Below are 57,500 nucleotides of genomic sequence, written 5' to 3'. Positions count from 1 at the left end.
ACACACACTCACTCTCTCCCTCACACACACACATACTCTCTCTCCCTCACACACACTCTCTCTCTCTCCCTCACACACACTCTCTCTCTCTCCCTCACACACACTCTCTCTCTCACACACACACACTCTCTCTCTCTCCCTCACACACACACATACTCTCTCTCCCTCACACACACACACACTCTCTCTCTCACACACACACACACACACACACACACACACACACACACACACACACACACACACACACACACACACACACACACACTGTGAGTGGTTCACAGACTTCAGTTTCTTCCTTCGTCGTCTCTTCCAGGTCCACGTACGGTCACGCCGGGACGGTCCACCGCGGCGAGGTCTACGTCTCGGGCGGCCACGACTATCAGATCGGACCGTACCGCCGGGACGTGCTGAGCTACGACGCGTCGGGCGACTGCGGCGGCGCGTGGGCGGAGCGGCCGCCCATGTCGGTGGCTCGCGGCCGCCACTGCATGGCCTCGCTCCGCCACCTCGTCTACGCCGTCGGGGGCAGCGACGACCGCGCGGACACCGCCGAGCGCTTCGACGTCCTGCAGGCGGAGTCGTACGACCCGCGCGGCGGCGGACAGTGGACGCGCGTGGCGCCGCTGCTGCTGCCCAACAGCGAGGCGGGGCTGGCGGTGTGGGCGGGGCGGATCTACGTGCTGGGGGGCTACGGCTGGGAGAACATGGTCTTCTCCAGGGCCACGCAGGTGTTTGACCCCGACGGAGGGGCCTGGTCCAGGGGACCCGACTTACCCAAGCGCATCGCGGGAGCGTCCGCGTGTGTTTTAACTGTCAAGCCTTCGTCCTCGTCCTCGTCCTCGTCCTCGCCAGAGGACAAGACGACGGGACAAAGTGCGAGAGGACGATCGCGTCCTGTGTAAAAGAGACCGACGAAGGACTTCAGAGGCTTCTCGTGAGAGGAAAAGACTTTATTTATGAGAATCACCACAAGAAAATCAGTCATATTTCAAATCTACCCTGCTCCAAAGTCACTCACTCTCCCTGCACCAAAGTCCTTAGAGAAAACCGGTGATTTTAACATCACAGCACACAGGAGTTCACAGGAGTTGTTGATCCACTGCTGCCTCCATCACTGAGTTCAAACGTCTGATTTTGTCAATTCGGTTTTTAAAATCCTTCGTTCAGATTGACCTCAGTGACACAAAGTGACCACACGAGGCAGCAGAGGCTGTTTTTTTCCTCTATGGGCTTTGGTGTGGCAGAGTGAGTGGTTTTACAAACATCAGTTTATAATAAAATGCTTGATTATACCAAAGGTTTTTCTTATTCCCGTCGGCCAGATGTCTGGTCGGCTCCTGACTCCTTTGTCGTTCTTCCTTCGCCGTATTTGATGGAATAGAACGCGATTCCACTTAACTTTCCACAGGTCACACGTTTATTTGTACGATCTTCACCAAACTCTTGGAAAGCGTTTGCCCGATTTCACAGCAGTGTTGTTTTTGACAACCGTCTTAGATTTAGTCTTAGTCTTAGTCTTTTGGACGAAAATGCTTATTAATTTTAGTCACTTCTATATGTGATAGTTTTAGTCCAGTTTTAGTCGAAAAAAGAAGTATAATCTTCTAACAAATGTATTGGAGGTTGTTGTTGGGCAAGTGTCGCACACAAGTTGTGAAAATAGCAGCAGACCTATAACCCTAACCCTAACCCTTCAACACACCATCACTGAATGCTAACATGGCTAACCACGCTGCTAAACAAACGCACACATATAACGAATTGACGTTAGCGTAACAAAAGCTAACTTTGGCCACTACTACTACTAACTACTGTGTCCGGTTATTGTCATGCGTGTCATGTTTTCTTTCTGCCGCTAAAAAAAATGATCCATCCGTTTTGTTGTTTGCTAACACGTTAGCATAAAGATCGCTAGCTTGAAGTGCTAACGAGTGCCCTCACATAGCAGAAGTGTCGGCCTCTGCGGGATTTCCTTATCCATGGTCATTCAACGGTGAACACGCGTCATGTCTCGTCGTGTTTCAGAGAACCGGGGTTATCTCCTTTACCTAAAGTTCTCGTTCCTTAACCTAAAGTTCTCTTTGAACATTTGTTTCACCTCATGTTTCAGAGAACCGGGGTTATCTCCTTAACCTAAAGTTCTCTTTCAACATTTGTTTCACCTCATGTTTCGGAGAACCGGGGTTATCTCGTCACCGTCTCGTTATCTTCGTGAAAAAAAGGTGGCGTCAACGAAAAGATTTCCGTCATCGTCGACGAAAAACAACACTGTTTCACAGCCGGACGAAATCGGCGGCGTAGCCGGCAAACGGGAAGTTATTAGCTCATATATCGGGAATCTATTCAATCCAATATGGCGGAAGAAGAACGACACGGGGTCAGGTGACGCAAATCTTCAATTTCCACACTACACCGGTTCCCGGCCGGAGTTGGACCGGTGGAGATCTCGGGAAAAGGTGTCTGATGCAGGAGCCGACCGAACATCTGGCTGACGGAAGGACAACAGTGTGCACACGGATAAAACCCATCCTGCACCGATTCCGTCGTCTGTCGCCCTGCGATTCGTCCGACGGCTTCATTCAAAAGGATAGTACGGGTGAGATCTGAGCCTGAAACAAACAGGAAACAGTTGAGAGAGGGCGCTGCAGTGTCGGCGGCGGGCGGCGGGGGGCGGTCGGTCACTCACTCTGCGAGCGCACAGCACCTCCAGCCTCGGTCCAGTCCTCGCAGCGCTTTCACGTCGTCTTCGCAGAGCTTGAAGTCGAATATCTGCACAGTTTCCGTGTCAACAAGTCACTGGGTTATTTCAAATATGACAACACAGGACCGACGTCACGGCAGAGGCGTCTGCCGGTTCGGTAACGACAGTCTTTTTGGGGTTTTTTTTGCAGGGCGGGGCGACGTGGTCCCGCGAGTAAAAAAAAAGAAGTGAAACTTTGCAAAAGGCTTCAGATTAAGTCTTTGTCAGCTTAAAAACACGTTCAAATAAACCGAATAAAAATGTTTACCTTTGTGTTTTCGAGAATATGATGAGACTTGTCGCTCTTGGGGATGACAGCGATGCCCTGCTGCACGTGGTACCTGAGCAACACCTGCAAGGTTATCATCGTGAGTGAATGGATCAAAGGAACACACACACACACACAGACACACATTCTTGTACTTCCTGCATACTGAGGACTAGGTTGCTGACAAAGTGAGGACCAGCATTTCCACTTTATAAATCAACACAATTACAAATATCTACTTCATGAATGACATCAATAAAGAACTACTGGTTGCAGTACCATAACATGTCTGCAGGTGGAGCCCGAGAGCAAAAAGGGCTGGAAAACTTTTTAAAATAAAAACTTTTTATTTTATAATAAATATATATATATATAAATATATATAAATTGAACCAAAATTTTTGGTCGAAAATTTGACAAAAACGTCATACTATGCTATGTCGTCCAAAAGTTGAAAAAGAGTTTGACAAAAAAAAATTAAATTTTTTTTTACCCAAAATTTGACAAAAACATCAAACTATACTTTGTCTTCCAAAATGTGAAAACATCTTTGACAAAAAAAATTTGACCCAAAATTTGACAAAAACGTCATACTATACTATTTCGTCCAAAAGTTGAAAAAAAATTGGACAAAAAAAAAATGGTCCAAAATTTGACAAAAAAAAATTTGACCAATAAATTTGACCAAAAAAAATGGAAAATTTTACCCATAATTTGACAAAAACAAAACGTCATACATCCAAAAGTTGAAAAAAAAAAATTTGGTCCAAAATTTGAATTTCTTTTTTGACAAATTGAGTATAGCATGTTATAGCAACCTAAGGAAGTGATTTTAATGAAAACAAAGTGAGGACCGACCAAAATGTCCTCACTCCGTAAAAATGACCTCACTTTGTTGGTTAAAAACCCTCACTGGTCCTCAGTATGCCGCAACTACAAGAACACACACACACACACACTGACCTGTGCAGAGGTGCGTCTGTGCTTTCTGGCTATTTCTGCAACAACTGGGTCCTCGAGCAGCTTCTGTGGATCACCGTCTGCACTCAACCTGAAACAGGATGAAAAGGTCTGTGACGTGCATTCACTCTCCTACACCAAAGTCCACAGAGAAAACCAGTGATTTTATGCTGGTCCTCTGCTGCCTCGTGTGGTCACTTTGTGTCACTGAACTAAGTCTAAATGAATTGTGTGTGTGTGTGTCTTACATGTGCGCGGGTCGTGCAGGTGAACCAAACGGGCTGAACGCAGTCAGAACAATGTTGTTGGATTTGCAAAAGTCAATCATCTCCGTCTGCACGAGGTACGGGTGTAGCTCCACCTGCAGGACGACAGGAGAACTGAGCAGACGTCCAAACTGTCAACTCAGGCAAAATGGAGGCTCTGAGCGTCAGATATCTGTTTCTTAAAAGTTTTCCAGCTCTCGCATCAGCTCTGAACACAACGTTAACACAACGTTAACACAACGTTAACACAACGTTAACTAACAGAAGGCTGAAAAATTGACGTTTGTAAACCACTCACTCTCCCACACCAAAGTCCATAGTGTAAACCAGTGATTTTAACATCACAGCAACACAGGAGTTGTTGATCCACTGCTGCCTCCATCACTGACTTACAATACAGGAGTAAGGGCTGCAGATACAGGAGCAGCAGATACAGGAGTAAGGGATGCAGATACAGGAGCAGCAGATACAGGAGTGAGGGCTGCAGATACAGGAGGGAGGGCTGCAGATACAGGAGCAGCAGATACAGGAGTAAGGGATGCAGATACAGGAGCTGCAGATACAGGAGTGAGGGCTGCAGATACAGGAGGGAGGGCTGCAGATACAGGAGCTGCAGATACAGGAGTGAGGGCTGCAGATATAGGAGCTGCAGATACAGGAGTGAGGGCTGCAGATACAGGAGCAGCAGATACAGGAGTGAGAGCTGCAGATATAGGAGCTGCAGATACAGGAGTGAGAGCTGCAGATACAGGAGCAGCAGATACACACACACACACACACACACACACACACACCCACACACACACACAGTCACAGCTTCCTCTGACTTCACATCCTTCCTTTTTCTGTGCTGATGTTGCCGTCCTCTGTCCTCACTGTCCTCATGGTTTTCTCTATGGGCTTTGGTGTCTGGAGAGTGAGTGGTTTACAGACACAGACTCACTTTCCTGTTATATTAAAGGCACAGTGAAGCGACAGAGTGTCAGGCGTGAGCCCTCTGTCATAATAACAAAGGTGTGCTGCACCTGGTTGACAGCAGGGGGCACCCTGCACAGAGCCAGCAGCCTCTGCAGCTGCAGGACGTTGAAGTTGGACACGCCGATGCTCGTCACCTTCCCTGAGGCCTGCAGAGCTTCCATGCCCTGCAAACACACGGAGGAGAAACCTTCAGGAAACATTTACATTCTTATATTTTTCTATTGAAAAAAAAAAAAAAAAATCCTTTCACCACCGTGGAATGACCCGCGTTCTTACCCTCCACACGTCCACATAGTCGATGTCAGAGGTCAGCGTCTGTGCGTCCTCCTCGGGGAAAAGCTCGTCGCCCGCTTTCTGTGGACACGTTCACATCATCACGGTCAAAACAACATTTATATTATTGTTCCAGCAAAAACATTCTTTTTAAATCTGTTAAAACGAGCTTTATCTCAAATGGATTTTGTCATTTTGTCTAAGTTTGAGTCTACGATATCTTTAAGAACTCACTCTGCCACACCAAAGTCCACAGAGAAAACCAGTGATTTTAACATCACAGGGACAAGGAGCTGCTGGTCCTCTGCTGCCTCGTGTGGTCACTTTGTGTCACTGAGTTAAGTTAGTGATGGAGGCAGCAGTGGATCAACAACTCCTGTGTGCTGTGATGTTAAAATCACTGGTTTTCTCTATGGACTTTGGTGTGGGAGAGTGAGTGACTTTGGTGTGGGAGAGTGAGTGACTTTGGTGTGGGAGAGTGAGTGACTTTGGTGTGGGAGAGTGAGTGACTTTGGTGTGGGAGAGTGAGTGACTTTGGTGTGGGAGAGTGAGTGACTTTGGTGTGTGAGAGTGAGTGACTTTGGTGTGTGAGAGTGAGTGACTTTGGTGTGGGAGAGTGAGTGACTTAGGTGTGTGAGAGTGAGTGACTTAGGTGTGTGAGAGTGAGTGACTTTGGTGTGTGAGAGTGAGTGACATTGGTGTGGGAGAGTGAGTGACTTTGGTGTGGGAGAGTGACTTTGGTGTGTGAGAGTGAGTGACTTTGGTGTGGGAGAGTGACTTTGGTGTGTGAGAGTGAGTGACTTTGGTGTGTGAGAGTGAGTGACTTTGGTGTGGGAGAGTGAGTGACTTTGGTGTGGGAGAGTGAGTGACTTTGGTGTGGGAGAGTGAGTGACTTTGGTGTGTGAGAGTGAGTGACTTTGGTGTGTGAGAGTGAGTGACTTTGGTGTGGGAGAGTGAGTGACTTTGGTGTGGGAGAGTGAGTGACTTTGGTGTGTGAGAGTGAGTGACTTTGGTGTGTGAGAGTGAGTGACTTTGGTGTGGGAGAGTGAGTGACTTAGGTGTGTGAGAGTGAGTGACTTAGGTGTGTGAGAGTGAGTGACTTTGGTGTGGGAGAGTGAGTGACTTTGGTGTGGGAGAGTGAGTGACTTTGGTGTGGGAGAGTGAGTGACTTTGGTGTGTGAGAGTGAGTGACTTTGGTGTGTGAGAGTGAGTGACTTTGGTGTGTGAGAGTGAGTGACTTTGGTGTGGGAGAGTGAGTGACTTAGGTGTGTGAGAGTGAGTGACTTAGGTGTGTGAGAGTGAGTGACTTTGGTGTGTGAGAGTGAGTGACATTGGTGTGGGAGAGTGAGTGACTTTGGTGTGGGAGAGTGACTTTGGTGTGTGAGAGTGAGTGACTTTGGTGTGGGAGAGTGACTTTGGTGTGTGAGAGTGAGTGACTTTGGTGTGTGAGAGTGAGTGACTTTGGTGTGTGAGAGTGAGTGACTTTGGTGTGGGAGAGTGAGTGACTTTGGTGTGGGAGAGTGAGTGACTTTGGTGTGGGAGAGTGAGTGACTTTGGTGTGGGAGAGTGAGTGACTTTGGTGTGGGAGAGTGAGTGACTTTGGTGTGGGAGAGTGAGTGACTTTGGTGTGGGAGAGTGAGTGACTTTGGTGTGGGAGAGTGAGTGACTTTGGTGTGGGAGAGTGAGTGACTTTGGTGTGGGAGAGTGAGTGACTTTGGTGTGTGAGAGTGAGTGACTTTGGTGTGTGAGAGTGAGTGACTTTGGTGTGGGAGAGTGAGTGACTTAGGTGTGTGAGAGTGAGTGACTTAGGTGTGTGAGAGTGAGTGACTTTGGTGTGTGAGAGTGAGTGACATTGGTGTGGGAGAGTGAGTGACTTTGGTGTGGGAGAGTGACTTTGGTGTGTGAGAGTGAGTGACTTTGGTGTGGGAGAGTGACTTTGGTGTGTGAGAGTGAGTGACTTTGGTGTGTGAGAGTGAGTGACTTTGGTGTGTGAGAGTGAGTGACTTTGGTGTGGGAGAGTGAGTGACTTTGGTGTGGGAGAGTGAGTGACTTTGGTGTGGGAGAGTGAGTGACTTTGGTGTGTGAGAGTGAGTGACTTTGGTGTGTGAGAGTGAGTGACTTTGGTGTGGGAGAGTGAGTGACTTTGGTGTGGGAGAGTGAGTGACTTTGGTGTGTGAGAGTGAGTGACTTTGGTGTGGGAGAGTGAGTGACTTTGGTGTGAGAGAGTGAGTGACTTTGGTGTGGGAGAGTGAGTGACTTTGGTGTGGGAGAGTGAGTGGTTTACTAACTTCAGTTTCCTGTTTCAACATTTTTACACTGGCAACATTTTTTTTTAATTTTTTTTTTAAAGTATAACATCTTTGTCAGTTCAAGTTTGTTAAAGTTTGTAAACCACTCACTCTCCCACACCAAAGTCCTTTGAGAAAACCAGTGATTTTAACATCACATCACACAGGAGCTGCTGTGTCACCATTGCTACTAGCTGCTGCTAATGTTAGCATACATGCCCAATACCATCATTCAGCATAATGTTTTTTTAATGCCATATTAGCATGTTAGCGTATAAATCACCTAGAGTGAAAACAAAATGGCCACTTTTAGCCACTTAAGTAAACACTTGGCTAATAAAATCCACGTCAGTTTAAGTCTACGACGTCTTTGAGAACACGTTCACGTCTTTATCTTCACTGTGAGACGGACTTTAACAACAGGAAACTGTAAAGTTTGTAAACCACTCACTCTCCCACACCAAAGTCCATAGAGAAAACCAGTGGTTTTTAGCTCACAGGGACACAGGAGCTGCTGGTCTACTGCTGCCTCGTGTGGTCACAATCAGTCATTGTAAGTTAGTGATGGAGGCAGCAGTGGATCAACAACTCCTGTGAACTCCTGTGTTGCTGTGATGTTAAAATCACTGGTTTACTCTATGGACTTTGGTGCAGGGAGAGTGAGCTGACGTAGACGTAGACGTAGACGCACCTTCAGGGCGACGGGGAAATGAACGAGGTACAGATCGAGGTGGTCGAGCTGCAGGTCGCGGAGGGATTTGTTCAAGCAGACGAGGACGTCGTCTGGAGCGTGATGAGTGTTCGACAGCTGCACAACAAAACCTTCATTACATATGAACATACTTATACATATATACTTATACATATATATATATATACTTATACATATATATATATATAAATCATGGAGAACACGTGGAAACACTGTCACCTTACTGACGATGAACATGTCCTGACGTCTGACGACTCCCTGCTGCATCTTGGAGCGCAGAGCTTTGCCGATGTCCACCTCGTTGCCGTAGTCGTAGGCCGTGTCTATGTGGCGGTAGCCCGCGGCGATGGCGGCCTCCACGGCGGCCTGGACTGAGGTCCGGGGCAGATGGGAGGGCTGCAGCGAGTAGGAAACACGTCAGAAAGATAGATTTACCCTGAAAACAGTGTGACAATACAGGAGCTGCAGATACAGGAGCTGCAGATACAGGAGCAGCAGATACAGGAGTGAGGGCTGCAGATACAGGAGTGAGGGCTGCAGCTACAGGAGCTGCCGATACAGGAGTAGCAGATACAGGAGTGAGGGCTGCAGATACAGGAGCAGCAGACACAGGAGTGAGGGCTGCAGATACAGGAGCAGTAGACACAGGAGTGAGGGCTGCAGATACAGGAGCAGCAGACACAGGAGTGAGGGCTGCAGATACAGGAGCAGTAGACACAGGAGTGAGGGCTGCAGATACAGGAGAAGCAGATACAGGAGTGAGGGCTGCAGATAAAGGAGCAGCAGACACAGGAGTGAGGGCTGCAGATACAGGAGTGAGGGCTGCAGATACAGGAGCAGCAGACACAGGAGTGAGGGCCGCAGATAAAGGAGTGAGGGCTGCAGATACAGGAGCAGCAGACACAGGAGTGAGGGCTGCAGATACAGGAGTGAGGGCTGCAGATACAGGAGCAGCAGACACAGGAGTGATGGCTGCAGATACAGGAGCAGCAGACACAGGAGTGAGGGCTGCAGATACAGGAGCAGCAGATATAGGAGTGAGGGCTGCAGATACAGGAGCAGCAGATATAGGAGTGAGGGCTGCAGATACAGGAGCAGCAGACACAGGAGTGAGGGCTGCAGATACAGGAGCAGCAGATATAGGAGTGAGGGCTGCAGATACAGGAGCAGCAGATACAGGAGTGAGGGCTGCAGATACAGGAGCAGCAGATATAGGAGTGAGGGCTGCAGATACAGGAGTGAGGGCTGCAGATACAGGAGAAGCAGATATAGGAGTGAGGGCTGCAGATACAGGAGCAGCAGATATAGGAGTGAGGGCTGCAGATACAGGAGCAGCAGATATAGGAGTGAGGGCTGCAGATACAGGAGCAGCAGATATAGGAGTGAGGGCTGCAGATACCTTCCATGTTCCCAAACCCAACAAAGGCATGCGTGATGAGCCGTCGTTCAGCTCTAAGCTTCTGGCCTCCTGTGTTACGTCCATGTCGACTGAGGACATTTTAAAAAGAAGAAGCGCACACACACGCACACACACTCACACACACTCACACACACACAGTCACAGCTTCCTCTTCTCTAACGCTGACTTCACGTCCTTCCTTTTTCTGTGCTGATGTTGCCGTCCTCTGTCCTCGTGTCCTCCCGCTCTGTCCTCGTGTCCTCGCTCTGTCCTCGTGTCCTCGCTCTGTCCTCGTGTCCTCGCTCTGTCCTCGTGTCCTCGCTCTGTCCTCGTGTCCTTATCAGCTCTGTGGTTAATGATTAGACGACATGAAGACTTCAAGTATTTACATGTAAACTCACTGAGTGACTGAGTGAGAGACAACATCACAAAGGTCACTGCTAATGACACAGGGTTTATATAAGGGTACACACACACACACACACACACTGAGAGAGAGACACACACAGACACACACACAGAGACACACACAGAGACAGACAGACAGACACACACACAGAAACACACACACACACAGACACACACACAAACACACACATAGAGACACACACAGAGACACACACAGAGACAGACAGACAGACAGACACACACACAGAAACACACACACACAGACACACACACAAACACACACAGACACACACACACAGAGACAGACAGACAGACACACACACACACACACACACACACACACACACAGAGACACGTAACTAGTTAATGGTTAACCTTCAGTGTCTGCAGTGCAGTTGTATGAGTCACAGACACAATGAGCGCCCCCTGCTGTTCACTCTGTCAGAAGACTTTAAAAAAAACAAAGACCTGAAATTCTGTTTTTCTGTGAATATAAACATAAACATGTCTTTATCTTCACTGTTAGACACTAACCACTCACTCTCCCGCACCAAAGTCACTCACTCTCTCGCACCAGTCACTCACTCTCCCACACAAGTCACTCACTCTCTCACACCAAAGTCACTCAATCTCCAACACCAAAGTCACTCACTCTCTCACACCAAAGTCACTCACTCTCTCACACCAAAGTCACTCACTCTCCCACACCAAAGTCACTCAATCTCCAACACCAAAGTCACTCACTCTCTCACACCAAAGTCACTCACTCTCTCACACCAAAGTCACTCACTCTCCCGCACCAAAGTCACTCACTCTCCCACACCAAAGTCACTCACTCTCACACCAAAGTCACTCACTCTCCCACACCAAAGTCACTCAATCTCCAACACCAAAGTCACTCACTCTCTCACACCAAAGTCACTCACTCTCTCACACCAAAGTCACTCACTCTCCCGCACCAAAGTCACTCACTCTCTCGCAACAGTCACTCACTCTCCCACACAAGTCACTCACTCTCTCACACCACAGTCACTCACTCTCCCACACCAAAGTCACTCAATCTCCAACACCAAAGTCACTCACTCTCTCACACCAAAGTCACTCACTCTCTCACACCAAAGTCACTCACTCTCCCACACCAAAGTCACTCAATCTCCAACACCAAAGTCACTCACTCTCTCACACCAAAGTCACTCACTCTCTCACACCAAAGTCACTCACTCTCCCGCACCAAAGTCACTCACTCTCCCACACCAAAGTCACTCACTCTCACACCAAAGTCACTCACTCTCCCACACCAAAGTCACTCAATCTCCAACACCAAAGTCACTCACTCTCTCACACCAAAGTCACTCACTCTCTCACACCAAAGTCACTCACTCTCCCACACCAAAGTCACTCACTCTCCCGCACCAAAGTCACTTACTCTCCCACACCAAAGTCACTCACTCTCTCACACCAAAGTCACTCACTCTCTCACACCAAAGTCACTCAATCTCCCGCACCAAAGTCACTCACTCTCTCGCACCAAAGTCACTCACTCTCCCACACAAGTCACTCACTCTCTCACACCACAGTCACTCACTCTCCCACACCAAAGTCACTCAATCTCCAACACCAAAGTCACTCACTCTCTCACACCAAAGTCACTCACTCTCTCACACCAAAGTCACTCACTCTCCCACACCAAAGTCACTCACTCTCCCGCACCAAAGTCACTCACTCTCCCGCACCAAAGTCACTCACTCTCCCGCACCAAAGTCACTCACTCTCCCGCACCAAAGTCACTCACTCTCCCGCACCAAAGTCACTCACTCTCCCGCACCAAAGTCACTCAATCTCCAACACCAAAGTCACTCACTCTCTCACACCAAAGTCACTCACTCTCTCACACCAAAGTCACTCACTCTCCCACACCAAAGTCACTCACTCTCTCACACCAAAGTCACTCACTCTCCCGCACCAAAGTCACTCACTCTCCCGCACCAAAGTCACTCACTCTCCCGCACCAAAGTCACTCACTCTCACACGGTGTTCTCTATGGGCTTTGGTGTGGGAGAGTGAGTAAAACATAATCTCAGCTTTTTATTTTTCCAAATATGAACAAACACAAGTCACATCAACACGTTTATGTTTATTTATTTATTTATTAGGTTTTTATACAAATATGCTTTTCAACACGTCACAATTAACATATAAAGTTACAGTCAGAAACATATCATTGGGTGTGTGTGTGTGTGTGGGTGTGGGTGTGTGTGTGTGTGTGTGTGTGCTGATATCAGTGGTGTTTATATTACAAATTATATAAATACACAAACACCATCAGGGTAAATACAAGTTGTTCATATAAAATATAAATATTGGGTCAGTTTAAATGGTTTACATCACAAAATTATAGCATGAGCGGCCGGGGGGAAGTAGGCATCTCGTCGCCACGGCAACGACGACAAAAACAAACTCCCACCAGTCGATTCCAGCTCGAAAACGTAGGCGTTTCAGCATCAGGACGGACTTTTGATGACGTGAAATCGCTCGGTTTAGACTCACACACGTGAAACGTGTCTTTGTTTGTTTGTTTGTTTGTTTGTTTGTCGTCTGTGGCGTATTTAAAAAAGAAGAAGAAGAGCGCGATTAACTACGTTAAATTCTGCAGAGCATTTTAAACCCGCGTTAAAGCTCCGATACGTACACCACAACACAGCTGGTTATGGACAGAGACAACAACAATAATAATAAAAATGACTTCATTTCACGATTTTCTCGATCTGTCGTTTCTCAGTCTGAACGATTAAAGGCAGAGTTCAGGCTCTTTCTAGTGTGGTGGTGTGCGGTACTGCAACACAACAAGAGCGACGTTAGCCCATTAGTAAAAGACCACGACGTCAACGTCACGCGTTTCACGTCTTTATCTTTAACGAGAGGAAAGCGACGTCTGTAAACCGCTCACTCTCCCACACCAAAGCCCACAGAGAAAACCAGTGATTTTAACATCACAGGGACACAGGAGCTGCTGGTCCTCTGCTGCCTCGTGTGGTCACTTTGTGTCACTGAGTTAAGTTGGTGATGGAGGCAGCAGTGGATCAACAACTCCTGTGAACTCCTGTGTGCTGTGATGTTAAAATCACTGGTTTACTCTATGGACTTTGGTGTGGGAGAGTGAGTGACTTTGGTGTGGGAGAGTGAGCGGTTCACTAACGTCTCACAGTGAAGACAAAGACGTGGTCATGTGACGTAGACGTGGTAAGAGTTAGATTTGACCGACTTTGAGTCTCAACACAACACGTTTTAAATGTCACACTTTAAAAGCCGTCATTAACCCTTTAACACGTGTGTGTGTGTGAGTGTGTGTGTGTGTGTGTGTGTGTGTGTGTGTGTGTGTGTTCTTGTACTTGCAGCATACTGAGGACCAGTGAGGGGTTTTTAAACCAACAAAATGAGGTCCTTTTTACCAAGTGAGGACATTTTGGCCGGTCCTCACTTTGTTTTCATTCAAATCACTTTGTTCGGTCGTACACATGCTACACTCTTTTTTTAACAGAGGTCCTCACTTTGGTACAAAAACCTGGCTCCACCTGCAGACATGTTATGGTACTGCACCCAGTAGTTCTTTGTAGATGTCATTTATGAAGTAGATATTTGTAACTGTGTTGATTTATAAAGTGGAAATGTTGGTCCTCACTTTGTCAGCACTTTTACCCGGTCCTTAGCATGCAGCAAGTACAAGAATGTGTGTGTGTGTGTGTGTGTGTGTGTCTCACAGGTGCTGCTCATAGTGACACACACAGAAGAGTCTGATCCTCTCACAGGCCTCCTTCATCATCTCCTCTGGAACTGTCAACACGATACGGAAGAAGTCTGGGAACTCAAAGGCCTGCAAGACAGTGAACGAGTGAATGAGTGAGTGAATGAATGAATGAATGAATGAGTGAGTGAATGAGTGTGTGAGTGAGTGAGTGAACGAGTGTGAGTGAGTGTGTTAGTGAGTGAGTGAGTGAACGAGTGAGTGAATGAGTGAGTGAGTGAGTGAACGAGTGTGTGAGTGAGTGTGTTAGTGAGTGAGTGAATGAGTGAGTGAGTGAGTGAACGAGTGAGTGAATGAGTGAGTGAGTGAACGAGTGAATGAGTGAGTGAACGAGTGTGTGAGTGATTGTGTGAGTGAGTGAGTGAACGAGTGAGTGAGTGAGTGAGTGAACGAGTGAGTGAATGAGTGAATGAACGAGTGAGTGAGTGAACGAGTGAGTGTGTGAATGAGTGAACGAGTGAGTGAATGAGTGAACGAGTGAGTGAATGAGTGAGTGAGTGAGTGTGTTAGTGAGTGTGTTAGTGAGTGAGTGAGTGAGTGAACAAGTGAGTGAACGAGTGTGTGAGTGAGTGTGTGAGTGAACGAGTGAGTGAGTGAATGAGTGAGTGAACGAGTGTGTGAGTGAATGAGTGAGTGAATGAGTGAGTGAGTGAGTGAACGAGTGTGTGAGTGAGTGTGTTAGTGAGTGGATGAGTGAGTGAGTGAGTGAACGAGTGAGTGAGTGAGTGAGTGAACGAGTGTGTGAGTGAGTGTGTTAGTGAGTGAGTGAATGAGTGAGTGAGTGAGTGAACGAGTGAGTGAATGAGTGAGTGAGTGAACGAGTGAATGAGTGAGTGAACGAGTGTGTGAGTGAGTGTGTGAGTGAGTGAACGAGTGAGTGAGTGAGTGAGTGAACGAGTGAGTGAATGAGTGAATGAACGAGTGAGTGAGTGAGTGTGTGAATGAGTGAACGAGTGAGTGAGTGAATGAGTGAACGAGTGAGTGAATGAGTGAGTGAGTGAACAAGTGAGTGAACGAGTGTGTGAGTGAGTGAGTGTGTGAGTGAACGAGTGAGTGAGTGAATGAGTGAGTGAACGAGTGTGTGAGTGAATGAGTGAGTGAATGAGTGAGTGAGTGAATGAATGAGTGAGTGAATGAGTGAGTGGGAGGACAAGAAGAGGACACTGAGAGGATACAGAGGACATTGAGAGGACACTGAGAGGACATTGAGAGGACACAGAGAGGACACTGAGAGGACACTGAGAGGACATTGAGAGGACACAGAGAGGACACTGAGAGGACACTGAGAGGACACAGAGAGGACACAGAGAGGACACAGAGAGGACACAGAGAGGACACAGAGAGGACAATGAGAGGACACTGAGGGGACACAGAGGACACAGAGGATACTGAGAGGACATTGAGAGGACACTGAGAGGATACAGAGGACATTGAGAGGACACTGAGAGGATACAGAGGACATTGAGAGGACACTGAGAGGACACTGAGAGGACACTGAGAGGACACAGAGGATACTGAGAGGACATTGAGAGGACACTGAGAGGATACAGAGGACATTGAGAGGACACTGAGGACAGGGTGTCTTACTGAGGTGGGTAAACAGAAGACAGATTGCTCGGTGACCATACGCTCAGTGAAGTCCACGTCATTCTTAAAACCTGGAAAATGAACCAAGTCGATCCCGACCTGGACAGACATTTGACTGTGATTCAACAACTGTGACATGAACACATGAACACATGAACGCATGAACACATGAACGCATGAACGCATGAACACATGAACGCATGAACACATGAAAACATGAACGCATGAACACATGAAGACATGAACGCATGGACGCATGAACACATGAACGCATGAACACAAACATCAACGCATGAACGCATGAAGACATGAACGCATGAACACATGAACACAAACATGAACGCATGAACGCATGAAGACATGAACACATGAACTCATGAACACACTGCACTGACCATGAGGTACATGGCTCCTGAGGTCCTGACCGGGTGAAGACCAGGGACGGTGGACAGTTCATTAAAACAGATCTCTGAGTTTGTCTGAGGAGGACAGAGACACTTATGAATGAGTGAGTCTGAGGAGGACTGAGACACTTATGAATGAGTGAGTCTGAGGAGGACAGAGACACTTATGAATGAGTGAGTCTGAGGAGGACAGAGACACTTATGAATGAGTGAGTCTGAGGAGGACTGAGACACTTATGAATGAGTGAGTCTGAGGAGGACAGAGACACTTATGAATGAGTGAGTCTGAGGAGGACAGAGACACTTATGAATGAGTGAGTCTGAGGAGGACAGAGACACTTATGAATGAGTGAGTCTGAGGAGGACAGAGACACTTATGAATGAGTGAGTCTATGGAGGACAGAGACATTTATGAATGAGTGAGTCTGAGGAGGACAGAGACACTTATGAATGAGTGAGTCTGAGGAGGACAGAGACATTTATGAATGAGTGAGTCTGAGGAGGACAGAGACACTTATGAATGAGTGAGTCTGAGGAGGACAGAGACACTTATGAATGAGTGAGTCTGAGGAGGACAGAGACACTTATGAATGAGTGAGTCTGAGGAGGACAGAGACACTTATGAATGAGTGAGTCTGAGGAGGACAGAGACACTTATGAATGAGTGAGTCTGAGGAGGACAGAGACACTTATGAATGAGTGAGTCTGAGGAGGACAGAGACACTTATGAATGAGTGAGTCTGAGGAGGACAGAGACACTTATGAATGAGTGAGTCTGAGGAGGACAGAGACACTTATGAATGAGTGAGTCTATGGAGGACAGAGACATTTATGAATGAGTGAGTCTGAGGAGGACAGAGACACTTATGAATGAGTGAGTCTGAGGAGGACAGAGACACTTATGAATGAGTGAGTCTGAGGAGGACAGAGACACTTATGAATGAGTGAGTCTGAGGAGGACAGAGACACTTATGAATGAGTGAGTCTGAGGAGGACAGAGACACTTATGAATGAGTGAGTCTGAGGAGGACAGAGACACTTATGAATGAGTGAGTCTGAGGAGGACAGAGACACTTATGAATGAGTGAGTCTGAGGAGGACAGAGACACTTATGAATGAGTGAGTCTGAGGAGGACAGAGACACTTATGAATGAGTGAGTCTGAGGAGGACAGAGACACTTATGAATGAGTGAGTCTATGGAGGACAGAGACATTTATGAATGAGTGAGTCTGAGGAGGACAGAGACACTTATGAATGAGTGAGTCTGAGGAGGACAGAGACATTTATGAATGAGTGAGTCTGAGGAGGACAGAGACACTTATGAATGAGTGAGTCTGAGGAGGACAGAGACACTTATGAATGAGTGAGTCTGAGGAGGACAGAGACACTTATGAATGAGTGAGTCTGAGGAGGACAGAGACACTTATGAATGAGTGAGTCTGAGGAGGACAGAGACACTTATGAATGAGTGAGTCTGAGGAGGACAGAGACACTTATGAATGAGTGAGTCTATGGAGGACAGAGACACTTATGAATGAGTGAGTCTGAGGAGGACAGAGACACTTATGAATGAGTGAGTCTGAGGAGGACAGAGACACTTATGAATGAGTGAGTCTGAGGAGGACAGAGACACTTATGAATGAGTGAGTCTATGGAGGACAGAGACATTTATGAATGAGTGAGTCTGAGGAGGACAGAGACACTTATGAATGAGTGAGTCTGAGGAGGACAGAGACATTTATGAATGAGTGAGTCTGAGGAGGACAGAGACACTTATGAATGAGTGAGTCTGAGGAGGACAGAGACATTTATGAATGAGTGAGTCTGAGGAGGACAGAGACACTTATGAATGAGTGAGTCTGAGGAGGACAGAGACATTTATGAATGAGTGAGTCTGAGGAGGACAGAGACACTTATGAATGAGTGAGTCTGAGGAGGACAGAGACACTTATGAATGAGTGAGTCTGAGGAGGACAGAGACACTTATGAATGAGTGAGTCTGAGGAGGACAGAGACACTTATGAATGAGTGAGTCTATGGAGGACAGAGACATTTATGAATGAGTGAGTCTGAGGAGGACAGAGACACTTATGAATGAGTGAGTCTGAGGAGGACAGAGACATTTATGAATGAGTGAGTCTGAGGAGGACAGAGACACTTATGAATGAGTGAGTCTGAGGAGGATAGAGACACTTATGAATGAGTGAGTCTGAGGAGGACAGAGACACTTATGAATGAGTGAGTCTGAGGAGGACAGAGACACTTATGAATGAGTGAGTCTGAGGAGGACAGAGACACTTATGAATGCGTGAGTCTGAGGAGGACAGAGACACTTATGAATGAGTGAGTCTGAGGAGGACAGAGACACTTATGAATGAGTGAGTCTATGGAGGACAGAGACACTTATGAATGAGTGAGTCTGAGGAGGACAGAGACACTTATGAATGAGTGAGTCTGAGGAGGACAGAGACACTTATGAATGAGTGAGTCTGAGGAGGACAGAGACACTTATGAATGAGTGAGTCTATGGAGGACAGAGACATTTATAAATGAGTGAGTCTGAGGAGGACAGAGACACTTATGAATGAGTGAGTCTGAGGAGGACAGAGACATTTATGAATGAGTGAGTCTGAGGAGGACAGAGACACTTATGAATGAGTGAGTCTGAGGAGGACAGAGACATTTATGAATGAGTGAGTCTGAGGAGGACAGAGACACTTATGAATGAGTGAGTCTGAGGAGGACAGAGACACTTATGAATGAGTGAGTCTGAGGAGGACAGAGACATTTATGAATGAGTGAGTCTGAGGAGGACAGAGACACTTATGAATGAGTGAGTCTGAGGAGGACAGAGACACTTATGAATGAGTGAGTCTGAGGAGGACAGAGACACTTATGAATGAGTGAGTCTATGGAGGACAGAGACATTTATGAATGAGTGAGTCTGAGGAGGACAGAGACACTTATGAATGAGTGAGTCTGAGGAGGACAGAGACATTTATGAATGAGTGAGTCTGAGGAGGACAGAGACACTTATGAATGAGTGAGTCTGAGGAGGACAGAGACACTTATGAATGAGTGAGTCTGAGGAGGACAGAGACACTTATGAATGAGTGAGTCTGAGGAGGACAGAGACACTTATGAATGAGTGAGTCTGAGGACAGAGACACTTATGAATGAGTGAGTCTGAGGAGGACAGAGACACTTATGAATGAGTGAGTCTGAGGAGGACAGAGACACTTATGAATGAGTGAGTCTGAGGAGGACAGAGACATTTATGAATGAGTGAGTCTGAGGAGGACAGAGACACTTATGAATGAGTGAGTCTGAGGACAGAGACACTTATGAATGAGTGAGTCTGAGGAGGACAGAGACACTTATGAATAAGTGAGTCTGAGGAGGACAGAGACACTTATGAATGAGTGAGTCTGAGGAGGACAGAGACATTTATGAATGAGTGAGTCTGAGGAGGACAGAGACACTTATGAATGAGTGAGTCTGAGGAGGACAGAGACATTTATGAATGAGTGAGTCTGAGGAGGACAGAGACATTTATGAATGAGTGAGTCTGAGGACAGAGACACTTATGAATGAGTGAGTCTGAGGACAGAGACACTTATGAATGAGTGAGTCTGAGGAGGACAGAGACATTTATGAATGAGTGAGTCTGAGGAGGACAGAGACACTTATGAATGAGTGAGTCTGAGGAGGACAGAGACATTTATGAATGAGTGAGTCTGAGGAGGACAGAGACACTTATGAATGAGTGAGTCTGAGGAGGACAGAGACACTTATGAATGAGTGAGTCTGAGGAGGACAGAGACATTTATGAATGAGTGAGTCTGAGGAGGACAGAGACACTTTTGAATGAGTGAGTCTGAGGAGGACAGAGACACTTATGAATGAGTGAGTCTGAGGAGGACAGAGACACTTATGAATGAGTGAGTCTGAGGAGGACAGAGACACTTATGAATGAGTGAGTCTATGGAGGACAGAGACATTTATGAATGAGTGAGTCTGAGGAGGACAGAGACACTTATGAATGAGTGAGTCTGAGGAGGACAGAGACATTTATGAATGAGTGAGTCTGAGGAGGACAGAGACACTTATGAATGAGTGAGTCTGAGGAGGACAGAGACACTTATGAATGAGTGAGTCTGAGGAGGACAGAGACACTTATGAATGAGTGAGTCTGAGGAGGACAGAGACACTTATGAATGAGTGAGTCTGAGGAGGACAGAGACACTTATGAATGAGTGAGTCTGAGGACAGAGACACTTATGAATGAGTGAGTCTGAGGAGGACAGAGACACTTATGAATGAGTGAGTCTGAGGAGGACAGAGACATTTATGAATGAGTGAGTCTGAGGAGGACAGAGACACTTATGAATGAGTGAGTCTGAGGACAGAGACACTTATGAATGAGTGAGTCTGAGGAGGACAGAGACACTTATGAATGAGTGAGTCTGAGGAGGACAGAGACACTTATGAATGAGTGAGTCTGAGGAGGACAGAGACATTTATGAATGAGTGAGTCTGAGGAGGACAGAGACACTTATGAATGAGTGAGTCTGAGGACAGAGACACTTATGAATGAGTGAGTCTGAGGAGGACAGAGACATTTATGAATGAGTGAGTCTGAGGACAGAGACACTTATGAATGAGTGAGTCTGAGGACAGAGACACTTATGAATGAGTGAGTCTGAGGAGGACAGAGACATTTATGAATGAGTGAGTCTGAGGAGGACAGAGACACTTATGAATGAGTGAGTCTGAGGAGGACAGAGACATTTATGAATGAGTGAGTCTGAGGAGGACAGAGACACTTATGAATGAGTGAGTCTGAGGAGGACAGAGACACTTATGAATGAGTGAGTCTGAGGAGGACAGACACTTATGAATGAGTGAGTCTGAGGACAGAGACACTTATGAATGAGTGAGTCTGAGGACAGAGACACTTATGAATGAGTGAGTCTGAGGAGGACAGAGACACTTATGAATGAGTGAGTCTGAGGAGGACATTTATGAATGAGTGAGTCTGAGGACAGAGACACTTATGAATGAGTGAGTCTGAGGAGGACAGAGACACTTATGAATGAGTGAGTCTGAGGAGGACAGAGACACTTATGAATGAGTGAGTCCGAGGAGGACAGAGACACTTATGAATGAGTGAGTCTGAGGACAGAGACACTGATGAATGAGTGAGTCTGAGGACAGAGACACTGATGAATGAGTGAGTCTGAGGACAGAGACACTTATGAATGAGTGAGTCTGAGGAGGACAGAGACACTTATGAATGAGTGAGTCTGAGGACAGAGACACTGATGAATGAGTGAGTCTGAGGACAGAGACACTTATGAATGAGTGAGTCTGAGGAGGACAGAGACATTTATGAATGAGTGAGTCTGAGGAGGACAGAGACACTTATGAATGAGTGAGTCTGAGGACAGAGACACTTATGAATGAGTGAGTCTGAGGACAGAGACACTTATGAATGAGTGAGTCTGAGGAGGACAGAGACACTTATGAATGAGTGAGTCTGAGGAGGACATTTATGAATGAGTGAGTCTGAGGACAGAGACACTTATGAATGAGTGAGTGTTACCTTGAGTAAAGTGATGGTGTTGTTGTAGAAGCTCTGTGGTGTGTTGTTAAGGATGCTCTCTAGCGCCCCCTGCACCAGGCTGCAGGCTCCCAGAATGCGTTGGCTCAGTCTCAACAGACCTTGACGAATCTGCGGACGACACGCGAGATCATCAGCGTTCATCTCTACGTTAGTTTTGAACATTTACTTCGTATTTATTTGAATAATCTCACGTACAGCAGATCCAAACACGTTATTCCGGTCATGGATTAAAATCCATCCCATTCTCCAACCAGGGACCAGCCAACGTTTAGCTAATCCACCGCAGGAGAGCACGGGAACGTCACTGCTGAGAGACGCCATGGAAGCAGAGCTGCAGCCCGGCAACACCTGCACACGGAATATACACATGATTTTAACATGTGTAAATAAAAGTGGGTTAGGGTTACTAACCCTTAACCCTAAAAAGTGTAAAAAAAAAAAAAAAGTGTAAAAAGTGTAAAAACGTGAAAAAAAAACAGTGTAAAAACGTGTAAAAACATGTAAAAAAAAAAATTAAGACGTGTAAAAAAAACATGTTAAAAACGTGTAAAAAAACGTGTAAAAAAAACCCAAAAACATGTAAAGTAAGAATTCTTAGCCAGAATTATTAGATTAAAGTAAGAATTCTGAGATTAAGTCGGAATTCAAGATTAAATTTAGATTTTTTAAACTGTGGTTGTATGAGGAGCTGACACAGTCAGTGAGCGCCCCCTGCTGACACTAAACAATTTAAACTCAGTTAAGTTTGGATTGACTGTTTTATCTCTTTGACACGATTGTTTTTATTATTATTATTTTTATTATTATTATTCGTCTGTTGCTTTAACGCAAATATCTTTCATCTCTTTTACAGATGTGTTTTCTTGACGTGTGAGAGTTTTTACTTTGAAGAGGAAAGAACGAACGAGGGAGAGAAGCTGGTTCTAATTAAGAAACACACACACACACACACACACACACACACACACACACATTGAGATAATCCCTGATCATAAAAGTCAATAAACCTGTAAATAAGTGTGGAATTTCGTCTTCTTTGTCTCTGGTTTAAGTTATATAAACTTGTCATTTATCATATTTATTTGCGTTAACGTGGCAGAACCCCCCCCGGTTCTGCCACGTTCTCAGCCCCCCCCTCACAGATAAGTAGAACCACATGTCTCTTGTAGAAAAGTGCACAATCATCGCGCTCTGCTCGGGTCCAAAGACGTGAGATTGACAGATGGGTGGGCGGGGCTTGTGGATGCACTCAACGACCTCCACTCTGAACATTTCCACTCCACGACATCTGAAGCTGCTGCTGCTGCTGAAGCTGCTGCTGCTAAAGCTAATGCTAAAGCTAATGCTGCTGAAACTGCTGCTGCTAAAGCTAATGCTGAAGCTGCTGCTGCTGAAGCTGCTGAAACTGAAACTGCTGCTGCTGCTAAAGCTAATGCATTAGCATTAGCTTCAGCAGCGTCAGCTGAAGCTGCTGAAACTGAAACTGCTGCTGCTAAAGCTAATGCTGAAGCTGCTGCTGAAGCTGAAACTGCTGCTGCTGAAGCTGCTGCTGAAGCTAATGCTGATGCTGCTGAAGCTAATGCTGAAGTTAATGCTAATGCTGAAGCTGCTGCTGCTGCTAAAGCTAATGCTGAAGCTAATGCTGCTGAAGCTTATGCTGACGCTGCTGAAGCTAATGCTGAAGCTAATGCTGAAGCTATTGCTGAAGCTAATGCTGAAGCTAATGCTGAAGCTGCTGCTGCTAAAACTAATGCTAATACTGAAGCTAATGCTGAAGCTGCTGCTGAAGCTATTGCTGAAGCTAATGCTGAAGCTAATGCTGAAGCTGCTGAAGCTAATGCTTTAGCTGCTGCGGCTAAAGCTAATGCTGAAGCTGCTGAAGCTAATGCATATGCTGAAGTTGCTGCTGCTGAAGCTAATGCTAATGCTGCTGAAGCTGACGCTAATGCATATGCTAATGCTGCTGCTGCTGAAGCCCTGACACATTCTTCTTCTTCTTTTATGTTTCCCTTCTGTGTCATTTGTCATCTTTCTAATGACTATATGTTAATGTCAAGTTGAAGTCTTTATATGAATGAATGAATGAATGAATGAATGAATGAATGAATGAATGAATGAATGAATGAACTGGTCCTGGTAGCCTGGAAAATGCCCAACACCTGATAGGCTACACTTAAGCCAATGAAAGCAGGGGGGCGTGTCCCAGCTGCTGCTGTTGCTGTGAGACAGACTTATGTAAACCACTCACTCTCCCACACCAAAGTCCATAGAGTTTACAAAGTCCATAATTATTTCATTTGTTAAGTCATTTTTGTTATTATTATTATTATTATTATTATTGTTATTATTATTATTAGGACTTTAGGTGGACGACCCTTACACTGATATCAGGACACAAAATAAATGTTGATGGATGGAAAACTCACCATGTCGCCGTAGATCTCGTCCGCCAGGACGGGAACGCGGTGTCTGGAGGCGACTGAGAAAACAACAAGTCAACATCATCACGGAGGAGAGAGAGAGTTTACCGAGTAAATCTACGTCAGTTCTAGTGCGAGTGCTGTCCCGATTATCCCGAAAAATTCAGTTGAGGGTCAAGTTTAAGGGCTGTATCGCCCTCAATGTTGAGATTTTCAGAGACCACCCTTGGGAGACAAGGGCTACCCAGAATGCATTGCCGTGTTTTGACAGAACAAAGATGGCGCCGAAAGCAGCGAGCAGCCCATAGAGAAAAACCAGTGATTTTAGCTCACAGGGACACAGGAGCTGCTGGTCCTCTGCTGCCTCGTGTGGTCACTTTGTGTCACTGAGTTAAGTCTGAATTAAATATTTTAAAAGCCTAATTTTACAAAATCAGTCATTGTAAGTTAGTGATGGAGGCAGCAGTGGATCAACAACTCCTGTGAACTCCTGTGTGCTGTGATGTTAAAATCACTGGTTTACTCTATGGACTTTGGTGTGGGAGAGTGAGTGACTTTGGTGTGAGAGAGTGAGTGGTTTACAAACTTCACTTTCTTGTTAATTAAACCTTTTATACTTAATAAAATCAACATTAAAACAAGTCTAGAATATCTTAGACACATGCACACGTCTTTATATCACAGTGAGACAGACTTTAACAACAGGAAACTGATGTTTGTAAAGTCACTCACTCTCCCACACCAAAGTCCATAGAGTAAACCAGTGATTTTAACATCACAGCACACAGGAGTTCACAGGAGTTGTTGATCCACTGCTGCCTCCATCACTAACTTACAATGTCTGATTTTGTAAAATTCGGCTTTTAAAATAGTTAATTCAGACTTAACTCAGTGACACAAAGTGACCACACGAGGCAGCAGAGCACCAGCAGCTGCTGTGTCCCTGTGATGTTAAAATCACTGGTTTTTTCTGTGGGCTTTGGTGTGGGAGAGTGAGTGAGTGGTTTACAAACTTCAGTTTAATGTTTTACAAAACTTTAAACTTATTATATTGAAGGCTCTGGGAGGAGGGGCCTCCTGTGGGGGGCGTGGCTAACCTTTGAGGATCTTCTGGAGGTGGTCCCTGCTGAAGACGGAGCCACACGGGTTGGAGGGGTTGGTGACGATCAGACAGGAAGTGCTCTCGTCGATCAGACTCTCCATCTGCTGCAGGTCCACCTCCCACTCCTTCTCCGGCTGGAGATCAAACACACGGGAGTCATGTGACCAGAGTCATGTGACCAGAGAAGAGACCCCCCCTGCAGTTCCTACTACGGCCACAAGTCCAAAAACTGTGAGGTGGCGTTTGTAAAAGTGGCTCAAAAACTTTTTAAAGCTTTTTTAAAATGCTGTGATTCTTTTTCTTACTGACCAATATTTGTTCACTTTTACATATATCAAATATTTAAATATAAATGTTAAATATTACCCCCAAATGCTAAATCCTAAATCCAAATGTTAAATTTAAATATGAATGTCAAATATCAATATAGCAAGTTAAATCTACATTTTAAATGTTACACCTAAATTGTATATTTAAATGTAACATTTAAATGTGAATCCAAAGGTTAAATTTAAATATAAATGTTAAATATTAATATAAATGTTACATTTAAATCCAAATGCTACATTTAAATATAAATGTTAAATAGAAACATAACGTAAAATTTCAAAATCTACTTATAATTCCAAAATTTAGGTAAAATTCCAAAATTGACATAAAATTCCAAAATCTACGCAAAATTCCAAAATCTACATATAATTCCAAAATCTACTTAAAATTTCAAAATCCACTTAAAATTCCAAAATCCATCTAAAATTCCAAAATCTACTTTAAATTCCAAAATCTACATAAAATTCCAAAATGTACTTATAATTCCAAAATGTAGGTAAAATTCCAAAATTGACATAAAATTCCAAAATCTACACAAAATTCCAAAATCTACATAAAATTCCAAAATATACTTATAATTCCAAAATTTAGGTAAAATTTCAAAATCGACATAAAATTCCAAAATCTATGTAAAATTCCAAAATCTACTTATAATTCCAAAAATTAGGTAAAATTCCAAAATCTACTCAAAGTTCCAAAATCTACGTAAATTCCAAAATCTATACAAGCTAAATCTAAATATTCATTGCTATATTTAAAAATTACATTTGGAATTAGATTTAGCTTTTAGGTGTAGCATTGCACATTTAGATTTAAATGCTAAATGTAAATATAAATGTTAAATATAACAAGTTAAATCTAAATGTTCAATGTTGAAAAGAAATCCAAATGTTACATTTAAATATAAATGTTAAATATAAATATAATTGTTCAACAGAAATGTTCTGTGTAACAGGAAGTACCAAAATAAAAGACCGTCAGACATGCAGAACATTTAGATTTAACTTTTGCATTTAAATGTAATATTTAGATTCAACTATTCAACACATGTATAAGTAGACAAATATTGGTCTCAACGCTAAAAGAATGCGTTTTTTAAAACACAGTTTGCGGCTCGAGGTGATTTTCAGCTGCTTTCACGTCACATTTGTTGCTCGGTGTCTCCGTGACGACTTCTTCTGTCTTGTTGACATGAATGTGGTAGGTTTTCAGGTCAGCGTGCACTCACCAGCAGGTCGTAGAACTTGACCTTGATGCCCATGGAGACGGCCAGGGTCTTGTATAAGGAGAAGCCCGGACGCGGGACCAGGATGTTGTCGCCCGGGTTACAGAGGACACCGATCGCCAGGTCAATGGCATGACTGCAGCCGCTGGTCAGGATCACATCCTGGGAAAAACCAGGACATTTCACTTCTGAGAATTTCACATTAACCAAGTCTGTGTGATTTAAAGTGATAGTTCAGGTCCGTGGACGTGTGGACGTACGGACGCTTGGTTTCACTGGAGACGCACAAGTCTACGTTATCTTGTGTAAACCACTCACTCTCCCACACCAAAGTCCATAGATGTTCACTTTGTGTCACTGAGTTAAGTCTAAATGAAATATTTTAAAAGCCGAATTCACTAAAATCAGTCATTGTAAGTTAGTGATGGAGGCAGCAGTGGATCAACAACTCCTGTGAACTCCATGTTAAAATCACTGGTTTTCTCTATGGACTTTGGTGTGGGAGAGTGAGTGACTTTGATGTGTGAGAGAGTGAGTGGTTTACAAACTTCACTTTCTTGTTAATTAAACCTTTTATACTGAATGAAATCAACCTTAAAACAAGTCTACAATATCTTAAACACATGCACACGTCTTTATCTTCACTGTTAAACAGATTTAAACAACAGGAAACTGACGTTTGTAAACCACTCACTCTCCCACACCAAAGTCCATAGAGTAAACCAGTGATTTTAACATCACAGCACACAGGAGTTCACAGGAGTTGTTGATCCACTGCTGCCTCCATCACTAACTTACAATGTCTTATTCTAGTAAATTCGGCTTTTAAAATATAGACTTCTCTCAGTGACACAAAGTGACCACACGAGGCAGCAGAGGACCAGCAGCTCCTGTGTCCCTGTGGAGCTAAAATCACTGGTTTTCTCTGTGGGCTTTGGTGTGGGAGAGTGAGTGGTTTACAAACTTCAGTTTCCTGTTGTTAAAGTCTGTCTCACAGTGAAGATAAAGACGTGAATTCCAATTCCTTGCTTAAGCCTCAATCTTAAAGGTGCATTATGTAATAAATGATAAAATCCTCCTAATATGTCACAGAGACTCAGGAATAATGTTCATATAACAAACTGAACTCACCAACAACAACAGTACAGACAAAATATTTGCATTAAAAAAAACATTTTGCAGATCTTGTCTATGTTTTGGAATCATGTTTTGGCGCCACCTACTGCCGTCTACCAATCATTGCAGTCGGTAGAGTCTCAGCTGCCGAGCAACCACAGGTTGAACAGTTACGTCAGAAAACGAAACCTAAAAGACCTCGGTGTTTTGAATTTGAATGTAGTAACTGTTTTTGGCCACTTCATCTTTTTTGGAGTTGACAGACTGGACACAGCTTTGGCGTTATTCTGCCCCCTACAGTCTGAAGACGTATCTGCATTTAAGGGGTGTCCCATTTCTAAGTGACAAAATAACCCTCAACACTTGGTTTTGAGGGCCAGTTAAGATTAAGGGTTAAAGATGGGAATTGGAATTGGCCCCAAGCGCCTGTGTGTTTGAGGCTGGTTCTCTGCAGCAGGGGGCACTACAAACCTGAAAAGTAACCTGAACTGTCCCTTTAACTTGTGGCGTTGTGTATTTACTGTAACGTGAGTTAGCGTGAAACACAGTCAGTGAGTGAGTGAGTGAGTGAGTGAGTGAGTGAGTGAGTGAGTGAGTGAGCACCTCTGCCTCCAGTGGAGCCTCGGGGCAGCTGTAAAAGTTGGCCACTGCCTCTCTGCTCTTCAGGTAACCTGCAGATGAACACGTGAAAAGTGTGCGATTTCACCATCACATTCATTTCCTGGGACGACGCGAAAACAAAAGCCCGGGGTGGAGCTCGGACTCACCAGTAGAGGGAGCGTAGCCGTTGTATTTGTGGGAGTCGATGGCGTCTTTCATGGCCTGAAGCACCGCGTCGTCCGTGGGCAGGTTTCCAAACACGGTGGGGTCTCCTGCGGGACAGACGAGAGGATGGTGAGGACGGACGAGAGGACGGTGAGGACAGACGAGAGGACGGCGAGGACGGACGAGAGGACGGACGAGAGGACGGACAGTGGCCACGTAAAGGTACGAGGGCTTCGCCGTTCCAAAGCCATACTGTACCGTACCATGACGCAAACACCGTTGGACGCATTGTGAGATACCATGACCTCCAAGGTGTTACCAGGCCACCTCCCCAGGGTCCAGGAGGCATCCGAACCAGATGCCTGAACCACCTCGGCTGGCTCCTCTAGACGGGGAGGAGCAGCGGTTCTACTCTGAGCCCCTCCCAGATGTCCGAGCTGCTCCCCATACCGGGGGAAGTTCATTTCGACCGCCTGTATACGCGATGTCGTTCTTTCGGTCATTACCAAAAGCCCTCAGCTCAACTCGAGTGGACCGGGTTCTTGTTTGGTAGGCATATTTTTGCATTTCCATGACGAATAGCACCAAAAAAAAAACGGGCTACAACTGTTCCACTTTTCCGTACTCTTGCCTTGGGTTACCGGAGTAATGGGTGGAGTCAAGTGTCCCCTCCCTTCAACGCCCGCGGTCTGCTCTCATACCAAGCTCGACTTTGTCTTGTTGAGACAAACCGTTGTCCGTCGTGTTGTCGTCTGCACAGCCCAGACCCGGCCTACCACGTAAAGGTACGAGGGCTTCACCGTTCCAAAGCCATACCGCACCGTACCATGGCGCAAACACCGTTGGACGTCTTGTAAGATACCACGACCTCCAAGGTGTTACCAGGCCAGCTGAGAGATAGAAACCCTCCACAGTGTGTCCTGGGTCGGCCCCAGGGGCCTGGCTACTCCTACAAGGAAATGCCTGAAACACCTCCCCAGGGTCCAGGGGGCATCCTAACCAGATGCCCGAACCACCTCGGCTGGCTCATCTCAGAGGAAGCTCATTTCGACCGCCTGTATTTGCGATGTCGTTCTTTCGGTCATTACCAAAAGCCCTCAGCTCAACTCTAGTGGACCGGGTCCTTGTTTGGTACGCATATTTTTGCGTTTCCATTACGAATAGCACCAATACAACAGGCTACAACTGTTCCATTTTCCCGTACTCTTGCCTTGGGGTTACCGGAGTAATGGGTGGAGTCAAGTGTCCCCTCCCCTTAACGCCCGCGGTCTGCTCTCATACCAAGCACGACTTTGTCTTGTTGAGACAAACAGTTGTCCGTCGTGTTGTCGTCTGCACAGCCCAGACCCCGCCTACCATGTAAAGGTACGAGGGGCTTCACCGCTCCAAAGCCATACCGCACCGTACCACGACGCAAACGCCTCGTTAGATACCATGACCTGGATCCTGAGACCCTTCTCGTCCGAAACACTGTGCTGACTGTTTTGATTTATATTTTCAAATGAAATCACAGACACGGCGCGAAGTCACCTATGGAAAGTGCGATCATGGGTTTGTCGGGGTTCGGCGTGAGCTTCATCTCCTCCACCATGGACCTGATGGGGTTGAGCGTGTTGTTGGCCATCTCCGACGGCTTCACCTCCCACTTCAGCCTGCGGCTCTTCGCCGCTTTGGCGGGATGCGAGCTGCCGTTGGTGGCGACGCGGCTCAGGCCGTTCCCGTTCACCGCGCTGCCGCTCAGGCTTTTGCCGTTGAGCGTGGATTTGCCGGCGTGGACGCCGTTCCCGTTCATTTTCACCAAGTAAGACTTGTTATCCATCCTGGAACTGTAGAGGAGAGGAGGAGATTTTCTCACTTTGTTGTTTGTCACTTAATCTGAACAGATTTTATGAATGGATCACATAACCTGGACGTCAGGAAGTCAGAAAGTCGGAATTCTGAGATTGAAGTTGGAGAAAAAAGTCAGGATTCGGAGATTAAAGTAAGAATTCTGCATCTTAAAGTTTGAGAATAAATTATGAATTCTGAGATTAAAGTCGGAATTCTGAGATTAAAGTAGAAAAAAAGTCAGATTTCTGAGATTAAAGTCAGAATTCTGAGATTAAAGTCAGAAAGTTGGAATTCTGAGATTGAAGTTGGAGAAAAAAGTCAGAATTCTGAGATTAAAGTCAGAATTCTGAGATTAGTCAGAAAGTAGGAATTCTAAGATTAAAGTAGAAAAAAAGTCAGATTTCTGAGATTAAAGTCAGAGTTTTCAAATGTAAAAACACACATTTACATCATCTCACATCTTTTAAGTTCTAATCCTTGCATTAGACGTCATTATTTTAATGTATAAAATGAATACTTTGTCAGAGTTGGAATTCTCCCTCGTGGTCAAACTTAAATTTAAAGATGTGACAGTTACATAATTTCCTTTTTCAGCCACACACATGGAAATGAGCCTTGGCTGAGAATCCATACGCAGCACATCTGTTCCCCATTACTGTAATCTGACACTTTTTTTTTTTTTTTTTTTGCCGTGTACCTGAAAAGTCAAACAACAAGTACAGTAAATTTCCAGATTGTGGGAAAAATTAAGGATTATTTTATCTTCTCTTAATAAAATAAAACACGGCTGCTTCTCAAAATAGGGAGATTCTGATGTTAAAATGATTCATTAAATTTCTATTTATTTATCCATGTTTTCAATAAAGGTTTTAGTTGACAATAAATAGTCATTTAATTTTATAATCTGAGAGTCAAACTAATCCAGGGTTGCAATTATTTTCATAATCTATGAATCAACGAGTCTTTTGGTTCAGAAAATGTTGAAAAATGTTGATCAAACCTGGAAATGATGAAGTTCTAAGAGGCTCGCCTTGTCCACAATCTGAAAAACAGCAATATATTCACATTTAAGAAGCTGAAAAATGACAGAAACATGAAAATATTCACATTTAAGAAGCTGAAAAATGACAGAAACGTGAAAATATTCACATTTAAGAAGCTGAAAAATGACAGAAGCGTGAAAATATTCACATTTAAGAAGCTGAAAAATGACAGAAACGTGAAAATATTCACATTTAAGAAGCTGAAAAATGACAGAAGCGTGAAAATATTCACATTTAAGAAGCTGAAAAATGACAGAAACGTGAAAATATTCACATTTAAGAAGCTGAAAAATGACAGAAACGTGAAAATATTCACATTGAAGAAGCTGAAAAATGACAGAAACACGAAAATATTCACATTTAAGAAGCTGAAAAATGACAGAAACATGAAAATATTCACATTTAAGAAGCTGAAAAATGACAGAAACGTGAAAATATTCACATTTAAGAAGCTGAAAAATGACAGAAGCGTGAAAATATTCACATTTAAGAAGCTGAAAAATGACAGAAACGTGAAAATATTCACATTTAAGAAGCTGAAAAATGACAGAAACGTGAAAATATTCACATTTAAGAAGCTGAAAAATGACAGAAACGTGAAAATATTCACATTTAAGAAGCTGAAAAATGACAGAAACGTGAAAATATTCACATTGAAGAAGCTGAAAAATGACAGAAACACGAAAATATTCACATTTAAGAAGCTGAAAAATGACAGAAACGTGAAAATATTCACATTTAAGAAGCTGAAAAATGAGAGAAACGTGAAAATATTCACAATAATAAAATAATAATAAAAACACTCAAATTGACAAATAAATTAAACACAAAAAATGACATCAATGTTTTTAAACCAAAATCAGCCACAGAAATTAAAATGTACAATTGACAAATATTGAGAAAAGTTGTGAACGTGTGAATGAACTCACCTCAGTGATGAACGTGTGACTGATGAAAGTGTGACTGAACTCTGCCGGCTTTTATTGCAGACTCCTCAAAAATGGGTGTTGAACGCAGCCCAAAATTTGATTGGTGGAAACTGAGGGCTGAGCCATTCACTCCCCTCTGACATCATCACCTCCTCAAACCCACACCCAGGAGGAGGAGGAGGAAGAGCAGGAGGAGGAAGAGGAGGAGGAGGAGCAGGATGGTGAGGAGGCTGCAGTGCCGTTGGTGGACATCATACGACGGGACAACCACAGGAGACATGTCCATCTAATGTGTCTCACCAGTAACGTCTTCTTCACGGTTGCCCCCAGGGGCAGCGTCAGACGCAGCGAACAAAAGCGTCATCAAACCATGTTTAACTTTAACAAACACACACATGCTGTATACCCACAGAAAGGCCAGAAACTCAGCTAAAAGCTCTAGTAATCCATTCTTATGTTCACACATACAAACACAGTTAAAACACAGAAGGATCAAACCAGCAGGAGTGAAAAAAAACGTCACAGCGCATTGAAAATTGAAAATCTCAAATGAATTGAAAAAGCGGCACCGGAGCGTCAGCGTGATTATGTAAACAAAAAAAAACATGTGTCGGCCGGACAGCGGAGAATCTACAGATTCCAGCGGTACCATTTTTATCGATCTACGACCAAGATTCACGGATCCAGCCCCAAAATAAGAGCAAAACAACAACTGACTTTCAAGAAATACAAGCAGAAATGTTGTCTTACCTTTGCTGTTTATCAAAACAAGTTATTACCACCGAAAAAAAAACACTTCTAATGAAGAACTACACTTCCCAGCATGCTTTGGGAACAAATCCCTGTCTGATTGATCATTACAGAGCGACATTAGATCGTTCTGATTAGAGAAAGGCGAATGTCCGCCCAAATGCGTCACATGCATTTATGTCCTTTTGACTCGCTAATGAAGTGATTGACACACATTTGGAGACCGGGGTCTGATTCTACCGGTTTAGAGGTTTAAAACGAGCTGTCAATCACCCTAATTGACCAAGATAAGCCAGAGCTATGGCGCTGCGTAACTGAAGACGCTGCAGAGTCACAGAGTTGTTATTACGCACCGCACAGGAAGCATCCATTTACAGACAGTTATCATACTTTTTTTTTTTTTTTTCCGAAACAAGTTCTTTTTAGATCTGTAGTGACATGTAAATATTTTAATAATTTGGTACCTAAGAAATCTCAAATGGCACAGATGGTGCCAAACTGTGCCAAAAGAGAGAACGCCCAGACATCTCTTTACTAAAACCTCTGTCATTTCACTCTGCTTCACTTCAGCAGCATCAGACTTTGCACAGCTCATGTCCACATGTTGTTACATGACCTCCATGTGTTTTAAAGCTCCTGCTGCATATTTTAAAGGTGATATTTGCTCTAAAATGCAATATTTTTTTAGGCGAGAGAAAAGAAATTCTTCAGTTACGCTGTGTTCCATGTACATTTACTCTGACACAGTGGCATCTACAGTGAAACTTACACCTCTGGTGGAATCTCACAAGTGTTCTCTTCATTTTGATACCAAGATAATCCACATAGAGCTTGTAACTGCAGAGATTTACTCTATTTAGTTTGGGCATGTCATTTTCGAGCAGGGACTCCAACAAGAGGGTCAGGGAAGAAGTGGTTAAACATCAGGTCCCAAAAACACAGAACTGTCTCACTGTGTTACGTCAGCATCTGTGTGTGTGTGTGTGTGTGTGTGTGTGATGCAACAGTGATGACAGTGAAAACAGTCCGTTCAAAAAAAATTTGTTTGAACGGACTGTTTTCACGTCGTCCGCGAAAAACGTGTTCTTATTTAATAAGAACACGTTTTTCTCGGACGACGTGAAAAACGTGAGAAGAAAAACACGGTGACGACAGAACGCAAACATTTCAGAGTCAACGTCGTGGAAATGTCAATATTTAAATCTGCATTTTACGAGAAGACACACACGCACACAGACACACACACGCACGCACACAGACACACACACACGCACACACAAACTTTGTACTTTGTCATGCTAGTACATTTAGTCAAAGTGTGGACATTTAGTCAAAGTGAGGACATTTAGTCAAAGTGAGGACGTTTAGTCAAAGTGAGGACATTTAGTCAAAGTGAGGACATTTAGACAAAGTGAGGACATTTAGTCAAAGTGAGGACGTTTAGTCAAAGTGAGGACGTTTAGTCAAAGTGAGGACATTTAGTCAAAGTGAGGACGTTTAGTCAAAGTGAGGACATTTAGTCAAAGTGAGGACGTTTAGTCAAAGTGAGGACGTTTAGTCAAAGTGAGGACGTTTAGTCAAAGTGAGGACATTTAGTCAAAGTGAGGACATTTAGACAGAGTGAGGACATTTAGTCAAAGTGAGGACATTTAGACAAAGTGTGGACATTTAGTCAAAGTGAGGACGTTTAGACAAAGTGAGGACATTTAGACAAAGTGTGGACATTTAGTCAAAGTGAGGACATTTAGACAGAGTGAGGACATTTAGTCAAAGTGAGGACATTTAGACAAAGTGTGGACATTTAGTCAAAGTGAGGACATTTAGACAAAGTGTGGACATTTAGTCAAAGTGAGGACGTTTAGACAGAGTGAGGACATTTAGTCAAAGTGAGGACATTTAGACAAAGTGAGGACATTTAGACAAAGTGAGGACATTTAGTCAAAGTGAGGACATTTAGACAAAGTGAGGACGTTTAGACAAAGTGAGGACATTTAGTCAAAGTGAGGACATTTAGACAAAGTGAGGACATTTAGTCAAAGTGAGGACATTTAGTCAAAGTGAGGACATTTAGTCAAAGTGAGGACGTTTAGTCAAAGTGAGGACATTTAGTCAAAGTGAGGACATTTAGTCAAAGTGAGGACATTTAGTCAAAGTGAGGACATTTAGACAAAGTGAGGACATTTAGTCAAAGTGAGGACATTTAGTCAAAGTGAGGACATTTAGTCAAAGTATTATTTATCTTGTTGTTGTTGTTGTTGTTGTTAAATCAAAGGGTAAACACTTTCTAAATCATCAATCATTGAAGGACTCCTTCACGTTCACATGTCCTAACTTTACCTCCAGGAGACGCGGAGCTGCCGTCAACAACAGCGAGTCAACACCGCTCTGCAAACAGAGGAAGTGACCTCAGCGCTGACATCCATTTACTGAGAGCTGCGGCCAATCACAGACGAGCACAGGACAGGACAGGCCAGGGACGGTCCACGTGACGGGGGGGGGGGGGTCAACGTCCCGCCAACATCATCAGACGAGAGGACACGGGTTAGTCCACCGTCCTGCAGCCCAACACTCACACAATCCTCTTTCATCAGGGCTTGTTTTTAGCGACGCGACGTTAGCGTAGACTGAAGCTACGTCAGAGACGTACGTCATTACAAACACACTGGAATAAACTAAACAGACCCATGATAATAACGACTGATCCTGTTTATGTTTTTAACGGCATATTAGTTTGGTTTTTTTATTGCAGAAATATTGGCGTTCAGACCTCCCTTTCCCAGGGGGCAGTACCTGCGGAAACAGGAAGTGGCCCTTTCTAGCACATACTTTAGCTTTTAGCGCAGTTAGCGAGGCTACAGGTTTGTGACAGGGACGGAGAGGCGACATTTAGTCAAAGTGAGGACGTTTATTCTGAGTGAGGACATCATCAAATACTGGATACTACCACTAGATGGACACGATGGCCAACGCTCACTCTCGAAGAACCTGATTGTTTTCAGTGATGCTAACCTAACCATTAATCCGGGCTCTGCAGCAGCTCTGGATGAACCGCAGAGAACCATCATCAACATCATCTACAAAAGACCCAAAGCGCCGTCTTTCGGGCTACAGATCGACGGCCACTGGTCTTTTCTTTCTGATGCCGGGTCTGTAGTCCGGGTCGCGGTCCTCGCCGTCACTGCTGGAAGAGTGGCCGGAGTAAAGAGAGTTCACGTCGAAAGAAGAATCCACGTCGTCGTCCTTGTCGTCGTCCTCTCGGCCGTGCGAGGACCTCCCCTCGCTGGCGTTCAGCCTCCTCAGGGTCACGTGAGGCTGCAGCAGCGAGGACTTCAGCAGCAGCGCCTGGGTCGGCGCAGACAACCTGGCCCGGACCCGGCAAATCTCGGAGGCGGAGGCGGAAGAGTTGTCCGGGACGACCCGTCGAGAAGATCCCGGGGACGAGCGGATCCGGTTACAGGCCGGAGACGGAGAGACGCCAAGGCCGAGGGTGGAGGGCGGACGGGTCGTCTGCGGAGCGGCTGAAGTCCTCCTGTGCTTCCTCGGTGGCGCTGGATGAGCCGATGCCGACTGGAGACTGGAGATGTAAGCGGCGTTCGGGGTATCTGCGGGGGCTCGCCGCGGTTTGAAACGAGGACGGCTCCCTCTGACGGAGGCGATGTCTACGAGGCGTACGACCGGCGACAGCAGCGAGGGCAGCGAGGGCAGCGAGGGCAGCGAGGGCAGCGAGGGCAGCGAGGGCAGCGAGGGCAGCGAGGGCAGGGGAACTTCTGCGCGAGGTGGAGACGGCGCTCCCCGCTCGTCGCCGGCGCGCTCTCGCCGCTTGCTCTCCGGAAGTGGAGGTCGCCGCCGCTCGGCGGGACGACCCGCGACGAGGCCCGAAGGCGTGAGGTCCTGCGAGGAAGAGGCGGACGAGGACGACGGGAACAGCGGCGGAGACGAGGACGAGGACGCGTCTCGCGAGCGCTCGTCGGGACACGCCTGGAGCATGTTCTCCACCCACCGCTGGTGTCTGGAGCAGAAGTGTGGAGAGGGCGAGCGGCGTTTCCTGTGGACGACCTCGCCGCCGCCGCCTTCGGGAACGCCGCGCGTCGTCTTCGGCCGCAGAACCGCGGAGGAGCCACCGCGCCGAGCGGACTCTTCAGGTTCAGCGCGACGGGAGGCGCCACCTACAGGACAGAAACGGTAATGCACTGTGTCAGCGGTCCCTGCGGGAATTGAGCGTTGGGAATCGAATCGCCCGGCACATATTAACACAGATTAAGCAGAACCGACGGTTCCATTCGTTGGTTCCCTTCCCTTCGGGTACCAGAGTGACATGGTACGACTTAGCTCCGCCCACAACTAGAATGTCACTCCGCTGGGCACCGTCTTTACTCACACACAACTTGACTTTCTCAAATTTACTCTAATAATCTGATTACACCACTGAAGTAAGTAATCTGATTACACGTAATCTGATTACGCCACTGAAGTACTCACTGATTTATTTGAGAGTATATTCACAGTGTATTTTACAGTATATTTGAGAGTATATTCACAGTGTATTTTACAGTATATTTGAGAGTATATTCACAGTGTATTTAACAGTATATTTGAGAGTATATTTACAGTGTAATTTACAATATATTTGAGAGTATATTTTACAGTGTATTTCAGATTGTTGTCACTCAAACTTTTCGTGTGTGTGTGTGTGTGTGTGTGTGTGTTACCACAGTGCAGCAGCCTCCTCAGTGTCGTTGCTATGGTTACAGAGTCTGAGGTGACCACGCCCACCAGCAGCTTCTCGTCCTCAGTGACTGGACTTTTCTTCTTCAGTATCTGAAGACAAAAACACAGAAACATGTCTGTTATGTATGTGCGAGTCACATATATATACATATACATATATACACGTGTGTGTAGATATATATATATATACATATACATATATATACATATACATATATATACATATATACATATATACATAGATATACATATATATAGATATACATATATATATATACATATATATATATATATGTATATATATAGATATACATATATATATGTATATCTATAGATATACATATATATGTATATCTATATATATCCACATACATATATATGTATGTATATATACACGTACAGTATATACATACATACATATACGTATATATGTATATATATACATACATACCTATATACGTATATATATATATACATACATACCTATATACATATGTGTATATATACATATACATATATACACATATACATATATATATACACACATATACATAAATGTATATATACATAAATGTATATATACATATATATACATAAATGAATATATACATATATATACATAAATGAATATATACATATATATACATAAATGTATATATACATATATATACATAAATGTATATATACACATATACGTATATATACATATGTATATATACACACATATGTATATACATACATATATGTATACATACATATATGTATATATCCCTGCCTACAACCCCACATATATATATACACATATATATAAACATACATATACATATATATACATACATATATATTTATACATATATATGTATATATACACAAATATACACATATATACATATATTCATACATATACATATATATATATATACATATACATACATATACATATACGTATAGGGTTAGGGTTATATACACACATATATACACATATATGTATATATACATACACACACATGTATACAGTATAAATACATATACATTTATATATGTATATATACATACATACACACACATATGTATACAGTACAAATACATATATATTTATACATACACACACATATATGTATACAGTATAAATACATATATATATTTATACATACTAACAAACAGACAAACTCCGGTGCAAACATAACTTCCTTGGCAGAGTTGATAAAGCTGAGACTTTTGTCCCAGTTTAAAGCAGCACCAACACTGGATCACTGTGTTTACTCAGTGTAAATACACGTCCTCCCGCTTCTTTGTTTACTTGTTGTTTGTTGACTCTTAAACATTTGACTCAACAAACATCCAACTGTTCAGCCTCCAGTCCAATGTCTTTGTGGCTCTGCGCTCATTTATTATAACTCTTAAACTTTAATTTAACACAGAGGTCAGGTCAGGCAAAAGAGCCATATCGTCGTGGCGCTCTGAGCCCTGCCTTGCACCGCGGCTCAACAGCGCCCCCCTGAGGTCAAACGTGGACGGAGCAAACCAAGATTAAGCTGTACCGAATTTCACGAAAACTCAGTGTGAAGTTGTCGCAGCCAAAGACGAACAAAAAAAGTCGACTCAAGTCAACGGGAAGTCGGCCATTTTGAATGTTCTCTGTGGACTTTGGTGTGGGAGAGTGAGTGGTTTATAATTACGATCATTGTTGTGAACAGTTGTGGTGCTTTGACTGTGATTGTGTGTTGGATGCTTCCTGTGTCATTTAATCACTGTTTGTGTTTAAACGTGAGCTCTTCATTTGTGAAGCAGAAACTTTATGGTGCGAATGATTTGAAGAATAAAGATTAACGTTAACTCACTATTTGTTGTTGTTGTTGTTGTTGTTGTTGTTGTTGTTGTTGTTGTTGTTGTTGTTGTTGTATGAAAGTAGCAGATATTCAGTTCATTATAATCAGTGAGTGTTTTTTATTTCACCTCACTACAGTTTGGTGTCAGAAAGCAGCAGGACATCACTAATGTTTGGGCTCCATCTGCTGGCTGAGACATGAAACTACACTTGTTGTGGATGAATCCTCAAAAGAACAGCGACTCTGAGACTCTGTATATATATATATATATATATATATATATATATACACACACACAATACATATGTATGTGTATATGAAATTAATGAAGGTTTATATATATATATATATATTTATATATATATATATATATATATATATATATGTATATATATATAAACATATATATAAACAAAAATAAATGAAAGTAATGAATGAAAATAAAATGTTTAACAGCTCACATACATATTTATATACATACGTGTAGACATACATACGTATATATTTATATACATACGTGTGTATATATATATATATATATACACACGTATATATATATATACACACACACCTATATATACACACACACACGTATATACACACACACACACGTATATACACACACACGTATATATATATACACACACACGTATATATATACACACACACGTATATATATATACACACACACGTATATATATATACACACACACGTATATATACACACACACACACGTATATATATATACACACACACGTATATATACACATGTATATATATATATACACACGTATATATATATATATATACACACGTATATATATATATATATACACACGTATATATATATATACACACGTATATATATATATACACACGTATATATATATATATACACACGTATATATATATATATATACACGTATAAATATACATATATATATACACGTATGTATATACACGTATATATATACATGTATAAATATACAATACACGTATATATATACACACATACATATGTATATATATATACATAAACCTTTAATCATTTCATATATATATACACATACACATGTATTGTATGTGTGTATATATATATATACATATACACATACATACGTATATATACATACATAAACATATATATACACATACACATACATACGTATATATACACATACATAAACATATATATACATATGTATATATATGCATACATACACATATATATGCATACGTATACATATGCATACATACACACACATATGCATACGTATATATATGCATACATACACACACACATATACACACATATATATATATACGTATATATATACACACATATATATATATATACGTATATATATACACACATATATATATATATACGTATATATATACACACATATATATATATATACGTATATATATACACACATATATATATATATACGTATATATATACACACATATATATATATATACGTATATATATACACACATATATATATATATATATATATACACACATATATATATATATATATATATATAGCTGAATGACACATTACCAACCAAATAAAAAATTGGACCGTTTTTATAAACATTATCAGATTATTTCAGTGGGAAAAATGTGATAATTCCAGTGAATGTATTCAGATTACCAGGCTGGGTGAAAGCAGATGACTTTAGTAGGTGCAGTGAGATTACATGTATTTATGTTTTTTCTTTTTACATAATCAGATTAATTCAGTGGCTTTGGTCCGAGTACTTGAGTGTGTGTGTGTGTAATCCAATTGTTTTCATGGACACAATCCAGATTACAGATTACAGCAGTTTATCACCTGGTCGATGAAGGTGTCCTCAGGTAAGACGAGCTGCAGCCTCTGCAGGTACAGCAGCAACCTGTCCTCCACTCTCTGAGCGTAGTGTTCGCCGTACTCTGCCTCCATCTGTGTCTGAAACACACAATCCGCTGCATTAGCTGGATTAGCTGCATTAGCTGGAATAGCTGGATTAGCTCACGCACGTTTATGATTCAGGAGAAATCCACACTTCACGGTCGTTCTTCTCCGTCGGTTTTGATCGTTTCTTTCGTGCAAATGAAAATAAAATGTTTAACAGCTCATCAAAAACTGATCAGGTCTCAGGACGTGGTCTTAGATTTTAGTCGTTGGATAACATACGCTCACATAATCTGATGAAGACCACTGGACCAATGAATGATGAGGATTAAAACAACATAATCTGACTGAGAGTCGTTCGATCGCAACTGCCCAAGTGATCCTGTAATAATAAGATTTTGGAACTATAAGCAGATTTAGGAACTTTGCGTAGATTTGGGAACTTTACGTAGATTTGGGAACTTTACGTAGATTTGGGAACTTTACGTAGATTTAGGAACTTCACGTAGATTTTCAAACTTTACGTAGATTTGGGAACTTTACGTAGATTTTGGAACTTTACGTAGAATTTGGAACTATAAGCAGATTTAGGAACTTTGCGTAGATTTTGGAACTTTACGTAGAATTTGGAACTATAAGCAGATTTAGGAACTTTGCGTAGATTTAAGAACTTTGCGTAGATTTCGTAGATTTTGGAACTTTACGTAGATTTAGGAACTTTACGTAGATTTAGGAACTTTAAGTAGATTTTGGAACTATAAGCAGATTTAGGAACTTTGCGTAGATTTAGGAACTTTACGTAGATTTAGGAACTTTACGTACATTTAGGAACTTTGTCTAGATTTTGGAACTTTAAGTAGATTTTAGAACTATAAGCAGATTTAGGAACTTTACGTAGATTTAGGAACTTTATGTGGATTTTGGAACTTTACGTAGATTTAGGAACTTTGTGTAGATTTTGGAACTTTACGTAGATTTAGGAACTTTAAGCAGATTTAGGAACTTTACGTAGATTTAGGAACTTTACGTAGATTTTGGAACTTTACGTAGATTTTGGAACGTTGCCCAAATTTTTGAACTATAAACAGATTTTGGAACTTTGTGTAGATTTTGCAATTATAAGTAGATTTTGGAACTTTGCGTAGATTTAGGAACTTTGCGTAGATTTAGGAACTTTGCGTAGATTTAGGAACTTTACGTAGATTTAGGAACTTTGCGTAGATTTTGGAACTTTACGTAGATTTTGGAACTATAAGCAGATTTAGGAACTTTGCGTAGATTTAGGAACTTTCCGTAGATTTTGGAACTTTACGTAGATTTAGGAACTTTACGTAGATTTTGGAACGTTGCATAGATTTTGGAACTATAAACAGATTTTGGAACTATAATTAGATTTTTGTACTTTGCGTAGATTTCGTAGATTTAGGAACTTTGCGTAGATTTAGGAACTTTGCATAGATTTAGGAACTTTACTTAGATTTAGGAACTTTATGTAGATTTTGGAACTAGAATTACATTTAGGAACTTTGTGTTGATTTAGGAACTTTGTGTTGATTTAGGAACTTTATGTAGATTTAGGAACTTTACGTAGATTTAGGAACATTGTATAGATATTGGAATTATAAGCAGATTTTGGAACTGCGTAGATTTAGGAGTTTTATGTAGATTTTGTGGTTTACAAACTTCAGTTTCCTGTTGTTAAACCTAATAAAACCCGACGTCAGAACACGTTGACGTCTCCTCCAGGCGTTTACCTTCATGTAATGGTCACATTTGTCCTTGTCCAGAGCCAGAGACTGGGCCAGAACCCTGAAGTCCACGTTGTTTCTCCTCATGAGGAACATCTGTCTCTGCGTCTGTTCAGAGGACAAACACAGACCATCATAAACCAGGATTTAAAGCTCTACGCCACAGGGTTTAGACAGGAAGTGGTGCACAACAAACACGGCTGACTCACACACTGATCTTCATACTCAGGCAGTTTGTTTGGGAAGAACTTTGTGATTTTAAACACGGTGTCAACAACACTGGTGTCAACAACACTGGTGTCAACAACACTGGTGTCAACAACACTGGTGTCAACAACACAGGTGTCAGTGTCAACAACGCCGGTGTCAACAACGCTGGTGTCCCGACGGAGCATCCACATGACCACCTGCAGACACAGGCAAGAAGAAACACTCATTTAGAGACTTACATATCTAAGCTAAGTCTGAGCGATAATAACAATATCAATAATAACAATAATAATAATAATGATAATGTGTGTATGTTTGAGTCCATGTCCTCATATAAAGGAGATATGTGTGGATATAAAGATGCACACTGGTTTGTTTCTGTGACAATACACTGTAAATACACTGTAAATACACTGTAAAATACACTGTAAATACACTGTAAATACACTGTTAACCCATGTACAGTAGGGTTAGGAACGTTGCGAAGATTTTGGAACTATAATCAGATTTTTGAACTTTGCGTAGATTTCGTAGATTTAGGAACTTTACGTAGATTTTGGAACATTGCGTAGATTTTGGAACTTGAAGTAGATTTAGGAACTTTAAGTCGATTTTGGAACTATGAGCAGATTTTGGAAATTTGCGTAGATTTAGGAACTTTGCGTAGATTTAGGAACGTTGCGCAAATTTTTTAACTATAAACAGATTTTGGAACTTTGTGTAGATTTTGCAATTATAAGTAGATTTTGGAACTTTGAGTAGATTTTGGAACGTTGCGTAGTTTTTGGAACTTTAGGTAGATTTAGGAACTTAACGTAGATTTTGGAACGTTGCGTAGATTTTGGAACTTTACGTAGATTTAGGAACTTTGCGTAGATTTTTTAACTATTAACAGATTTTGGAACGCTGCATAGATTTTGGAACTTTGCGTAGATTTAGGAACTTTGCGTAGATTTAGGAACTTTGCGTAGATTTTGGAACTTTAAGTAGATTCAGGAACTTTAAGTAGATTTAGGAACTTTGCGTAGATTTTGGAACTTTGCGTAGATTTAGGAACTTTGCGTAGATTTAGGAACTTTGCGTAGATTTTGGAACTTTAAGTAGATTCAGGAACTTTAAGTAGATTTAGGAACTTTGCGTAGATTTTGGAACTTTACGTAGATTTTGGAACGTTGCGTAGATTTTGGAACTTTAAGTAGATTTAGGAACTTTGCGTAGATTTTGGAACTTTAAGTAGATTTAGGAACTTTGCGTAGATTTTGGAACTTTACGTAGATTTTGGAACGTTGCGTAGATTTTGGAACTATAAACAGATTTTGGAACTTTGCATTATTTTTGGAACTATAAGCTGATTTAGGAACTATAAGCAGATTTGTGGATTATAAGTAGGATTGTTAAGTCTTTTAACTGATCTACAGTTCAACATTGTTGACTTTGATTCTTGTGTTGATCTTCACGCTCATGACTCTCTCCGACTGTGTTGTGGCCTCATAAAGGCTTGAGCCGGCCCTGGTTCTAAGTTCTAAGCCCTGGTTCTAACATGCGTACCATGGTTTTCAGTCCAAACATGAGCTTCATGTGTTTGATGGCCGTCACCAGCGTGGGCACCAGTCTGTGAGCGGCTTCAACAAACTTCATCACTCTGTCAAAGCTCTCAACGTCTCTGCTCTTCACGATGTTCAAGGCCTGAACCGACGCCACCCGCAGCCTCCACGAGTTCTCAAGGGTCAGAGGTCGTGAGTCCAGCTCAGGCCAATCAGAGAGGTCCATGACTGAGAGGGAAGAGAAGAAAAGAATGACCAATTTTTCAGCTTCTTAAATGTGAATATTTTCACGTTTCTGTCATATTTCAGCTTCTTAAATGTGAATATTTTCACGTTTCTGTCATTTTTCAGCTTCTTAAATGTGAATATTTTCACGTTTCTGTCATTTTTCAGCTTCTTAAATGTGAATATTTTCACGTTTCTGTCATTTTTCAGCTTCCTAAATATGAATATTTTCACGTTTCTGTCATTTTTCAGCTTCTTAAATGTGAAAATTTTCACGTTTCTGTCATTTTTCAGCTTCTTAAATGTGAATATTTTCACGTTTCTGTCATTTTTCAGCTTCTTAAATGTTAATATTTTCACGTTTCTGTCATTTTTCAGCTTCTTAAATGTGAATATTTTCACGTTTCTGTCATTTTTCAGCTTCTTAAATGGGAATATTTTCCTGTTTCTGTCATTTTTCAGCTTCTTAAATGTGAATATTTTCAAGTTTCTGTCATTTTTCAGCTTCTTAAATGTGAATATTTACATGTTTTTGCCATTTTTCAGCTTCTTAAATGTGAATATTTTCACGTTTCTGTCATTTTTCAGCTCCTTAAATGTGAATATTTTCACGTTTCTGTCATTTTTCAGCTTCTTAAATGTGAATATTTTCACGTTTCTGTCATTTTCAGCTTCTTAAATGTGAATATTTTCACGTTTCTGTCATTTTTCAGCTTCTTAAATGTGAATATTTTCACGTTTCTGTCATTTTTCAGCTCCTTAAATGTGAATATTTTCACGTTTCTGTCATTTTTCAGCTTCTTAAATGTGAAAATTTTCACGTTTCTGTCATTTTTCAGCTTCTAAAATGTGAATATTTTCACGTTTCTGTCATTTTTCAGCTTCTTAAATGTGAATATTTTCACGTTTCTGTCATTTTTCAGCTTCTTAAATGTGAAAATTTTCACGTTTCTGTCATTTTTCAGCTTCTAAAATGTGAATATTTTCACGTTTCTGTCATTTTTCAGCTTCTTAAATGTGAATATTTTCAAGTTTCTGTAATTTTTTCAGAAAAACATTGAAGAAACCATTATTTTAAACTAAACTTTACATTTAGACTAAAAGATTTACATGAATTAAAAACAATGAAATAAATTGACTTTATCGGCTTTAAATACAAATAAAAACGATACATTGCAGAACGAAAACTATACGATAAAAACAAGAGGCACTTTGAAAGACTACGAAACAAACAAAACAAACACAAACACCAACCGCGTAAATCCACGGTCTCGTGAGCCCAAACGTACTCCACGATCCACAGCGCGAGCTCTCGGTCCGCCGACATCACGTGACAGGAAGAAACCGCCGGCGGCGACGCGCCGATGTACCGTTTAAAAGCCGGTTCATCGTCCGCACCGAGCACCGGGCTGCTGGACATGTACCGGCAAGTCTAAAAGTTTCACTTCACCCCGCCCCCTTCTCCATGCTAATCACTTCCGTGTCACATTCGGATATCCTCTACGGTCACCAAAATAAAATTTGATTTTTTTTTTTTTTTAAATAATAATAAAATAACATTTAAAAAAAAAAAAGGACTGAATGTGAAATTAAAAATGTACATGCTTAAACATAATTAAATTCTCAAACGATTGTGTTGAAGAGGTAAAAACACATTATAATAAATATGTGCAGTTAAAAAAAGCAATAAAAAATATATATTGTCTTACATTGACTCAAAATAAATGTAAGAGTGAAAATGTTGTCGTTTCCTTGAATTTCGCTCACATTTGTGAGACAATAAAATTAAATAAAAATAAATAAATCACATTTAACAAATCCACGTTTTCACACTAAAGGCTTAACATTACTACTAATTTTTTTTATTACTAAACAATTAACATTACTACACGCAAATGTCGATTTTCGTTCAAATCGGAAAGAAAAAAAGATAATTGTATTCGAGTTCATTCGGCAGACTTTTATTGTGAAGGCCACTCGGCCTTGTGTGACACTGCTGAACCGGAAGTCGTTGTCTGCACCGTGACGGTCGCGTTCGGTCCCGGACGTGTGGAAGGGGTTTATCGGTTCAAAACATCGACATCAGGTCATTTTAAAAACTCTACGACACAAACCAGAACAAAAAGTGTGATTACATTCTTTTACCGGACACTTCCGTTGTCGCTGTGGAGAGGGAGCGCTTGTTTCTTATCACCAGCGTGCCCCGTCGGCGGTGTTTGTGAGTTCAGCGGTGACTTTGCCCGTCAGTTATCGATTATTTGAGGCTGTTGTGATTCCTCAGGTCCACGGTTCGATCCCCGGTGTTTGCTCGGAGTTCCGCGGTGTCTCGAGCTCAAAACTACAGCTTCACTTTGACAAACACACACACACACACACAGGTGTAATCATTCAATCCTGATTGGACCAAAACAGTCACGTGACACAAGGTGAGGAAAGAACAACAACAAAAAAGTATATTTGTAAAATGTTGATTTCCAAATGTAAACAATTTACCGAAACAAAAAATACTTTAAAAACGTATTAAAATTTAAAATGTATAAAAAATTCGAATTTGCCGGAAATAATTTAAATAACTGTAGTTTGTTTACGATGTTAAAACTGCGTAATATGTTCGTAAAGTCGATGCTAAAGGCTGCGTATTGGAAAAAATCTGGCGATTATTTATGTATTCATATACGTATTCAGATACGATACATATATCATATCTGATATATATATTTTTATCTGAACACATATATATATATATATATATATATATATATACACACATATACATATATATATACATATACGTATGAGTTCCGATGTATCTGAAACGTGGTCGACTCGAAGGTGACGGCGCTCCGAGTTCCGATGTGATGAACGTGGTCGACTCGGAGTTCCGATGTATCTGGAACGTGGTCAACTCGGAGGTGACGGCGCTCCGAGTTCCGATGTAACTTGAACGTGGTCGACTCAGAGTTCCGATGTAACCGGGACGTGGTCGACTCGAAGGTGACGTCGCTCCGAGTTCCGATGTAACTTGAACGTGGTCGACTCGAAGGTGACATCGCTCCGAGTTCCGATGTAAATGGAATGTGGTTGACAAGGAGGTGACGTCGCTCCGAGTTCCGATGTAACTTGAACGTGGTCGACTCAGAGTTCCGATGTATCTGGAACGTGGTCGACTCGAAGGTGACGTCGCTCCGAGTTCCGATGTAACTGGAACGTGGTCGACTCGGAGTTCCGATGTAACTGGAACGTGGTCGACTCGAAGGTGACGTCACTCCGAGTTCCGATGTAACTGGAATGTGGTCGACAAGGAGGTGACGTCGCTCCGAGTTCCGATGTAACTTGAACGTGGTCGACTCGAAGGTGACATCGCTCCGAGTTCCGATGTAAATGGAATGTGGTTGACAAGGAGGTGACGTCGCTCCGAGTTCCGATGTAACTTGAACGTGGTCGACTCAGAGTTCCGATGTATCTGGAACGTGGTCGACTCGAAGGTGACGTCGCTCCGAGTTCCGATGTAACTGGAACGTGGTCGACTCGGAGTTCCGATGTAACTGGAACGTGGTCGACTCGAAGGTGACGTCACTCCGAGTTCCGATGTAACTGGAATGTGGTCGACTCGGAGGTGACGGTGCTCCCGAGTTCCGATGTGATGAACGTGGTCGACGCTGAGTAGACGTGACTCCCAGTTCCGATGTAACTGGAACGTGGTCGACTCGGAGTTCCGATGTATCTGGAATGTGGTCGACTCGGAGGTAACGTCGCTCCGAGTTCCGATGTAACTTGAACGTGGTCGACTCAGAGTTCCGATGTAACTGGAACGTGGTTGACTCGAAGGTGACGTCGCTCCGAGTTCCGATGTAACTGGAACGTGGTCGACTCGAAGGTGACGGCGCTCCGAGTTCCGATGTGATGAATGTGGTCGACACTGAGTAGAAGTGACTCCCAGTTCCGATGTAACTTGAATGTGGTCAATGCGGAGGTGACGGCGCTCTGAGTTCCGATGTAACTGGAACGTGGTCGACTTGAAGGTGACGGCGCTCCGAGTTCCGATGTAACTGGAACGTGGTCGACTCGGAGGTGACGTCGCTCCCAGTTCCGATGTAATGAACGTGGTCGATGCGGAGTTTACGCAACTCCCAGTTCCCAGTTCCGATGTAAATGGAACGTGGTGGACTCGAAGGTGACGTCGCTCCCAGTTCCGATGTAACTGGAACGTGGTCGACTTGAAGGTGACGGCGCTCCGAGTTCCGATGTAACTGGAACGTGGTCGACTCGAAGGTGACGTCGCTCCCAGTTCCGATGTAACTGGAACGTGGTCGACTCGGAGTTCCGATGTAACTGGAACGTGGTCGACTTGAAGGTGACGGCGCTCCGAGTTCCGATGTAACTGGAACGTGGTCGACTCGAAGGTGACGTCGCTCCCAGTTCCGATGTAACTGGAACGTGGTCGACTCGGAGTTCCGATGTAACTGGAACGTGGTCGACTTGAAGGTGACGGCGCTCCGAGTTCCGATGTAACTGGAACGTGGTCGACTCGGAGGTGACGTCGCTCCCAGTTCCGATGTAATGAACGTGGTCGATGCGGAGTTTACGCAACTCCCAGTTCCCAGTTCCGATGTAAATGGAACGTGGTGGACTCGAAGGTGACGTCGCTCCCAGTTCCGATGTAACTGGAACGTGGTCGACTTGAAGGTGACGGCGCTCCGAGTTCCGATGTAACTGGAACGTGGTCGACTCGAAGGTGACGTCGCTCCCAGTTCCGATGTAACTGGAACGTGGTCGACTCGGAGTTCCGATGTAACTGGAACGTGGTCGACTTGAAGGTGACGGCGCTCCGAGTTCCGATGTAACTGGAACGTGGTCGACTCGAAGGTGACGTCGCTCCCAGTTCCGATGTAACTGGAACGTGGTCGACTCGGAGTTCCGATGTAACTGGAACGTGGTCGACTTGAAGGTGACGGCGCTCCGAGTTCCGATGTAACTGGAACGTGGTCGACTCGGAGGTGACGTCGCTCCCAGTTCCGATGTAATGAACGTGGTCGATGCGGAGTTTACGCAACTCCCAGTTCCCAGTTCCGATGTAAATGGAACGCAGCGTCAGTTGAAGTTGGTGAGTCTGAAAGTGTCTTCTCTGATGTTTCCTCAGGGTCATCATCGTCATCGTGGTCCAGGCTGAAGCTTCATCATGAACATGAGGCCGCGTGCGTCCGTGCTGCTGTCCTCCGTCTCCAGACTCGTGCAGCGCAGGGGCGGAGCCTCTGTGCTCGCGACGGCGGCGCCGCCCTCCGGTGGTCTCCCGCACACCCCAGCGTCCTGCTCCCGCTCCTCCTCCTCGCACTGCGGCCACGTCAAAAAGCGCTCCTATCTCCACTACATGAAGAGCAGGATCGTGGCCCCGCCCACGCCGCCGTACAGCCACGTGTGCCAGGCGGGCGACCCGGTCCTGCGCTCGCACGCCGCCAACGTCGACCCCGCGGCGATAGCGGGCCCCGAGATCCAAAGGGTCATCGGGACCATGGTGAAGGTGATGAGGAGGCTGGAGTGCGTGGGCCTCAGCGCTCCTCAGGTCGGGGTCCCGCTCCGCATCGTGGCGCTGGAATATCCCGAGCGGATGCTGCAGGAGAGCTCGGCCGAGTCCAGGGAGGCCCGCGGCCTCTCCGCTCAGCCCCTGAGGATCTTCATCAACCCGGCCCTGAGGGTTCTGGACGCGCACACCGTCCTCTTCCGGGAAGCCTGCGAGAGCCTCTCGGGCTTCTCTGCCGCGGTGCCGCGGTTCCTGTCCGTGGAAGTGTCAGGTTGGTCGAACCGTTCCCCGTTTCCTGTCGGAAAAAAAAAAGTGACGTAAAAGTTCTTGGAAATATTGTAGAATTGTGTTTAGGGTTATTAGTCAATTTCGGTCAATTTACAAACTACTTGACGTTTACGATATATCCTTAAGAACAGGAAAGTGAAGTTTGTAAATCCCTCACTCTCCCACACCAAAGCCCATAGAGAAAACCAGTGATTTTAGCTCACAGGGACACAGGAGCTGCTGGTCCTCTGCTGCCTCGTGTGGTCACTTTGTGTCACTGAATTAAATCTGAATGAAAACATTCAAAAGCCGAATTCACTAAAATCAGTCATTGTAAGTTAGTGATGGAGGCAGCAGTGGATCAACAACTCCTGTGTTGCTGTGATGTTAAAATCACTTGTTTACTCTATGGACTTTGGTGTGGGAGAGTGAGTGGTTTACAAACTTAAGTTTCTTGTTAATTAAACCTTTTATACTTAAAAAAAATCAACATTAAAACAAGTCTACACTATCTTAAAACACATGCACACGTCTTTATCTTCACTGTTAAACAGACTTTAACAACAGGAAACTGAAGTTTGTAAACCACTCACTCTCCCACACCAAAGTCACTCACTCTCCCACACCAAAGTCACTCACTCTCCCACACCAAAGTCCATAGAGTAAACCAGTGATTTTAACATCACAGCAACACAGGAGTTCACAGGAGTTGTTGATCCACTGCTGCCTCCATCACTAAGTTACAATGACTGATTTTAGTGAATTTGGCTTTTGAAATATTTAATTCAGACTTAACTCAGTGACACAAAGTGACCACACGAGGCAGCAGAGGACCAGCAGCTCCTGTGTCCCTGTGAGCTAAAAATCACTGGTTTTCTCTATGGGCTTTGGTGTGGGAGAGTGAGTGGTTTTTACAAACTTCACTTTCCTGTTGGAAGTCTGTCTAACAGTGAAGATAAAGACGTGTGCATGTTCTTAAGACATCGTGGACCTGACCTGTGATTTCCAGGCACAGGGGGGCGCTGTCCTCACAGTCGGCTCTGACCTCTCTCTCTCTCTGCAGGTCTGAATGAGAGCGGTGAAGCGGTGGCGTGGCGGGCGAGCGGCTGGCCAGCTCGCATCCTCCAACACGAGATGGACCACCTCGACGGCGTCCTCTACATCGACCGCATGGACAGCAGGACCTTCATGAACATCCGGTGGCAGGAGCACAACGAGTAAACGGAGGGAGGGACAGGAAACGGCGACGGACCACTTCCTGCGACGATATCGAGGTCATCGGGGACAGCGGGAGTGTTTTTCTGCATCAAAACATCAAAACAACCGGACCGATGTCATGGATTTTTTGCCTGGTTAAAAACATTAGACGTCCGTATTTAAGCTCAAAGCCGTCTTTTAGGGCGTTAACACACTTTTAAACGTCGCTCTGTTCTCAGGACTCGTCAGTGTGAAGATGCACCTGCACATATTTCACAATAAAACAAACAGAAAAGGAAACGCTACGGAAATACTGTGTGCCAAGTGCTTTTACTTTGAAAGGATTTGTGTTTTTTTTTTTTTATAACAGATCTTTGCGCAACGTCTGCAACTTTAATTTAAAAAACACACAGAGGATCGAGAGCTCGTGATCCCTCCAGCTGCACGGACCTGACGTAGAGAGAGAGAGACTCCTAGTGGCGGGAATCATGTACTGTGCGTTTAAATGATAAGTGACCGAGTCGCGAAAAAACAACCAACAACATCACCGTGAGACGAGAAATGAGGGGAAAACATGAGACATGACATCGACATCACTTAGGTCAAACAATTCATTATCCATTGTTTTGGGACGACGCAGGAGCCGCTGGTCTGCTGCTGCCTCGTGTGGTCACTTTGTCACTGACGTACATCGGAACAAAGGGTTTTGAAGGCAGAATTTTACAAAATCAGACATTGTGAGTCAGTGATGGAGGCAGCAGTGGATCAACAACTCCTGTGAACTCCTGTGTCCCTGTGATGTTAAAATCACTGGTTTTCTCTATGGACTTTGGTGCAGGGAGAGTGAGTGGTTTATAAACTTCAGTTTACACAAGGAAAAGTCTGTCTAACAGTGAAATAAAGACGTGCACATGTGTTTAAGATATTCTAGTCTTGTTTTAATGTTGATTTTCTTAACTATAAAAGACTCAAGTAAAAAGAAACTGAAGTTAGTAAACCACTCACTCTCCCTGCACCAAAGCCCATAAAGTAAACCAGTGATTTTAACATCACAGCACACAGGAGTTCACAGGAGTTGTTGATCCACTGCTGCCTCCATCACTAACAATGACTGATTTTACTGAATTCGGCTTTGAAAATCCTTTGTTCAGATTGACCTCAGTGACACAAAGTAACCACACGAGGCAGCAGAGGACCAGCAGCTCCTGTGTCCCTGTGAGCTAAAATCACTGGTTTTCTCTATGGACTTTGGTGTGGGAGAGTGAGCGGTTTTACAAACTTCAGTTTCCTGTTGGAAAACTTTACCAAACAGTGAGATAAAGACGTGAACATGTTGTTAAGACATCATGGGCTTTTGCTGATGTTGCTAAAGTGTGTTTTGGCTTCTACCAAAAAAAAGAAAAAATTATTTTGGCAAATCTCTGACTGCACTCTGCTCAGAACATCCCGCGAAAGTCGTCTTGGGTCAGAGAACGAGGCCTAAAAATGGCAGGCGAGTGTCCACAGTCTCCGTGGTAACCGTGTTCCAAATAGAAAACGTGGAGCGGTCAAGGCAACATCTGGGCATGATTGGACTGGACGTCATGAAGGCACTCGAGTGCCCGCGGCGTCACACGGACGACGACTGGTCGAACGTTTGGCCGCACGTGCAGACCACGGGACTTCTGTACCAACACTCGCGGCAGAACTCGTTGCCACAGTATCTGCACAGCACCAGCGGCTTCCTGGAGCCGGGCTTCCCGCACACGCACGCGCCCAGCTGCCGGACGCTGTGGTGCCGCCGGCACGCGTCGGCGTCGCGGCACGAGCCGCCGTGGAAGACGCCGCAGCTGCGGCACAGGAGCTGAGGGTCCAGCAGAGCCAGGTCGCAGCAGTCGTGATACGTGATGGCGCGGCGGGGGGGAGGGGTCGCCGCGGAGGCGGCGGCGGGGTCGTCGCACACGCCGAGGCTCTCGCTCCTCAGCGACGCGGCTGCGGCGGCCGCCAAGCCTTCCTCGTCGTCGGCCGCCGCGTACGAAGACAGCACGCGGTGCTTCTGCATCTCGCAGAGGTGGAGCAGAGCGCAGGTGATGCTGTGCAGAGTTTTGCAGTCCACGCAGCGATGCAGGTAAACGTGCGGCGACTGGAGGCAGCTGCAGATGCGCTCGCCGTCGTCGCCGCCGCTCGCGCAGAGCCCCGACGCCTCCGACGGCGGACTACCCGCCTGTGGTTCCGCAGCGTCGTGTTTCTCGCAGGAACGCCTGCTCTGCTTCCTGTCGTCCGAAGATCCCAGTGCCAGCTCCGCGGGCGCCGCCGTTGCCGCGCTCAGCTGGCAGTTGAACGTGGAGACGCAGACGCTCTCTCGGGCGGGAGGCGTGGACGGTGGCGCGGTTTCCTCGCCACGCGTTTTGCCAGCAGGGGGAGACGTGCTCCTTTGCGCCAGCCAGGTTTTGCTGTCGCTGGCCGCCGCCTCCGTCTGTCCGCCGTTAACGTGATCGTCCGTGTACAGATCCACGTCGGCCTCGCCGTCAAACGGCTGCATCAGCGGCTGCTCCGCCTTCAGCGTCTTCAGGGCGTTGTCCACGGCAACCTGTCGACGTAAAATGAGTCGTTACACGTCACCTCCACTAAAATTAAACGGAGATTGACTTTTTTGATGAATTATTATATTTATAACCTCAGACCCGAAAAAAAATAATTCCGTTAATTCAGACTAAAAAAAAAAATAATCTTGTAAATTCAGATCGGGAAAAAAATCACATTGATTTAGACCCACATTTCTTTTAACGTTAATTCACAGCCAAACAAAATCTTGTAAACAAAAAGATTTTTTCTTTACAACAAAATCTGTCAAATTCAGACCCGAAAAAAATTCTCATAAATTCAGATGAGAAAAAAAAAATCGTGCAAAATCAGACCCGAATTATTTTTTTTACATTAATTCAGCACTGAACAAAATCTTGTAAATTCAGATGAGAAAAAAAAAATCTTGCAAAATCGGACCCGGAAAAAATCTCATCAATTCAGATCCGAAAAAAAATCTTGCTATTTCAGACCAATTTTACATTAAATCAGAGCCGAACAAAATCTTGCAAATTCAGACCCGAAAAAAATAATCACATAAATTCAGACCCCAAAAAAATCTCATAAATTCAGATCCGAAAAAAGAAATCTTGCAAAATCAGACCCCAATTTTTTTTTTTACGTTAATTCAGAGCCGAACAAAATCTTGTAAATTCAGACCTGAAAAAGAATCTCATAAATTCAGATCAGAAAAAAAAAATCTTGTAAATTCAGACCTGTGAAAAAAAACAACTGCGTAATTTCAGATCCCAAAAAATGTCGGAAAATTCAAACCCCAAATATTTTTTTGTTAATTCAGACCTGAAAAATTGTGGTAAATCACTCCTCAGTGTTGGAGTGAAAATATGAAGCTTATTCTCAACTTGACCTGATTAAAAATCCAGATTTTCAGATTAGATTCGACTTTATTGGACGGAGAATCAAACCTCGTACCTGAACGCCGTGTCCTCTCTGACGCTCTCTCACCGCCCTCAGCTCCCACCGGGCCTCGCCGGCGCGCTTCCCCAGAGCTGCCAGCAGGAGGCGACACTCACACCGGGCCAGGTAGAAGGCGCACGACAAGCGGAGGAGGTCGTCCGCCGAGGACGGACTGATCCTGAGCAGCTGAGACGAGCTGCTGCGGTATCCCAACAGGCCGAAGAGTTTCTCAATCTGTGGCGCGGACAGCACTGGTTTGATATAATGAGTGAATGGACCAGAGTACATCTGAGACACAAGGGGGGAAAACAGACTTTAACAACAGGAAAGTTTATAAACCACTCACTCTCCCACACCAAAGCCCATAGAGAAAACCAGTGATTTTAGCTCACAGGGACACAGAAGCTACATTAAATATTTTCAAAGCTGAATTCACTAAAATCAGTCATTGTAAGTCAGTGATGGAGGCAGCAGTGGATCAACAACTCCTGTGAACTCCTGTGTTGCTATGATGTTAAAATCACTGGTTTACTCTATGGACTTTGGTGCATTCTGACGACGTGTCACAGAAACCTGGACTGTATACCTTGACGATTTTGTACTCTTCCCTCCAGGGAGTGAGGTAGAGGTTGAGAGCCGCCTGCTCCAGAACCTCAAAAGCTTTGTCCAGGCTTCTCAGTCCTCCTCTGGCTCGGACCTTCACTCCGCCGCCGCCGCCACCGCCGCCGCCTGCGGTCGACGCGGCAGCTGCCTTCAGCGACTCCTCCATCACCGTCAGAGGATCCAGACCCAGGCAGTGAGTCTCCTGAGCGTCTCCGTCCCTCATCAGCTCCTCCACCCGGTTCCACAGCTCCTCGTCTCGACACACCAGGCTGGAGCCGCCGCTCACGATCTGCTGCTCCAGGCTGTGATCGTAGGCCGTCAGCAGGTCGTCCCTGACCGCCTGCCTGGAGACGCTCATCTCTGCGGCTGAGGCAAACACCAACAGATGGGGTCAATTCAGGGCCGGGGAAAAAATCACGTTAAATCAGAGTCGGGGGAGAAAAAATCATGTTCATTCAGAGACAGAAAAAAACATCATGTTAAATCAGAGACGAAAAAAATCATGTTAACTCAGAGATGGGAAAAATCATGTTAATTCAGAGTCGGGGAAAAATCATGTTAATTCAGAGCCGGGGGGCGAGAGAATCATGCTAAATCAGAGACGGGGTAAAAATCCCGTTAAATCAGACAGGGGAAAAAAATCATGTTAATTCAGAGCCGGGGGGGGGGGAAATCCTGTTAAATCAGACAGGGGGGAAAAATTCACGTTAAATCAGAGACAGGAAAAAATCACGTTAAATCAGAGACGGGGAAAAATCACGTAAAAAAAATAAAATAAAAAATCAACGTTAATTCAGAGCCGGGAAAAAAATCTCATAAATTCAGACCAAAAATTTTATTTTTGCTAATTCACACCCGAAAAAACAATGACGTTAATTCAGAGCCGGATAAACAATGACGTTAATTCAGAGCCAAACAAAATCTCACAAATTCAGAGCTGGAAAAAAAATCTTGTGAATCCAGAAATTTGTCAAACCTCATTAATTCATAAAAACTTTGTTTTTTTCTTATTATTTTAAGT

The 57,500-nt window shown here is 43.8% G+C and overlaps 5 protein-coding genes across 7 annotated transcripts in view; 2 read left to right on the top strand and 3 right to left on the bottom strand.

Annotated features, from left to right (window-relative positions):
• The window catches only part of klhl36 (kelch-like family member 36), a 7,767-nt gene extending 6,570 nt beyond the window's left edge, over window positions 1-1,197 (top strand). Inside the window, exon 8 of the mRNA XM_083893856.1 lies at window positions 317-1,197. Within this exon, the coding sequence (XP_083749982.1) occupies window positions 317-905 (589 nt within the window). The 3' untranslated portion in view covers window positions 906-1,197. The remainder of the gene's footprint in view (window positions 1-316) is intronic.
• A 1,149-nt stretch (window positions 1,198-2,346) lies between these two features.
• LOC310931233 (aldo-keto reductase family 1 member B1) lies at window positions 2,347-9,986 on the bottom strand (the record flags this gene model as incomplete). Its single annotated transcript, XM_083894343.1, has 10 exons — window positions 2,347-2,491; window positions 2,690-2,772; window positions 3,012-3,095; window positions 3,975-4,062; window positions 4,220-4,332; window positions 5,263-5,379; window positions 5,492-5,569; window positions 8,468-8,584; window positions 8,708-8,884; window positions 9,888-9,986. The coding sequence occupies 10 exons, from the start codon at window positions 9,984-9,986 to the stop codon at window positions 2,347-2,349; spliced, it is 1,101 nt and encodes a 366-aa protein (XP_083750469.1).
• Window positions 9,987-14,049: 4,063 nt separating this feature from the next.
• tat (tyrosine aminotransferase) lies at window positions 14,050-30,495 on the bottom strand (the record flags this gene model as incomplete). The annotated part of the gene is made up of 11 exons (XM_083894342.1): window positions 30,204-30,495; window positions 28,676-28,780; window positions 28,512-28,579; window positions 26,796-26,954; window positions 25,233-25,371; window positions 24,142-24,194; window positions 21,911-22,063; window positions 21,695-21,823; window positions 16,080-16,163; window positions 15,685-15,783; window positions 14,050-14,166 (listed from the first exon to the last, which is right to left on the bottom strand). The coding sequence occupies exons 1-11, from the start codon at window positions 30,490-30,492 to the stop codon at window positions 14,050-14,052; spliced, it is 1,395 nt and encodes a 464-aa protein (XP_083750468.1). The 5' UTR covers window positions 30,493-30,495.
• Window positions 30,496-47,417: 16,922 nt separating this feature from the next.
• pdf (peptide deformylase, mitochondrial) lies at window positions 47,418-52,635 on the top strand. Its single transcript, XM_083894215.1, has 3 exons — window positions 47,418-47,500; window positions 50,555-51,203; window positions 52,263-52,635. Exons 2-3 carry the CDS (start codon window positions 50,594-50,596, stop codon window positions 52,418-52,420), a joined length of 768 nt encoding a protein of 255 aa, XP_083750341.1. The 5' UTR covers window positions 47,418-47,500; window positions 50,555-50,593; the 3' UTR covers window positions 52,421-52,635.
• A 687-nt stretch (window positions 52,636-53,322) lies between these two features.
• Window positions 53,323-57,500, bottom strand: part of spata2l (spermatogenesis associated 2-like) — a 4,955-nt gene continuing 777 nt past the window's right edge. For all 3 annotated transcript variants that reach the window (XM_083893411.1, XM_083893409.1, XM_083893410.1), the window contains exons 3-5: window positions 56,463-56,845; window positions 55,892-56,164; window positions 53,323-54,965 (exon numbers count right to left, since the gene is read on the bottom strand). In XM_083893411.1, coding sequence (XP_083749537.1) covers window positions 54,006-54,965; window positions 55,892-56,164; window positions 56,463-56,837 — 1,608 coding nt within the window. In that variant the 5' untranslated portion in view covers window positions 56,838-56,845 and the 3' untranslated portion in view covers window positions 53,323-54,005. The remainder of the gene's footprint in view (window positions 54,966-55,891; window positions 56,165-56,462; window positions 56,846-57,500) is intronic.

This window comes from Microchirus variegatus (genome assembly GCF_963457635.1).
Source record: "Microchirus variegatus genome assembly, chromosome: 8".
Lineage (NCBI taxonomy): Eukaryota > Metazoa > Chordata > Actinopteri > Pleuronectiformes > Soleidae > Microchirus > Microchirus variegatus.
Note: the sequence above shows the minus strand (reverse complement) of the source record. Positions and strands in the feature narration are given on the sequence as shown.

Excerpts from the sequence above, each read along its gene's own strand:
- pdf (XM_083894215.1), top strand. The coding sequence starts at position 50,594 with ATGAACATGAGGCCGCGTGCGTCCGTGCTGCTGTCCTCCGTCTCCAGA. Across the intron at positions 51,204-52,262 it reads CCTGTCCGTGGAAGTGTCAG|GTCTGAATGAGAGCGGTGAA; the intron begins GTTGGTCGAACC and ends CTCTCTCTGCAG.